This window comes from Pleurodeles waltl, chromosome 8 (genome assembly GCF_031143425.1).
Source record: "Pleurodeles waltl isolate 20211129_DDA chromosome 8, aPleWal1.hap1.20221129, whole genome shotgun sequence".
Taxonomy (NCBI): domain Eukaryota; kingdom Metazoa; phylum Chordata; class Amphibia; order Caudata; family Salamandridae; genus Pleurodeles; species Pleurodeles waltl.
In genome coordinates this window covers 229,353,462-229,425,550 of record NC_090447.1, presented here as the reverse complement: position 1 = coordinate 229,425,550, position 72,089 = coordinate 229,353,462, and positions in this window count along the sequence as shown.

Sequence of the window (72,089 nt, the reverse complement as noted above, 5' to 3'; positions counted from 1 at the left end):
GGAGTAGCCCCCACGGATCCCATTCCCTCCCAGAGGATCACCAAAACAGCTAAGGTGATTGTCTGTTAGGGGAGGGAGGTGGGGGGTGTTGTGTGGTGTGTGCGTGCATGGGGGTGTACGTGTAAGTGTGTAGAGGGTTTGTGTGAGTGCGCGTATGTATGCAGGGGGTGAAATGTGTGTAGGCGAAATATAACATGTATGTATGTGTGCATGTATGTGTGTGTGTGTCTGTGTGTAAGTGGTGGGGGCGTGCGTGTAGGGGCGTGGGGGTATGTTTTGGGAGGTTCTATGGGGGTAGGGAGGCAGGGGTGGGGAGGGGGTCCTACTACCTTTCAGGGGTGGTAGGGGGGTCATGCGTGTTGGGGGTGGACTCAGGGGAGGGGAGGAGGGGAAGACCCCAATCAGTGCCAGGGAACGAATTCCCTGGCACTGATGGTGCATACCACCATGGATTTCATGGCGGTTGAAAACCCCACAAAATCCATGGCGGTATGCGGGGTCCTGATACCACCAGCAGACTAGTGACGGCCGCCGGGCTGGACACCATTGTCTCCAGCCTGGCGGTCGTTACCACCGTGGTGGACGGTGAGGGACATTGGTGGTTTGGCATTTGCCAAACCGCCAATGTCATAATGGGGCGGTAATGACCACCGGCCTGTTTGCGGTCTTACCGCCCTTTTTGCACCATCCGCCAGGGTTGTAATGAGGGCCTAAGTCATTACCACATGTCATTTCTCATGAACAATTGCAGGTGCAATGATGGACATTACACAAAGACCTACAGTACTTATTCACAATGTACATTTCCATGCATTGAAATGGGATAATTTGGCTACATTCTTGACACATGTTAGTGGTTGCAGGCTCATTACCTGACTGTTGAAATGCAGCAGGGAGTGACATGCAGACATGTTGGAAGCATATGTGAGGTATACTGTCAGCTCAGTAAACCAATGGAATCTGTGGTAGCATGACAACAAGTTACAGTGATGTGCCTTTCCATTGAGAATCATGTTAAGGTCCATCTTCAGATTATGGAGATTCTCTGAGCAACAAACATTTAATGGACTACTGGCTTTTAGTTATGCAATGTTAGAAGGGTGTTCTCAACAGTACAAAGTGAGTCAGGTGATTTACCAAGGCCAAGCTGATTTTTTGTGCTATGGATATTTCTGGAAAATCTCCCAGAAATGTTGACTAGATTGTGTCCATTGTACATGTCAGTGCAAGATGTGTCCTCTAGCAAAGCAACATTAGTGCAACTTCTATGAGACTATTAGGACAATGTGCATATTGTGAAGTAACCATTGGTGAGTTTTTACAGTGGAACATAGGTACGTCAATGTCACCTTCTTCCTGCTGCTGTACCTCCTGCTGCAACATGGCCAGATTATTTGCCCAACAATACCTCATGATGTGGTATTGTGTACCTATGCTGATGCTGATTGCTGGACCCTTGTTCAATCTGTGAGAATTAAGTTGGCATTGTCATAATAATTGGTGCTAACACGTTAGTGAGGGGTGCTACAAGAGCCACACCATTCAAGGTGACAAGGTTTCCTACTTGATCCATGGATATAGTGATTGGACAACTTCACTAATGTGATCGGAGTTGTATATGAATCAGATTTTCCTGTGTGCAAATGTTTACAGTTTATTTAGCATGCATGCATGTGGTGAAGCAAATGTTGGAGGCACTTTGAAGGACCTTGTGACTGGGGGCTACTGTACATTTTGGTAATGTTTTGTGATCAAGGCTGTTGTTCAAGTGTGCTGGGGCACATGGATTGACCCCATTTGCACTTGTCATCTCAGCATCATCCCAGACAAGTGGAGGAGACACGGCAAGCATCAGTGGGGAAGTGGCTAGCCACAGTACCTCCAGTCACAGGACAACATACATGGAGGGACGCAGTGGCTCAGAGGGTGAGGGGAGTGTCACGAAGGACACCGGCTCCACATCATCATCTTCAGAGTTGACCACCAGTGAACATTCTCTAGTGGTGGTGCAACACTCAGGATCTGCTCCTGATTCATCCTTGTCCACCACCCCCTGTTCCATCTCCACCCTCAATGATGTTCCCCACCCAGTTGGCCAGGCCCACTCCCTCAAGAGGGTAGCCTTCTCCTTGATATCAGGCACTCATCCCCTGTCCTGTTACCCCTGCTGCCTTGAGTGAGGAGGCTACTGATCTCCTGAGGAGCATCTCTGTGGGTCAGACTGCCATTCTGAATGCCATACAGGTGAATGGCACCCAGCTCCTACAGATAGTTGTGTACCTGGAAGGCATTAATAGTGCTATGTCTGGCCTACAGAGATCTTTTGAGTCTCTGCCCCCTCCCTCACAGCAGCCTTTCACCCCCCATAATCTTCCCCCTCCTCCTTCCTCTTCCCCATCTAATTTCGCTATTCCCATACATGTCCAAATCACACCCACACATGTGAATGCACACACCTCAGCAAAACACACAAGCACACAAGTACTCAACAGTCACTCACCCCACTCACAACCACCACCACATCCACCATACCACCAGACACCACCCCATCACTCACAGACCCAGCCACCACTCACCCCATACCCCCAGACACCACCAAAATACACAATGACATAGCCACCACTCAACCATACCCCCAGATACCACCCCAACACACACACAGACCAAGCCACCACACACCCCATAACCTCAGACACCACCCCACCACACACAGACACCCACCATATCCATCATACTGGATGTCACCACTGCAACACACATAGACACACCCACCACTCCCAACTTACCCATCACATTCCAGCCCAAGAAGAAATGGAAACGCCCACACTCACACACGCAGCAGACACCAACAGAGCACAACCATACTTCAGACACATATGCATCAGCCTACAACACACAAAGCCACAGCAGACACAGGCACTTCCTCAACCTCCTATCCCCTAATCCCTGCTGTACACCCTCCCCATTTTCCCAAGGAAAGTTTCATGTTTGGCCTTGACTTTAACCCTGTGAAATCCCCCCTCTCCCAAACCCAAAAGGACCCTGCCCACAACCCAATTCATCCCTTCCATGTCCAAGTCCTAGCCAGTGACACCTTCCCCCAACCACCATGCCGAGCCATACCCCACCGACACCCAATAAGAAATGCACCCCTCCCAAAGTAAAGCCCACCCCTCCCAAAACCAAAGCCATCCCTCCCAAGGGTGTTCATTGAGGTGCCTGGACTGCCATTATATGCCCCTTCCTATAGAGATCACTGTGGCAGCAAGTTAGCGCAAAACTCTTTCACCCTGTGCTTTCCTCAAGGCTGCAGCACAGATAGGATTGTCGGTACAAGTGGTACACTGCATTTCTAGCAAACACGGAAAAACACATATTTTGAAGTGGGGACATTTTCCTATAACACCAGCTGTTTTATTATAAAAACATTCCCTTATCCACTGCACGTTAGAGGGAGGTTCCAGCCAGATGACCACAACTGCCTGCTGATTGACTTTGCTACAGCTGCTTGTCAACGTTGAGTTCCTTTGCCTACTTAGGGATGGCGTCTCTCTAAACAACAGGCACACTCAGATATGAGGGATGATGTATTTCCAGGAGGGAATCTAGATCGGTGGATTAGGGCTTATCACGCTGTGATTCAACATTGCTTAGGTAGGAACCACATACACACAGCATTTTGTGACAGTATGGTGGGACTTTTTCTGAGTTTCACTTTTCTTGCCACAATCTTGGTTATAGCATGTCTCATCATTATTATTATTGCATTTCATGCCATTCTATCTAAGAAGCAGCTGATTCAATATATCTTATTGAACCATATTTTGCCTCTATTTGTCTTTGCATGTGTGATACTATTGTAACTGAGAGAAAAAGAAGAGATTTGAACCACTACGATTTCCATGAGAAGTCATTCTGGTGCCTGGTTGCAGCAAATCATCCCTGCTCATAGCCAGAGGTGAGGTACTGCTAGTTAGCAGGAAAACAGATTAGGCCGATAGTTGTCACACAGTGATGGCTTGGACTCAGTTCCCCACAATTCAGGTGATATTACAACACAAATCCAGCAGCTCATTATGATAACGGGAGCCCATGCAACATGGTGCCACCAACATTTGGTTAAGCACTAATTCTCAGATCCTCCTGAGTATCTCTGTCTCACTACATGCTAAAGGCACCTCAATACAATATACAGAGTTGTCTGGTGTATTGAGGACTTCCTCCTCAGCTAGGTAGGTAGCATCTATCCAATGCTATAGGTTTAAAAGGATCAATACCCATTTTTGGTGTCCTTATCCCTGAACATTTACCTTGGCAAACCCTCAACAGGCAGTTTTAGAGGCTGGCCTGATTTGTAGTGGGTAGCAAAGGTATTTACACCTTATACTAGGTCCAGTTATCCCTTCTTAGTGAAATGTAGTCAGCGTCTGGAAGCCAGGCTCTCTAGGGGTAGTGTGGATGAGCAGCCAAGGCCTAACTAGGGGGCATGCAAAGCTCATGCAATACCACTGTAGTCACTCAATACACACACACATGAAAGAAAATACTCAGTGTTACAAAAATAAAGGTACTTTATTTTGGGGCCACAAATGACAAACATTCCTAAGAGACTATACTCCCTTAGGAGGTAAAAAATATACACAGTATATACACTAGAATGCAGAAATAGCTTTAAATATAGTTAGAAAACAGTGCAAATAGTGAAAATCACAATAATAAGAAATGGTCCTGGGGGGATAAAAAATAGTGGAATGAGAAAGTCAGTTTTCCACCTAGGCAAGTTTAGTGTGTTTAGAGGGGTGCTGGGAGTATTAGAAAACACCAAAAACAAGTAATAGAACCCATCCCAGAGCCCAGGAAAGCAGGAGTAAATCACAATAACTTTCCTAGGATACACATGAACACATGATAGAAGATTTTGCAAGAACCAGAAGAGTCTGCAAGACACCAACAATGGATTCTGGGACCTGAAGACCTGTGGAAGAAGGGGGCTAAGTTGAAGAAGCACTGAAGAATCCAAGGAGAGCAGGAGCCCCTGAGAAACCAGATGAAGGTGCAAAGGAAGAACCACTGGTGAAGAAAAACAGCCAGCACTGCACCCATGAAGATTGATGCGGGTTCCTGGTTGGTGCAGATGATGTCCCATGCCGGATGGATGATTTTAGTCTGGTTTGCTTCACTGGATTCCGCCAACAAGCGTTGGCACATGCAAAGCTCACTGTTAGAAGAAAATGGCGCTGCCCTGGAACAGGAGGGACCTGGTGGCCACTGCTCAGGAGGAGGAGACAGAGGGGGCTCTCAGCAATACAGAAAGCCCTCAGAAGACCAGGCAGTCCACACAGGAGTCCCACAGCACAGGGACAAAGAAGGTGCATTAGGAGGCCGACACAGCACTACACAAAGGATTCTCATGCCGCTGGAGAACCACACAGGAGGCTGTGGCCACAGGAAGGAGTGCTGGGGCCCGGAGCTGCATGGTGAATAAAGAACTTCCTGGAAGGATGACAACAAGCCTTGGCAACTGAAAAAAAAACGCTTTGCAGAGGAGTACTGTCTTGCATGGAGAGGTAAGCTCTAACCTCCACAAAAGTTGCATAGTAGGACGTCAGGAGCATCAGGACCACTTCAGTCCACCACCCGTAATGCTGGATCCATGCACTTCTTCAGGAGAGGAGACCCAAGCCACCAGTCATCGCTTCAGAGAGGTGTCTGCTGAAGCAGGGAAGTAACTCCTTCACTTCGAGGTAGATTTATTTGTTCTTCTGGTGCTGGCTGGAGACAGGCAGTCCTCGGAGCATGCACAGCCTGGAAACAGTTGCTGCCAGGAGATGAAGTTACAATGTTGTAGAAGTCGTCTTTGCTTCTTTGTTGCATTTTTTAGAGTTCCTGGAGGGTCCAGATGCAGTTCCATCGGTAAGAAGGTGAAGTAAAGGATGCAGAGGAGGAGAGACCCTAAGTAGCCCTGAAATGGAGATTGGTTAGCTACACAGAGTAAGCACGTACCAGGAGAGGGCTCTGACATCACCTGCTGGCACTGGCCACTCAGAAGCTCCCATAGTGCCCTACCAACTTGGAATCCAAAATTGCAAAACCCAGGAACACTCTGGAGGAGCTCTGAGCACCATCCCTGGGGTGGTGATGTGGCACAAGGAGGAACTAGGCCCTCTTAAATCTGGGCTTTAACTTACATTCTTTTGTTATGTGAGTAATATGTGCGCGTCCATTACAAGGGTTTTGCAGAGGAGGTATGTTTGGGTTCAATGACACATTCATACAGCTGTATGTGCTATGTCACGACAGACCATGGTATGTGAACAATGTTAGAGTGTCACTTCAATTTGTAGGTGTGAGATTGATGATGACCTGCTGCTGTGTGACACAATGTTATGAATATTTCACTAGCCCTGTGACTGGGATGTGCACACATTGAAAGTTTTGTGGTGTTTGGCGGTGCAATGTTAGTGACCTGGCCAAAGGGGTCACCTTAGGGCTGTGATTGTGACCTATGTTATGTATGACTCTGAACCGGCTCACATTCCAGGTCAATGACGGCCCTTTGAGTTGCTGTGAAGTATGAGGGAACATGAAGGTGTTTGGCTTGGAGTCAATTGCGTCCACAAAGCTGTCAATTTTGTGCACCATTGAGCAGCCAAGCAGCAGAAACACATGTAGGGTCGGAGTCATGATTGCACTGGATGTGTGAGTCTGTCTACAGGTGAGTTTCAACCTAATATCCCCTGTTTCCATTGGCCATATGTAGTGAGTCATTTGTGAGTCATTGCGTCTGGATGTTAAGGTGTCTGTACATTAATGCACTAGTAGTTTACCTTTCAGAAGGTCACAATGGTGTGCTGTGTGTCATTGGGGCTCATATCACAGAACAGGTTGATTGTGCCTTGGCTACATGATGACAGTGGACTTTCTTAGTCAGTGTAGACCATGACGAGGGTTGTGGATAGTCAGCAGGTGACTCCAAAAGTGTGTATTTGTGTCCCTGCACATATCACCATCTGTGTTTTACACAAGTAGCCTGTTGCCAATCACAAAATAAGTGTGCTAGGTGTTGCCAAGATGTGCATTAAACAAAAAGTCAACTATTAAACAGTTATATAGTGACCTGTTCATTTGTCTATTTCATCCACTCAGGTCATCGACCATCAGAAGCAAGGGAGGTGTGGACCCCTGGGGCCCATCGCCGGTGGAGTGTACACTGCTGTAAAAGTTGGGAGGACCTGAGACGCTGGGACCAGAATATCGCAGAGGTCCAGCTGGGGCTGTCTTCCAAACAAGGGTGTGGTGCACACCAGACCCTGACCCCTCAGACAGCCCACATACTGACAGTCACTTCCCCTGAGCTTCATGGGCGTTTGAGGGGAGCACAGCAGTGACAAGGTGTTGAGTCCTGGACATATGCCTGTCTGTTACATTGCCAGGTTGATGTGTTAGAGGTAGCCATCTCCCCATGAATATTTGAGATGGCCCATGTGTGATACACAAGGTGAGTTGTGATTTGTGTAGGTATGGTGGTTGGTGCATGCTGATGTGCCTTGCCTATTATCCGAGTGACCAGGGACACATCAGGGTACAGTCTACTATCAATATACTCTATTAGGCAGACACATGGCTGAATACAATGGTCATTCAACTCATGTTGTTTTGTGTTGTGGGTGCCATTTGTACCCAACAGTCTCATTGTCTTCAGTGTGTCATCCTCAAAGTAAAAAATCATGAGGTAATAGATAACTGTACTTAGCCACGAGTCTGCTCAAGTGAGCATATTGGCATCTGTATCCAAGAAGTCACTTGTTTTCAGTGTGGTGCCTCACCACTGTCTCTCATATGATCGTAGCCATCATACATGTGACATGGCATACAATGTTCTTTGTGTGTAGACAGTGAGCAAAACCTCCCCTTGGTGAGGAGTGAATGTACGGATACATGATTTGGGTGACATCACTGTTGGCAACAGTATTTCTGCTGACGTCAGCATGTGTAGCTTACACTTTTGTAGTATCATTTCCAGTGCTGTTTCATACATATTCTACCTGTCTTCATGGGTGATGTCTGATTCCATCACATATGTGTGCATGACAAAATCTCCTTGAAAATATTTGTGTGTTATGGGAATACAGTTCATACGGTACAACAGACAGGAGTGTGTCAACATTGTTTGTTAGATCACATATACCCTAAGGCCCTCATTTCAACCTCGGCGGTCTTTTCCATAGACCGTCAAGAATCCGCCAGGCCAAAGACCACCAGTGTTGGTGGTGTTTCGCCAACCATATTATGACTGCTGGCGACCCTCTGCCCTTTTTTGGACAGAGAGCCGCCAGAAACCATACTGGTGGTCGGCGATGTATTGGAGGCTGCTCCTCCATCACAGCCACATCATCACAACATCGCCCACCGTAATATGACTCAATATTCGGCGTGGCGGTGTTCTGGTGATGGGGTGCTGGCGGCGGAGTAGCCCCCACGGATCCCATTCCCTCCCAGAGGATCACCAAAACAGCTAAGGTGATTGTCTGTTAGGGGAGGGAGGTGGGGGGTGTTGTGTGGTGTGTGCGTGCATGGGGGTGTACGTGTAAGTGTGTAGAGGGTTTGTGTGAGTGCGCGTATGTATGCAGGGGGTGAAATGTGTGTAGGCGAAATATAACATGTATGTATGTGTGCATGTATGTGTGTGTGTGTCTGTGTGTAAGTGGTGGGGGCGTGCGTGTAGGGGCGTGGGGGTATGTTTTGGGAGGTTCTATGGGGGTAGGGAGGCAGGGGTGGGGAGGGGGTCCTACTACCTTTCAGGGGTGGTAGGGGGGTCATGCGTGTTGGGGGTGGACTCAGGGGAGGGGAGGAGGGGAAGACCCCAATCAGTGCCAGGGAACGAATTCCCTGGCACTGATGGTGCATACCACCATGGATTTCATGGCGGTTGAAAACCCCACAAAATCCATGGCGGTATGCGGGGTCCTGATACCACCAGCAGACTAGTGACGGCCGCCGGGCTGGACACCATTGTCTCCAGCCTGGCGGTCGTTACCACCGTGGTGGACGGTGAGGGACATTGGTGGTTTGGCATTTGCCAAACCGCCAATGTCATAATGGGGCGGTAATGACCACCGGCCTGTTTGCGGTCTTACCGCCCTTTTTGCACCATCCGCCAGGGTTGTAATGAGGGCCTAAGTCATTACCACATGTCATTTCTCATGAACAATTGCAGGTGCAATGATGGACATTACACAAAGACCTACAGTACTTATTCACAATGTACATTTCCATGCATTGAAATGGGATAATTTGGCTACATTCTTGACACATGTTAGTGGTTGCAGGCTCATTACCTGACTGTTGAAATGCAGCAGGGAGTGACATGCAGACATGTTGGAAGCATATGTGAGGTATACTGTCAGCTCAGTAAACCAATGGAATCTGTGGTAGCATGACAACAAGTTACAGTGATGTGCCTTTCCATTGAGAATCATGTTAAGGTCCATCTTCAGATTATGGAGATTCTCTGAGCAACAAACATTTAATGGACTACTGGCTTTTAGTTATGCAATGTTAGAAGGGTGTTCTCAACAGTACAAAGTGAGTCAGGTGATTTACCAAGGCCAAGCTGATTTTTTGTGCTATGGATATTTCTGGAAAATCTCCCAGAAATGTTGACTAGATTGTGTCCATTGTACATGTCAGTGCAAGATGTGTCCTCTAGCAAAGCAACATTAGTGCAACTTCTATGAGACTATTAGGACAATGTGCATATTGTGAAGTAACCATTGGTGAGTTTTTACAGTGGAACATAGGTACGTCAATGTCACCTTCTTCCTGCTGCTGTACCTCCTGCTGCAACATGGCCAGATTATTTGCCCAACAATACCTCATGATGTGGTATTGTGTACCTATGCTGATGCTGATTGCTGGACCCTTGTTCAATCTGTGAGAATTAAGTTGGCATTGTCATAATAATTGGTGCTAACACGTTAGTGAGGGGTGCTACAAGAGCCACACCATTCAAGGTGACAAGGTTTCCTACTTGATCCATGGATATAGTGATTGGACAACTTCACTAATGTGATCGGAGTTGTATATGAATCAGATTTTCCTGTGTGCAAATGTTTACAGTTTATTTAGCATGCATGCATGTGGTGAAGCAAATGTTGGAGGCACTTTGAAGGACCTTGTGACTGGGGGCTACTGTACATTTTGGTAATGTTTTGTGATCAAGGCTGTTGTTCAAGTGTGCTGGGGCACATGGATTGACCCCATTTGCACTTGTCATCTCAGCATCATCCCAGACAAGTGGAGGAGACACGGCAAGCATCAGTGGGGAAGTGGCTAGCCACAGTACCTCCAGTCACAGGACAACATACATGGAGGGACGCAGTGGCTCAGAGGGTGAGGGGAGTGTCACGAAGGACACCGGCTCCACATCATCATCTTCAGAGTTGACCACCAGTGAACATTCTCTAGTGGTGGTGCAACACTCAGGATCTGCTCCTGATTCATCCTTGTCCACCACCCCCTGTTCCATCTCCACCCTCAATGATGTTCCCCACCCAGTTGGCCAGGCCCACTCCCTCAAGAGGGTAGCCTTCTCCTTGATATCAGGCACTCATCCCCTGTCCTGTTACCCCTGCTGCCTTGAGTGAGGAGGCTACTGATCTCCTGAGGAGCATCTCTGTGGGTCAGACTGCCATTCTGAATGCCATACAGGTGAATGGCACCCAGCTCCTACAGATAGTTGTGTACCTGGAAGGCATTAATAGTGCTATGTCTGGCCTACAGAGATCTTTTGAGTCTCTGCCCCCTCCCTCACAGCAGCCTTTCACCCCCCATAATCTTCCCCCTCCTCCTTCCTCTTCCCCATCTAATTTCGCTATTCCCATACATGTCCAAATCACACCCACACATGTGAATGCACACACCTCAGCAAAACACACAAGCACACAAGTACTCAACAGTCACTCACCCCACTCACAACCACCACCACATCCACCATACCACCAGACACCACCCCATCACTCACAGACCCAGCCACCACTCACCCCATACCCCCAGACACCACCAAAATACACAATGACATAGCCACCACTCAACCATACCCCCAGATACCACCCCAACACACACACAGACCAAGCCACCACACACCCCATAACCTCAGACACCACCCCACCACACACAGACACCCACCATATCCATCATACTGGATGTCACCACTGCAACACACATAGACACACCCACCACTCCCAACTTACCCATCACATTCCAGCCCAAGAAGAAATGGAAACGCCCACACTCACACACGCAGCAGACACCAACAGAGCACAACCATACTTCAGACACATATGCATCAGCCTACAACACACAAAGCCACAGCAGACACAGGCACTTCCTCAACCTCCTATCCCCTAATCCCTGCTGTACACCCTCCCCATTTTCCCAAGGAAAGTTTCATGTTTGGCCTTGACTTTAACCCTGTGAAATCCCCCCTCTCCCAAACCCAAAAGGACCCTGCCCACAACCCAATTCATCCCTTCCATGTCCAAGTCCTAGCCAGTGACACCTTCCCCCAACCACCATGCCGAGCCATACCCCACCGACACCCAATAAGAAATGCACCCCTCCCAAAGTAAAGCCCACCCCTCCCAAAACCAAAGCCATCCCTCCCAAGGGTGTTCATTGAGGTGCCTGGACTGCCATTATATGCCCCTTCCTATAGAGATCACTGTGGCAGCAAGTTAGCGCAAAACTCTTTCACCCTGTGCTTTCCTCAAGGCTGCAGCACAGATAGGATTGTCGGTACAAGTGGTACACTGCATTTCTAGCAAACACGGAAAAACACATATTTTGAAGTGGGGACATTTTCCTATAACACCAGCTGTTTTATTATAAAAACATTCCCTTATCCACTGCACGTTAGAGGGAGGTTCCAGCCAGATGACCACAACTGCCTGCTGATTGACTTTGCTACAGCTGCTTGTCAACGTTGAGTTCCTTTGCCTACTTAGGGATGGCGTCTCTCTAAACAACAGGCACACTCAGATATGAGGGATGATGTATTTCCAGGAGGGAATCTAGATCGGTGGATTAGGGCTTATCACGCTGTGATTCAACATTGCTTAGGTAGGAACCACATACACACAGCATTTTGTGACAGTATGGTGGGACTTTTTCTGAGTTTCACTTTTCTTGCCACAATCTTGGTTATAGCATGTCTCATCATTATTATTATTGCATTTCATGCCATTCTATCTAAGAAGCAGCTGATTCAATATATCTTATTGAACCATATTTTGCCTCTATTTGTCTTTGCATGTGTGATACTATTGTAACTGAGAGAAAAAGAAGAGATTTGAACCACTACGATTTCCATGAGAAGTCATTCTGGTGCCTGGTTGCAGCAAATCATCCCTGCTCATAGCCAGAGGTGAGGTACTGCTAGTTAGCAGGAAAACAGATTAGGCCGATAGTTGTCACACAGTGATGGCTTGGACTCAGTTCCCCACAATTCAGGTGATATTACAACACAAATCCAGCAGCTCATTATGATAACGGGAGCCCATGCAACATGGTGCCACCAACATTTGGTTAAGCACTAATTCTCAGATCCTCCTGAGTATCTCTGTCTCACTACATGCTAAAGGCACCTCAATACAATATACAGAGTTGTCTGGTGTATTGAGGACTTCCTCCTCAGCTAGGTAGGTAGCATCTATCCAATGCTATAGGTTTAAAAGGATCAATACCCATTTTTGGTGTCCTTATCCCTGAACATTTACCTTGGCAAACCCTCAACAGGCAGTTTTAGAGGCTGGCCTGATTTGTAGTGGGTAGCAAAGGTATTTACACCTTATACTAGGTCCAGTTATCCCTTCTTAGTGAAATGTAGTCAGCGTCTGGAAGCCAGGCTCTCTAGGGGTAGTGTGGATGAGCAGCCAAGGCCTAACTAGGGGGCATGCAAAGCTCATGCAATACCACTGTAGTCACTCAATACACACACACATGAAAGAAAATACTCAGTGTTACAAAAATAAAGGTACTTTATTTTGGGGCCACAAATGACAAACATTCCTAAGAGACTATACTCCCTTAGGAGGTAAAAAATATACACAGTATATACACTAGAATGCAGAAATAGCTTTAAATATAGTTAGAAAACAGTGCAAATAGTGAAAATCACAATAATAAGAAATGGTCCTGGGGGGATAAAAAATAGTGGAATGAGAAAGTCAGTTTTCCACCTAGGCAAGTTTAGTGTGTTTAGAGGGGTGCTGGGAGTATTAGAAAACACCAAAAACAAGTAATAGAACCCATCCCAGAGCCCAGGAAAGCAGGAGTAAATCACAATAACTTTCCTAGGATACACATGAACACATGATAGAAGATTTTGCAAGAACCAGAAGAGTCTGCAAGACACCAACAATGGATTCTGGGACCTGAAGACCTGTGGAAGAAGGGGGCTAAGTTGAAGAAGCACTGAAGAATCCAAGGAGAGCAGGAGCCCCTGAGAAACCAGATGAAGGTGCAAAGGAAGAACCACTGGTGAAGAAAAACAGCCAGCACTGCACCCATGAAGATTGATGCGGGTTCCTGGTTGGTGCAGATGATGTCCCATGCCGGATGGATGATTTTAGTCTGGTTTGCTTCACTGGATTCCGCCAACAAGCGTTGGCACATGCAAAGCTCACTGTTAGAAGAAAATGGCGCTGCCCTGGAACAGGAGGGACCTGGTGGCCACTGCTCAGGAGGAGGAGACAGAGGGGGCTCTCAGCAATACAGAAAGCCCTCAGAAGACCAGGCAGTCCACACAGGAGTCCCACAGCACAGGGACAAAGAAGGTGCATTAGGAGGCCGACACAGCACTACACAAAGGATTCTCATGCCGCTGGAGAACCACACAGGAGGCTGTGGCCACAGGAAGGAGTGCTGGGGCCCGGAGCTGCATGGTGAATAAAGAACTTCCTGGAAGGATGACAACAAGCCTTGGCAACTGAAAAAAAAACGCTTTGCAGAGGAGTACTGTCTTGCATGGAGAGGTAAGCTCTAACCTCCACAAAAGTTGCATAGTAGGACGTCAGGAGCATCAGGACCACTTCAGTCCACCACCCGTAATGCTGGATCCATGCACTTCTTCAGGAGAGGAGACCCAAGCCACCAGTCATCGCTTCAGAGAGGTGTCTGCTGAAGCAGGGAAGTAACTCCTTCACTTCGAGGTAGATTTATTTGTTCTTCTGGTGCTGGCTGGAGACAGGCAGTCCTCGGAGCATGCACAGCCTGGAAACAGTTGCTGCCAGGAGATGAAGTTACAATGTTGTAGAAGTCGTCTTTGCTTCTTTGTTGCATTTTTTAGAGTTCCTGGAGGGTCCAGATGCAGTTCCATCGGTAAGAAGGTGAAGTAAAGGATGCAGAGGAGGAGAGACCCTAAGTAGCCCTGAAATGGAGATTGGTTAGCTACACAGAGTAAGCACGTACCAGGAGAGGGCTCTGACATCACCTGCTGGCACTGGCCACTCAGAAGCTCCCATAGTGCCCTACCAACTTGGAATCCAAAATTGCAAAACCCAGGAACACTCTGGAGGAGCTCTGAGCACCATCCCTGGGGTGGTGATGGATAGGGAGAGGTCACTCCCCTTTCCTTTGTCCAGTTTTGCACAGAGCAGGGACTGGGGGTCCCTGAACCAGTGTTGATTGGATTATGCAACATCTATGCCCTTCAAAGCATTACCAGAGGCTCTGGGCGGCTACCCCTCCCATGCCTGTAACACCTATTCCCAAAGGGAGAGGGTGTAACACTCCTCTCCCAAAGGAAATGCTTTGTTCAGGCAGAAACCTGTCTGTGAGCTGAAAACCTCAGAATGATGTAATGGCAGTACTGGGGGTCCGCTAAGGAGCCCCCAGAGTGCATGGAATCATACAAATGATGGTTGCAAAAGCCTTGGAGTATGATTCCAGCATGTTTGATACCAAATATGGCCGTAATCAGAGTTACCATTGTGAAGCTGTACATAGGTAGTGACCTATGTACAGTGCATGCGTAAAATGTCATCCCCGCACTCATGAAGTCCAGGAAAATGGACCTGGATGATGTGGGAGAACCTCTGCTAGTGCAGGGGCCCCCTCACACACAGGTACTCTGCACCTAGTCTTCAGGGTCGGAAGGCCGGGCATATAGGTGACTTATAAGTGGCCTAGTGCATTGTAAATGGCAGTGAAAGGGTGCATGCACCGTTTCACACAGGCTGCAATGGCAGTCCTGTAGAAGCCTTTGCACAGGCTCCCTATGGGTGGCAAAAGAAATTCTGCAGCCCATAGGAATTCCCTGAAACCCCAATGTCCTGAGTACCTTGGTACCATGTACTAGGGACTTGTAAGGGGGCACCAGTATGCCAATTATGAGTGGAATACTGTGTTAGCAGTATCCAACAACCAACTTTTCAGGGGAGAGAGCATAAGCGCTGGAGACCTGGTTAGCAGGATCCCAGTGACACAGTCAAACACACTGACAAAGAAGCCAAAAATGGGGGCAACCTTGCTAGAAAGAGGCTACTTTCTCACAGGTAACAATTGCAGTAAACATGTGACCTCCCCTTACAGCTCATTTGCTAGCTCATGGCCTCATGGCGCAGGGGAGTCCTGTAATATTTGTAGTCAAGGCTCATCCAGCCTACAGAACAGAAGCATTTTACTCTTGGGTCACTTTTCTAGCAGTCGATGGGAACACTAATACATTTCATTTACACTCCTGCAAGCATAGCTGCACAATACAGAGCTTTTGCATATTTAGAGATACCTTTATCTTATCAAGACCATAACAACTGTCTTGATGTGGCCCTACTCAAAACTACACGTTAGGTTAGGTCCTTTGAGTAATGGTGGTCCTATCTGGTCTTTATAGGCCACCTATAAACCACATCTTGATTCAGCCACCTTAGAGGTAGATGAGGTTCACCGCTTATACATTGAGCCTACAATAATATATAGACTCTTAGTACAGTTTGTAATACAAACATTAAATACTGACTCATCATGAGCTGCTGTAGTGCAACAACATGCAGCTTCAGCAGTCATTAACCTGGCAACTGTCCACCTGATCAAGGGAAAAGTACCTGCCAAACGTGAAAAAATTCTGAAAAATAAACAAGCTGGAAGCAGTCTTTCCCCATACAGGACCTCAGGATAAACATAGAATATTCACTATGTGCTTGCCATTTGGGATGGTTTCCACAGTAGACAACTGCAATACATGGGGCACGGTATTTGACACACTCTACACCACAGTACACAGTACACCAACACTTGCCAATATTCTGAAAGTATTAAAACAAATTCAAGATGAATACAGGGCTGCCCCGGCCCTCGATTTGGGAATGCAATTAATGGGCAATTTTGGCACTGTGTCTTCAATAATTTTGAGTAATCTTAAAGGGGAAGCAGTTGGACTAGCAGTGTGCATGCAGATCTGGGATGTTCCTGCACAGGATCAAGAATGCAAGCTGCCTAAGATTACCGTCAAGGCCTATTCTAGTATTGGTCGGGATATTCTGGGAGCCAGACATAGTAACCACAATTACAGGGTAAATCCAACAAGGATTTTACCAAGCAAGCACCTGGGGGTTCTAAAAAATGCTGAAATAAACAAAAAAAAACACCTAAAAAAGAAAGGGGAGAATTTCCGCATTGGGAGACCCCTCAAAGTTGCTATAATCTTAGAAAAAGAGATAATATGAAAACTCCTGATAGATATCAACATACTGATGTGTGCCAATCTCGTTCCTTTCAGGAATCACTGGATGAATGCAGTGAAAGAGGTGGGTGGTCAGACCAGCAAACCAAGTATGTGAAACTGAAAAATGACTCATAAAGCTCGCCAGACGTTTCTGTTCAAAAGAAGAGAAAGTTCCTCAACAAAAACCCCAATTCAAAAAGAAAAAAGTAGCAGTGATTTCTATGCAAAATGCTACTCAGGATGATAGTTTTACTGAAGAACAGGACATAGGCAAAGGCCCTGCTAGACATCTGGGGGAGAAAGCAACTAACAACTTTTTGAGACTGCAGACATGTGCATTTCCACACCTGATAGGGTGTATAAAGTGACAATACAATTAGAAGGAGACATTGAGTGCACAATAGATCTTTTGGGACCATGTTGACAGCATTTATAATATTTTACTGGCCGAAACAGATTGGCCACCAGAATTTGTCCATGATCTCGCACATGAGGAAGAGGTAATTGAAGCCTCTTTCTCACCCCTTGTTCCCAGAGAGAGCTCTAGGAAGCTTACATCATTGATTGGGCGCAGGACCAGGCACCTGCGTTGTACCACAGTCACGTAGGTTGGGACAAAACCTCTCACTACCATATCATACCAAGTAAAACCCATCTCCAACCTCAATACTCAAAAAAGCATGAACCTAGAGAACCCGTGAGGGAAAACCTCACACAACTGGAATGCCAAGGTGTCTCACAAATGAACAATTCTTTGTTCCCCGTAGCTAAACCCGACCATTCATATAGAATATTCTTAGACTACAGACAGTTATATAGTCATACATGCACACTTGCCATTCAAAATGGACACCTCACAGTACTCATTAACAATAACGTGCACAAAAAATACAAAATAACCTTGGATATTTCCAACAGGTTTTTCTGCCAAATATAGCATCTGAAAGTAGGGACTTAACAAGTTGCAGCAGCTTAGGCTCCCAAAAATGGGTTTTACTGAGTCCCACAAGGGTATAAGAACAGTCCAGGACTGTTTTCAGCTTGTGTTACTTCCATTTTACACAACATTGACACTGAGGCACTGTCCCATGTAGTTGATATCTACCTTACGAATTATGATCTCATTCAACATGTAAGACGAGTGAGCTGCATTGTTGTGGGGTTTGCTGATTTAGGCTACAAATTTAGTTAAAAGAAAAAAATAGCATTCCTTAGTGTCCTATTTTTAGAATACGAACGGTCTGATAAAGGCAAGAGCCTATTGCCCCACTTTATAGAGGATTGCGCACAATTACAACCACCAAATACCATCAAAAAGCTCCAGTCACTGATGGGCTTTAATTTTGACAGAACATACTTTCCAGATTATGCACAACACACTAAACTGTTATATGATTTAATATGCCCTGACTTTTCATGCAGATATTGGACAACAATGACCCATGCTGTTACTGCTGTATTTGCTGTCTAGACTTGCACTTACACATTTGCCACATGGGCATGGCACTTGGTAATGCTAGTGGAGGTCCCTGATATTCACCAGGCCACAGTTCCTGTGCAAATAGTGGTTTAGAAGCATGTGCAAAGAGGAAAGTGTCCCGGGGCAACACCCTTCCTGGGGTCCCCTTGATGCCACTATACCTATTGTGCAGGGATTGTTTACATTGTGTGTTTTGGATGTTTTTTACACAAATTATTCTGCATCACATTTAGGCCCAAAATTAAGAAAAGTGGTGCTGCATCCAATGCAGCTTCACTTTTCTTGTGCCCCTTAGCACCCCGTATGACCACCATGTGTGTGCCATATTTAATATAAGATGCACCATGGCGCATATTCCACTGTGCCATTTTTGCGATTTCCCCTAATGGGGAGAACACCTCTCTTGCATACATTATGCCTGGTTCAGGCATAATGTGGTGCAAGGAGTTACAAAGAGGCACACACTACTTTGTAAATCTGGCACCTAAATTTGGCTTTATTCGGCCAAATTAGGGACATTAAAAATAATGCTAATGTGGCACAAGGAGGAACTAGGCCCTCTTAAATCTGGGCTTTAACTTACATTCTTTTGTTATGTGAGTAATATGTGCGCGTCCATTACAAGGGTTTTGCAGAGGAGGTATGTTTGGGTTCAATGACACATTCATACAGCTGTATGTGCTATGTCACGACAGACCATGGTATGTGAACAATGTTAGAGTGTCACTTCAATTTGTAGGTGTGAGATTGATGATGACCTGCTGCTGTGTGACACAATGTTATGAATATTTCACTAGCCCTGTGACTGGGATGTGCACACATTGAAAGTTTTGTGGTGTTTGGCGGTGCAATGTTAGTGACCTGGCCAAAGGGGTCACCTTAGGGCTGTGATTGTGACCTATGTTATGTATGACTCTGAACCGGCTCACATTCCAGGTCAATGACGGCCCTTTGAGTTGCTGTGAAGTATGAGGGAACATGAAGGTGTTTGGCTTGGAGTCAATTGCGTCCACAAAGCTGTCAATTTTGTGCACCATTGAGCAGCCAAGCAGCAGAAACACATGTAGGGTCGGAGTCATGATTGCACTGGATGTGTGAGTCTGTCTACAGGTGAGTTTCAACCTAATATCCCCTGTTTCCATTGGCCCCCCTAACGGGGGGAATGCCCCCTTAACATATATTATGTCTGGTGCAGGCATAAGGTACCACAAAGGTTTACAAAGTGGTGCAATACATGCATTGCCCCATTTTGTAAATTTGGTGCAGTGATTTTGGCCTTGTTGGGCCACATTAGAGTAAAATACAATGACACTAAAGTGATACAAGGAGGTGCTATGGGTTCATAAATCAGCCCCTATATTTATTGAAGAGTTACCTGCTCCATATTTAGTTGGTCTGTTTTCTCAGGCACGTTGTCCTTTAGCAATTAGTGGGTCTTATGTATACATTTCTCAAGCTTGGTCACGACTACCACACTTTCCAAGGTGTATAAGAGTTGTAGAGCCTCTTTAGCAGTTCGAGTGTCCTTGATGGTACTGTGGGTGTGATGAAGTGCCGGGCAGCAAAGTAATATATCAGACGGTGATTCCCTTCTGTAATCACACAGTCTGCAGCTTATGATGTTTTCTGTTGTTTTCTAAACCACGTACAGGTCTCTGACTGGAAGCTGCACCAATATTTAAGGTGCGTTTTTCCACAGCATGGTCAAGGAGTGATTTCCTGACTTATTTATTTGAGGTGTGGTTATTGACTCATGTAGTGCTCTTGCCTGAAGGACTTCCATGTCCTATGCTCGTAAGCGGAGGTAGAGTTGTTTTTTTTTTATTGCCGATTTAATGACTTTGTAATTTTCCAATTTTCGAAGTCGGGTTGCAGACTTTCCCTCGCTGAATCTCATTCAGTTGGTAATAGAGAGGTAGTGGTGGGACAAGTTTTTTGAAGCACATATATTGTGATTTCTAAAAAAGTAACAGTGTATTTTTTAACATTGGTTTACCTAATATTTAAATTTCTTTGTAATGATTCACATCACTTTACATAGTCCTGGCACTGAAAGTATACTGTTAACGCCCGGTTCATTGACAACAGCCTGTATGTAAATATGCAAAATGTGGGCCAAGTACATTGCATCCACCCTATGGAACTATCCTATTAAGTCATATTACATATGTTATAGGGTTTCATTGCTCCCTAAGAAACAAAGAAATCAGGGCACTGCAAACATGGGGATTCCCAAACAGTTATTTAAAAAGATGAGTATGTGAACATTTTCTAAATGCGGAAAAATGGTCGTGTATGTCTGTGATCATCTGTTAGTGTGTTCCATAAGGAGATCGAAATTGCAGGAAACAACTTCCCTCCTGCTTTCTTTATGATACTATTCGGTGGAATGAAAAGCTGCTTCCCACCAGATATAAAGGCCCATATTTAAGTCAAAGTGGCGCATTCAATATTCAATGTTAAGGTTGGATTTTGCACAAGTCTTAGTTTTAAAAAGTCAATGCCATTTGTGATGTTTTTATTAAAAAAAAAAAATAGGTTGACACGTGTTTTGCACCTTTCACAGACTTCTGTGTCGCTTCATCACGGCCTAAAATATTTTTTACAATAAATATATAATTCAATATTATCATGCCAAAAGTCATAACAAAACAAACAAAAACAAAAAAAATCCTATCATGAATATAAATGAGAGAGAAGTAATAAGTGAGATAAACAAAAACAAATATAAAAAAAAAAAATAACAATGCGCACTCATTTCTTCCTAATACATACACCTGCCAGAAAACTCTTAAATATTTAGAGCAGGTGAGTAAGAAAAAAATTCTCACTGAGTTCTAACGTGAAGAAAGGGGAACAGAAACTGAGTGAAAAAGTCTAGATGACAGAGTTTTTGACAAAATATTGACTCCTGGTTCATTGCATATGAGATTGTGTCTCACGGAAGTATAAATTTGTTGTTGAAATAATCCATGTCTTAATTGGACTGGGCAGAATCAGACATGGTCATCTTTTGTGGCGTGTCAGTGTTCTCTTGGATAAATATGGATACAGAGCTAACTGGGTTATTGGTGGAGGAGATTTGGTTTTGTATTTGGATGGGTTTAGTTTTAAGAGTGCTTTCTTGTAGATTTGTCTGACTAATTACGTTTAGTGAAGTAAATCTGTATTTAGAGGCTCACCAGACTTGTTCTGCATTTGTGTATCATTTTCCAAGGGATGAGAAGTTTGCTTGAAAACTAAGGTTTGGAAGGTTTGGAGGTATTTGATGTGGTTGTGCCAGCCATATATTGAATCATTGTGTAGAGTCAAAGATGAGTAAGCCTGTTTCTTTTTTGGGGGTTTAGCTCAAAGAAGCTGATTATAAGAGTCAGACAAACCATCTTCTAGGAACCTTTTTGTGCATCATACCCAGATTTTATTTGGTCCACATCATGGTCTGGATGTCATTTTGAAGGTAAGAGATTAGACCAGTAAAAGCAAAAGTGTTTAGGACAAAAGACCCAAGAAGGTTTGGTACATTTGTCAAAAATGTGTTATTTGGTATGTACTGGTTTAGTAGTCAGGTGTTGGAAATTGTGAATCTGAAATATGCTGTCTACTGTGATGTCATCTTTCCATGTGGGTTATCCCAATCTATTATGAGATCACCTAAATATATATGTGCTTGAAAGCATGTCATTCTGGGCCATGCAGTCAGCAAGCTGATTAATTTTGAGAGATATGTTATGTGTAAATATGTAGTCTTGTGAGGGGTGAAAGAAATAGTGACTTTATCAAGATGCTAATGTAGTTGTTGTGATAGAGAGTGTAGGCCTGCAGTCTATAATATCTTTGACCATGGTTATAATGCTACCTCCAAGGTTAACTTTCATGTTTTCACAAATGATGAAGTTACCTTCGGGAACAAAAGCATTGAGTATCATCCGTGATACAATGAATCATTAAATGTATAGGTTGTGTTCATCAATAAAATTGTCAATGCTCCTGTTTTAATTTTCAATAACATTATGTGGAATGCCACTTAAAGAGCAGGTAGAATGCCATTTAAAGCACAGGTTTTACATATATGACTCTGTTTCAGTCAAGGGACATGTCCACATCTTATTGTAATTAGATTGTTGGGATTCATTTATTTTGGGGGTAGGAGGAATAGTCTATTGAAGGAAATAGATGAAATATGGGGATGAGGTGTTCAATATTCTACATGCAAATAGTGAAATGTAAAAGTGACCAAGTAGCAGATTTTGAAGTTAACAGAGAAACCCCACAGGTGTGCAGCGTGGAGTAATGGTATCTAAAGGGAAAACTTGAAAAAGCTAAAATCACATAAATGATAAAAGGGAAGACATGAGCGATTCAGAGGATCTTGCAGCACACTTAGCTGTGTGACCCTGTGGATAGATGGGTCAAGAAGATGCAATCTGAGTACTTTTGTTATCAAGGGTAAACCAAATATAGAAAATTCATTCAACATTGTTAGCATCAACTTGAGTAGAGGTTTACCAGAATAAAAGCAGTTGGTATAGTATAGCCTAATAGGCCCCTGAACCTGTTATAGGCCCGAGCCACAAGAGAGGACCTATAACAAGGGAGAAGGTATTTACTAGCTGTTATTGCCCAGGGCAGAAGAGCCACAGGGCTATTAGAACATTCCACTTACTGAGGATAAAGAAGTCTAAATTAAAAATAGAGAAACAGAAATGTATTTGAATGTTGAAGCAGAAGGCTTACACCAGCCATTATTAGCTCTGCGCCCCTTCATTGTTTTCACTGGTGCTCCCAACATTCGAATGTTCTAATGTGTAATAGCATCTGGCTCATTTCACTCAATCTTCTATTCAGTATGGAAACCGATCCGAGAGATGAGGAAGATAGAACTTCCCAAACAAGAGAAGTACTTGGTAGGAGCTACCGGGATATAGGTATAGAGAAGAGACTGGCGGGGGATCGATTCAGATAATGTGGAAGTTATCAGTGAAGCAGTCTAGATGTGTTATAAAGGAACGTTTAAGAAAATCTATAAATTATTTGCTTTTCAGTTCATCTCTGCCATGTGTTACTGGTGTGGTCTCAACTGGGCCTTTACCACTATCTGAAAAGATAGATCAAGTCCCCAACAGATGACAGAATTGGGTCAGTTGTTGGAGGGCCACACAAATCATATAGATCATTTGTGGTCTTGCCTTTTACCTTTTGAGCATTGCCCCACTGTCACCTCTGGAGCACGTCTTAACCAATGAGAGAAACAAGCATTCTAAGTCAGGAATTTCAAATATCAAGGGTTCTGCTGCCACTAGTCTGGATACCAGGTGCAGGATGCAGCAAAAAGAAGGCAGGGCAGCTTATTCCATGGGCTGCTTACTGACCTAGGTGGTGGTCTTCATCAGCATTATCCTCTCGAATCTGGAGAAGCTGCCAACCCTGGGCAAACCAAGTTTGGATGTAGAAAGGTAGCTAAAGGAGATTAAGCTGGTCATCACAGGATCAACCTGCTATAGTCAGGCATGGCGTAAGTCTTGTTTCTGGGCAGCAGTAATGCTTAGACTGCTAAATTGGAGCTTTTTTAGTCTGACTTGAATTTTGCTGATTTAGAAGCATTTAGGATAGCAAATTTAAAAAAGCCAATTGAGCAGCTCATTGGAGCACAAAGATGGGAGCAAATGGGATGAAGACCTCCAGTGATGGGCCTGATGAGGTCACCTCAAAACTCCAGAAAACTGCAAAAATGGTTTATTTGTATAATGGAACAGAGCCTAAGAATATTGGACTTGTTGAGGGAGACAGTTATTGAGCTGTTTGCATTAAGCGCAATGCAGAGATATTGAGTGTCTATGGATATCAATAGCAAGGAGTGCAAAGCAGCAAGTGGAGGAAGCTCATTACTTCAAGCGGACTTCTTACATATATATAAAGATGATAATCCAGCTAGTTGCAGGTAACTAGTATTGTTAAAAGCTCCTAAAGATAGCACTTGTATTTTTTCCTTAATTGAGATAGGTAGAATCACTTCTCAGCGCCAATACATTACTCTAAGTGCTTGTGATATTGAGAGGTATTCCCAAAGGACAAATACTTCTCATGTTGTTAGGATGAGCACTTTTTATATGGTTAAAAAAAGAAATAAGTATGGCAACCAACATAACTTCACACAGCTATGTACTTTCCAGCCAATTGCCTGAGTAAAGGAGTGTAGACTGCTGCAGGATCTACCCTTAACTACAAGCTTACAATTGTGCCTTTTCCCTTAACCGTAGCAGAGTTCTAAATAGTCAAATCGTAAAAGGTAAATGGCATAATATTAGAGAAAGGTGTCCAATGAATGGAGAAATTCATAGATTTTTTACCTGAAAATTCGAGCTAGGTTTGCTGATAATTATTCATAGATGATGCAGACCAGGCCCAGAGCAAAATACACTGGAAAGGAACTACTTTGGATCAAGATCTGAGACCACATAAATCAGATCAACAGATCTACAGCACGCATAGAAAGAGAAAAATGCCAGAAATAATTGTTTATGTGTGGGAAGGTGTCCCTTCTTACACATAAACAATCATTTAAAAATGATGCTTTGGCACCTCTGTGTGTTCTGCTTTGTGCAGCACACCCAGAAGTACCAAAGTGCCATTAGTGATTGTTTATGTGCAGGAAGGGACACCTTCCCGCACATAAACAATCACAACCCTCAACACAGACATCCTTGCACGATGGCGCAAGGATGCCTGCGTTGGCGCTGGCAGCTGAATTTAGCGCCAGTGCAGGGACAACACAGGGGTGTGCGGTGTTCCCTTAAATACAGCGCATCCCTGCATTTCTAAAGTGACGCAGCATGGTGCTGCCAATGGTGGCGCAGCACTGCTCTGCGCCACTTTTCAATAAATCTGGCCCTATACGTTTAACTTTGACTCAAATCTTGTAAAGGATGTCTCAGTTCATCGCTCAATAGGAACAAAGGCCCATATTTATACTTTTTTAGCGCTGCATTTGCGGCAAAAAGTGCGGCAAATGCGGAACTAAAAAAGTATAAATATGGGCCAAAGTTTGGTATCTCACTGGCAATAGTAAAGTTTCTTCATCAGCCATAGTTTTCAGACAAATTGGTGCTTGCAAACACCAGATGTGAGTTTATGAATTGTATTATGTTGAGACTTTATGTAAAGCATATTAGGCCCAAGCGGGTAACATGAAATGTCTTATATGTCAATACACAAATTAATCTCCACAAGGGAAAAACAATCACTTTTAACATGATAGGAGTGATGGTAGCACATTACTTTGCATACCAAAACAGTTCATCCAGATTAATTATGGTTAACACAGTTGAAAGTTACAGTTAATTTTAATTACCAACAGTAGAATGGTCCTCATTTGTTTGTCATCAGCAGAGAGTAAAACTGCAGTTTGGTGGTTCTTAAAGTGTTCCTCAATGTCTCTCAAGTTCAGTACAATGCCAGAACGTAGCCGCATACCACTGACTTATAAGTCTAAGAGCTTCAGGAGAAGGCCAGAAATCAAAAAGGATGGGAAAACACAACTTGGCAATCAGCAACTGCTTATCCAGATGCATTGTCAAAAATGCAGTTCAGAGTTATAGTCACATAAATTACTCATAGGTAGTAGAGTTTTGTCATAGGTAGTAGAGTGTTCAAGTTGAATTTTATTGCTTAGTAAATTAAAACCATTGCATACAAATAAAATGACAAAATACCCCCTCTACCTTTTTATAAAAACAATAGCTTTCAGAATACAGCCCATGATGCGTGACTAAGGTGTGATCACCTGTGCCCAGATATTTTCCATGATAGGCCACACTAACATGATAGTAAATCATACAGCTAAAGTCGTCATTAGTCCCTTCTGTTGTATACACAGAAGGGACTAGATTTGCGCCTTCAGCTTGGCCTCTGGAGCGCCTTGTTGTGGTACTGATTATGTGCTGGCATATTCTATTCCTTCCCGGCCTTCATCTTGGTGCTACTTAAAAGTCTTGTCACCACATTTAAGAATTTAGGCCCTCATTACAACCCTGGTGGTCAGTGTTAAAGGGCGGTATGACCGCCAACAGGCCGGCGGAAAAAAAATAGAATTATCACCGTGGGCGAAACCGCCAACATAGACAGCCACTTTAACACTCCGACTGCCACGGTGGTACGAACAAACAGCATGGCGGTCACCACCAACAGACAGGCGGGAGACAAAGTACCACCCACACCATTATGAGAGGCCAGTCCGCCACCTTTCCCTGGGAGTATTCAACTCGAACAAAAACACGGTGGAAACAGGACTTGATAGGGAAAACTCTCACCTTTACACACCCCACGGGGAACCAGGATGCCATGGAACCGGAACTCCAAATTCTCCCTGCAATGGTGTTCCTGCTCCTCTACCAGGAGCACGACAGACGGTGGCGACAACCACGGTGAGTACTGCACCTACAACACAGGGGAGGGGGGAGGGAAAAGAGAGTGACACACGCGCAACATGCAACACCCCCACCCTCACACACAACAACACACACACACAAATACATGCTGAAAATTTACATTTCCCCCCAACGCCCCTTGGAAGAACGCAAGGACAAAAGGAAATGAGTTGAACGATTGTAATCAAGAAAAATCTTATTCAAAAATATATATACACTATTAACAAAACGGTCCACCAAGAATTCAAGTCCATGTACTGCATCTAAATAGTCCGTGGACCACTGGGCCCAAAATGCATGGGAGAGGCCCACACAAGATAACCGATCCAAATGGAGAGAACACTGCAGGGGCATCAGATTGAAATGAAACAGGCAACTCAGGGGGAAGGGAAGGTGGGGCACCTCGGGCAGATGAGTGCATGATGCCAGCTCCACGAGGGGGATCCATACCATTGATGTATCCTGGGGAGTTCAAAACCACAGTCTCTGAAGTCTCTCAGTGGGTGGTTTGCCCACTGCCTTATCCTGGGGAGTGCAAAGCCACAGTCTCTGAAGTCTCTCCAGTGGGTGGGTTGCCCGCTGCAGTATCCTGGGGAGTGCAAAGCCACAGTCTCTCAAGTCACTCCAGTGGGTGGTTTGCCCGCTGCTTTATCCTGGGGAGTGCAAAGCCACAGTCTCTCAAGTCTCTCCAGTGGGTGGGTTGCCCACTGCTGCATCCTGGGGAGTGCAAAGCCACAGTCTCTCAAGTCTCTCCAGTGGGTGGTTTGCCCACTGCTGTATCCTGGGGAGTGCAAAGCCACAGTATCTCAAGTGGCTAACAGTCTCTACTGATTCTGGAGGGGGCTTTGTGCCCAGAGTGCTTCATCCTGCCAAGGACTGAGGTAGTGGATGCCTTTCCCCACTGGTTCTGGAGGGGGCTTTGTGCCCAGAGTGCTTCATCCTGCCAAGTACTGAGTTAGTGGATGTCTTTCTCCACTAGTTCTGGAGGGGGCTTTGTGTCCAGAGTGCATCATCCTGCCGAGGACTGAGGTAGTGGATGTCTTTCTCCACTGGTTCTGGAGGAGGCTTTGTCCCCAGAGTGCTTCATCCTGCCAAGGACTGAGGTAGTGGATGTGACACTCCACTGACGGTGGGGCAACATGGAAGTTGCCCAGGCCCCTGGAACTGACCACCAGCCACGTATGAATGACCACTGGGGATGGCAGCCATGTCTGCGGTGGTGCCACTGGCACAGGATGTGGCATGGCCGCTGGCGGTGCTGGCAGCAGGCTCAGTAGTGGCAGTGCTTGCGGAGGTCATTGGGCAGTGATATTGGTGGGGGGCTCACTGACCTCGGTGCTGGTGGCGGTGTCCTGAGCGGCGGTGCTGGTGGTGGGCTCAGTGAGCTTGCTGCTGGCGGTGGTGTCCTAAGTGGCGGGGCTCGTGGGGGGCTCAGTGAGCTTGCTGCTGGCGGCGGTGTCCTGAGTGGCGGTGCTGGTGGGGGGCTCAGTGAGCTTGCTGCTAGCGGCGGTGTCCTGAGTGGCGGTGCTGGTGGGGGGCTCAGTGAGCTTGCTGCTGGCGGTGATGTCCTGAGTTGCGGTGCTGTTGGGGGGCTCACTGAGCTTGCTGCTGCTGAAGGGCACAGTGTCTGCGTTGCAGGTGAAGGGCACAGTATCCTGGGTGCTGGCGGCAGTGCCCGTGGCGGTGGTGCATGTGGTGGTGCATGTGGTGGTCTTGTCCGCCGTGCAGGTTGCCGGCGACTTGCCTTTCTTTCCCTGGGCCTTCCCCACCTTGGATGGTGGCGCAGCTGTCTTGCCACTCCAAACTGTTGTCCTGGCTGAGCCCTTGGTGGCAGGTGTTTTGGACCTCTCCCTCCGGGATGTGGGCAACTTCTTTTGTTTTGGAGGTGGGGGAATGTCCTAGGCCTCGCTTCTTTGGACACTGGCTGCCCTGCTGCTTGGCGCACTCCAGAAGCCAGTAACTGCTGGCACTACTGCTCCCGGTGAAGTGGTGGCTGAGGTGCTAGGTTGGGACCTGGAAAGGCGGGCCCTAGGGGACGGAAGGGGTGGGGAGGTGAAGGGAAGAGGTCAAGGTTTGACAGGAAAAGTTTTTTAGACACACTGGGATGGGTGGATGGAGGGGGTTTGGGAGTGGAGGAAGAGGTAGTGGTTGTAGGAGGTGTTCGTTTGCTGACTTTGGGTGTAGGTGCATGGGCTGGAGGCTGTCGTGAGGTGGATGGCTGTTGGGTGGGTGTGTGACTGTGTTTGTGTACTTTGGGAGGAGGGCTCACAGACACACTGGGAGAGGACACAGGGGATGTGTGAATGGTAGTGGGAGGTGATTGCACGTGAGCGGTGTGTGGTGATGGGCGTGCTGGTGATGGAGGTAGTGGCTGAAGATGTAGTGCATGCAAGTGTGAGTGGAGACGTGACAGGGAGGGAGGAGGGAGACATAGAGAAGGGGGACACAGTGGAGGCAGTGGATGTTGGTATATCTGCATTGGTGTGATTCTTGTGTGAGTGCCTGTGGGACGTGTGGTGCTTATGTTTGCCAGAGCTACCCTTGTGTGTTGAGGTGTGTGCATGCTGGTCAGATGGTATGCTTGGGATAGTCTGAGGTACAGGGGATTGGGTCTGGGTGGAGGAAGGTGGAGGGGGGAGGTTGGACACAGGGACAATGGCTGCCATCAGTGCTGAGGCCAGAGTCTGAAATGCTCGCTGTTGGGCTGCCTGGCCAGAATGAATGCCCTCCAGGTATGCATTTGCCTGTTGCAACTGCCTCTCTACACCCTGGATGGCATTCAGAATGGTAGATTGCCCAACACGGAGGGATCTGAGGAGGTCAATGGCCTCCTCACTGAGCGCAGCAGGGCTGACTGGGGCAGGACCTGAGGTGCCTGGGGGAGAGGAGATGCCCACCCTCCTGGGTGAGCGGCCACAGTGCAACATACTGAGGGGCTGCTGGGAGGGTGGTGCTGGTAGGGGGGGTGGCGGCTGTACCTGTAGATGCAGGGGGCACAGAGGGGCCCGCCACCGCAATGGAGCTCCCATCAGAGGAGGAGTCGGTGTTGCTGGTCTCAGCTCCTGTCCCCGCCATGGAGCTCCCCTCACCCTCCGTCCCACTGGTGAATTCTGAGTCCGTAGTCTCGCCCTCCAGGACCATGTGGGATGCAGCTCCCTCCTGCTCCGGTGGCACACTTCCTCCACCTGATGTTGCTAATGCACACAAGAACAGGGAGAGCACAAAGAGGGGGGGAAAGAAAGTAGAAAGAGATGTTCAGTGCATGCAATACCGCTACCGTTGGGGGATACTACAGACACAGCAGCCCTCTGCACTACGCCATGCCCTTTGAGTTCACTTATTGATCACAGGGCCATTGCTGCACACATGGAAGTCACAGAAGCCTGACTAGGTGTAGATGGCTCTTACCACTGGTGGGGATGGGGTTCCACTGAGTCTGCCTCACAAAAGGTCCTTGCCTACAAAGCTCGCCCTGGCCTAGGGTAACTCACTGCCCACCTCCCCCACCCAGACACCTCGTAATGCGCGCAGAGTCAGATGGATGTGAGTGTACTCACCCCCTTGTGGCTGCTGTGATGCCCTCAAGTGCCCATCCAACTCCGAATAGGCCCCCGCCAGGATCCGGAACATCAGGGGGGTCATGGTGCGACCGGCACCCCCATCACGTTGGGAGGCCATCCCCAGCTGGGCATCAGCACCCAGCACCCACCCAGCGGGCCCATACCTCCGTCCCCAGGACAGGCAATCAGTAGTATGTCCACCACTACAGGGAACCCAGGCTAACCCACCACCCCAACAACAACAGGGACCTGGGGGCAGTGGTAATGGGCACACGGTCCAGGGGACGGAGGCCCAGGAACACAGGGGAACTGGGAGGGCTGAGGTGCGACAGGGGCTGACAGGCCCAGGGAACCCACTCTCCACAAGGCCCTCTCCTCCATCATGGGAGCCTACCATCACTCCCAGGAGACGATGGCAACGGTACTGGCCAAGTTTCAGGAGACCCAGCGCCTGCAGGCCGGAACAGTATATGGGCTTCAGGGAGGAACTCAGAACCATCAATTCCACCCTGGGCTCCAATGTAGGGGTGCTGAAGGAAGTACTTAACACCAGGAGGGACACTGTGGCACAACAAGGGGCCCCTGACACTATCATGAACGATGAATTGCCCACCACCTCTGCCGGAGGTAGTGGACAGGAGGCACGGCCACAGGACCACCACCACCCCACCCCCTGCAGACGGAGAACCATCTCGCAAACGGTCCCTGAGATCCAGGAACAAGACAGAGAACGATGCCAAGACCCCAGCCAAGAAATGAGACCACCCTGATTGTCATCCTACTGTCCCACTTTGTCACCCTGTCCATCCTTAACCTGCCCCAGCTCCACTTCCTATGCCCATTTGGGCAATGCACCTGTGAGACTAATAGACTGGACTCTGCCATGGACATTCCTCCACCATCACCCCTCACCATTTTACAACACCATCCAATATTGAGCACTTAAATAAACACCCTTAAAGCACAAAACAATCTGGAGTCAGTCTGTGATTTCGGAATACTGTATTAGCAATAACTGTTGCAAAAAGCTCTTTCATTTGTAATGTCAACATACCTATGTCACACAGCTCTAGTCCATGAGGAATCAAGGTAGATGACACACTGTGGGACCCAGATCTGTGAAATCGTAAGGGAAAGTGACAACTCAGTGACCATACACTGGGTGAAAACGACAGACAGTAGAGAGGCAGTAGTGTTTAAGTACATGTAGTAGGCAGCTCTGTATTCATACTTGTGTTTCACTGGAAATATTGCTGAATCACCGAGTCCCTGTTGTCCATGTCTTCTTCCTCTGCTTCCCGTCTTCACTGTCCACAGGCTCCACAGCTGCAACAACACCGCCATCTGGACCATCCTCCTGCAGAAAAGGCACCTGTCACCGCAAAGCCAAGTTGTGAAGCATACAGCAGGCCACGATGATCTGGCACACCTTCTTTGGTGAGTAAAATAGGGATCCACCTGTCATGTGGAGGCACCTGAACCTGGACTTCATGAGGCCGAAGGTCCTCTTGATCACCCTCCTAGTTCGCCCATGGGCCTCATTGTAGCGTTCCTCTGCCCTTGTCCTGGGATTCCTCACTGGGGTCAGTAACCATGACAGGTTGGGGTAACCAGAGTCACCTGCAAATGGCGAGGGACAACTGTTAGACACACACTAACCTGGAGGGATATCCTCAGACCCACACAACCATTCCCACTGACTAGCTTCCAGGTGCTCACCTAATAGCCACACACAGTGCCTCTGGAGTTGACCCATCACATAAGGGATGCTGCTACTCCGCAGGATGTAGGCGTCATGCACAGAGCCAAGGAACATGGCATTCACATGGGAGATGTACTGGTCTGCCAAACATACCATCTGTACATTCATAGAATGATAACTCTTCCGGTTTCTGTACACCTGTTCACTCCTGTGGGGGGGTACCAAAGCCACATGTGTCCCATCAATGGCACCTATCATGTTGGGGATATGTCCCAGGGCATAGAAATCACCTTTCACTGTAGGCAAATCCTCCACCTGAGGGAAAACGATGTAGCTCTGCATGTGTTACAGCAGGGCATACAACTCTCTGGACAACACGTTGGAAAACATAGGCTGGGACATCCCTGATGCTATGGCCACTGTTGTTTGAAATGACCCACTTGCAAGGAAATGGAGTACTGACAGCACCTACACTTGAGGTGGGATTCCTGTGGGATGGTGGATAGCTGACATCAGGTCTGTCTCCAACTGGGTACACAGTCCCTGGATTGTGGCACGGTCAAGCCTGTATGTGATTATCACATGTCTTTCCTCCATTGTCGACAGGTCCACCAGGGGTCGGTACACCGGAGGATGCCGCCATCTCCTCACATTTCCCAGCAGACGGTGCCTATGAAGGACAACAGCGAGCACAGAGTCAAACAACTCAGAGGTACATACCCACAGCTTACAAAGAACACCATTCATAATCGAAAAAGTGGCCTGTATGTGTGTTGAGTCTAGGCCTAGGTATGTGTGACGCAGTCGAAAATGTAACCATGTGGGCCCCTGAAATGACGGCTGCCTGACCTGTAAAGTGGGACAATGGGATGTGAGGTAACTACGCAGGCATTGTACACCGTGGCGGTAGGCGGTCGAAGACCGCGGCACAATGCTGCATTGGTTAACATTGGACCCTATGGGTCCCAGGAGCCAATGATGATGTACGCCGGCGGTGACGGTACGCACCGCCGCGGACGTGAACGCCATTTTATATCTGTTCAATCACTCGATACCTGATCTTCGACAGGAGAGGACCTACACTTCAAGTGCTGCTATGACCGCAGTCTGGAAGAGACAATGGCTCATGTGTCTGGGGAAAGGGCCCCTGCCTTCACATTGGAGGAGTTGGAGAAACTCGTGGATGGGGTCCTCCCCCAGTACACGCTACTCTACGGTCCTCCAGACAAACAGGTAAGTACACTGGGAGCATGCTGTATGGGCTATGCCTGTGTGGATAGGGGTGGATGTAAGAAGAAAGGGGGGAGAGTGCGGCATGCATGAAACGACGGTGAGTGCATGTGCCACATGGCAAGGGTAGAGATGGGGGCCAATCACTTTGACGGTGCAGTTGGTAATAACTTTCTCTTCCCCCTGTACAAATCATGTAAGTCAGCCCCCACCAGAAAAAATATATTTGCCGTGTCATCGCCAAGGACGTCCGGACCCTGGGGGTCTACCACAGACGAAGCACCCACTGCCGGAAAAGATGGGAGGACATTCGCCGCTGGAGCAAGAAGACGTCGGAAGCTCAGCTGGGGTTGGCCTCCCAATGTGGGAGGGATGCCCGTCGCATCATGACCCCCCTAATGTTCAGGATCCTGGCGGTGGCGTACCCGGAGTTGGATGTGCGTTTGAGGGCATCACAGCAGCTACAAGGGGGTAGGTACACTCTCATCCTGCAGATTTTGCACGCAGTGGAGGTGTCTGGGTGGGGGAGGTGGGCTGTGAGATTCCCTAGGCCAGGGCGAGTTCCGTAGGCAAGGTCCCTCCGTAAGGCAGGCCATGTGGCACCCCACTGCACCTCTGTAGAGTGCCAACTACACCTAGTCATGCCCCTGTGTCGTCCATGTGTGCAGATGTCGTCCATAGCCTAGTATGCCATTTCCCAGGAAGTGAACAGTGGAGCCCAAGAGCGCAGCGTAGTGCAGGGGGCTTCTTTGTCTGTCGTGTCCGCCAACGGTAGCGGTAATGCATGTACTCAACATGTCTTTCTTCTGTCGTCCCCCCCTTTTTGTGGTCTCCCTGTTCTTGTGTGCATTAGCATCATCAGGCAGAGGAGCAGTGGCACCGGAGCACGAGGGGGCTGCATCCCACATGGCCATGGAGGGCCACAGTATGGAATCGGAGTTCACCAGTGGGACGAAGGGCGAGGGGAGCTCCACGGCGGGGACAGGAGCTGAGACCAGTGACACGGACTTGTCCTCTGATGGGAGCTCCCTTGTGGTGGCGGCAACATCTGTGCCCCCATCTCCAGGTACAGCCGCCACCCCCGCTTCCAGCACCGCCCTCCCAGCAGCCCCTCAGCCTTCGCCCCGTACCCGCTCACCCGGGTGGGTGGGCATCACCTTCGCCCCCGGCACCTCAGGCCCTGCCCCAGTCACCCCTGCTGCCCTCAGTGAGGAGGCCATTGACCTCATCAGGTCCCTCACTGTTGGGCAGTCTACCATTTTGAATGCCATCCAGGGTGTAGAAAGGCAGTTGCAACAAACAAATGAATTCCTGGCGGGCATTCATTCTGGTCAGGCGGCCTTTCAGCGAGCTTTTCAGACTCTGGCCTCAGCACTGATGGCAGCCATTCTCCCTATGTCTAGCCTCCCTCTCCAACTTCCTCCACCCAGTCCCAATCCCCTGTACCCCAGCCTATCCCAAGCACACCTCTAGACCAGCATGCACACACGTCAACACACAAGGGAAGCTCAGGCAAACATAAGCATCACACATCCCACAGGCACTCATGCAAGCATCACACACATGCAGACACACCAACATCCACTGCCTCCACTGTGTCCCCCTCCTCCTCGTCTCCCTCGTCCCTCCCAGTCTCATCTACACTTACACCTGCATGCACTACCTCTACAGCCACTACAACCATCACCAGCACACCCACCACCACAACCCGCTCACGTGCAGTCACCACCCCACTACCATTCACACATCCCTGTGTCCTCTCCCAGTGTGTCGGTGACGCCCCCTCCCAAGATACACAAACGCAGGCACACACCCACCCAACAGCCATCCACCTCACAACAGCCTCCAGCGAATGCACCTTCACCAAAAGTCAGCAAACGGACACCTCCTACAATCACAACCTCTTCCTCCACTCCCAAACCCCCTCCAGCTACCTGTCCCATTGTCTCCCAAAAACTTTTCCTGTCCAACCTTGACCTCTTTCCCACACCTCCCCCACCCCGTCCATCTCCTAGGTCCGGAACTAGCACCTCAGCCACAACATCTCCGAGACCAGTGGTGCCTGTAGTCACCGGAATCTGGAGTGCACGGGCCACCAGGGCAGCCAGTGTGGCACAGAGCCACAGCACAGACAGTCCCCCACCTGTGAAGCATCAGAAGTTGGCCAGTGCCCAGCGGGAGAGGAGGAAGACTCTAGCCACCAAAGCCGCTCCCAGGGGTACAGGTGGGAGTGTGGAGTCAGCTGCGACACCTTCCAAGGTGGGGAAGGGGCACAAGAAAGTCAGCAAGTCTGGGAAGATCAGCACGGCGGAGAAGACCGCCATCATCCCCGCTGCCCAGGAGGCCACCGGCAGCACCAGCCCAGCTGCCCAGGAGGCCACCGCCAGCCTCAGCCCAGCTGGGACAGAGATGACCACCAGCACAAGCCCCGCTGGGCCAGGAAGGACCGCCAGCAAAAGCCCTGCTGGGCCATGAAGGACCACCAGCACAAGCCCCCGCTGGGCCATGAAGGACCGCCAGCAAAAGCCCAGCTGGGCCATGAAGGACTGCCAGCAAAAGCCCAGCTTGGTCCTGAAGGACCGCCAGCAAGAGCCCCGCTGGGTCATGAAGGACCGCCAGCAAGAGCCCCGCTGGGCCATGAAGGACCGCCAGCAAAAGCCCCGCTGGGCCTTGAAGGACCACCAGCAAGAGCCCCGCTGGGTCATGAAGGACCGCCAGCAAGAGCCCCGCTGGGCCATGAAGGGCCGCCAGCAGCTAAGTCCCTGCAATGGAGACCGCCGTCTCAAGCACTGCTGACCAGGGCACCACCGTCTGAAGCACCGCTGAACAGGGCACCGCCGCCTCAAGCACCGCTGAACAGGGAACCGCCATCACAAGCACCGCTGAACAGGGCACCGCCCTCTCAAGCACCGCTGAACAGGGCACCGCCATCTCAAGCACCGCTGAACAGGGCACCTCCGTCTCAAGCACTGCTGAATAGGGCACCGCATTCTCAAGCACCGCAGAACAGGGCACTGCCGTCTCAAGCACAGCTGAACAGGGCACCGCCGTCTCGAGCAAAGCTGAACAGGGCACCGCCTTCTCAAGCACCGCTGAACAGGACACCGCCGTCTCAAGCAATGCTGGCCCATGAGCACCCAGGGCACTGACTCTACTGAGTCCGTCACGGGCAGAATGAAGCACTCTGGGCACCATGCCCCCTCCAGAACCAGTGGAGAGATCCATCCACTACCTCTGTCCTTAGTAGATTGTAGCACTCTGGGCACCATGCCCCCTCCAGAACCAGTGGAGAGATCCATCCACTAACTCTGTCCTTAGCAGGATGAAGCACTCTGGGCACCATGCCCCCTCCAGAACTAGTGTAGAGATCCATCCACTACCTCTGTCCTTAGCAGGATGAAGCACTCTGGGCACCATGCCCCCTCCAGAACCAGTGGAGAGATCCATCCACTGCCTCTGTCCTTAGCAGGATGAAGCACTCTGGGCACCATGCCCCCTCCAGAACCAGTGGAGAGATCCATCCACTACCTCTGTCCTTAGCAGGATGAAGCACTCTGGGCACCATGCCCCCTCCAGAACCAGTGGAGACTGTTATCCACTTGAGAGACTGTGGCTTTGCACTCCCCAGGATTGAACAGTGGGCAAACCACCCACTGTAGAGACTTGAGAGACTGTGGCTTTGCACTCCGCAGGATTGAACAGTGGGCAAACCACCCACTGTAGAGACTTGAGAGACTGTGGCTTTGCACTCCCCAGGATTGAACAGTGGGCAACCCACCCACTGTAGAGACTTGAGAGACTGTGGCTTTGCACTTCCCAGAATTGAACAGTGGGCAACCCACCCACTGTAGAGACTTGAGAGACGGTGGCTTTTCACTCCCCAGGATTGAACAGTGGGCATGTGGCCCTCTCGAGGATTTGGCGTTGTGCACTCAACGGGCTGAGGTGCCCTCCCTTTCCCTCCCCCTGAAGTGCCTGTATTCTTGCTCTCTGATGCCCCTGCAGTGTTCTCTCCTTCATGGTCGGGGATCTTGTGTGGGCCTCGCCCATACCTTGTGGGCCCAGTGTTCCACTGACTTAATTGGAGCACTACCTGGACTACTATGCTTGGTATATATTTTGTACATGGTGTATATAAATATTTTTGCGTACTTGATTTTAATATATTATAATGGTTACACTCATTTTCTATTGTCTTTGCATTCTTCCAGAGGGGGTTGGGCGGTGTAACTGTAATGTATCTATATGTCTTAGTGTGTGTGTTGTAGTGAGTGGGGGTGGGGGTGTTGCTTGTGTGTGTCCCTGTTTTTTCCCTCCCCTCTCCCCTGTGTCGTAGTTGCAGTTCTCACCATGGTCTTCGCCGCCGGCGTTCGTGCTCCTGGTAGAGGAGCAGGAAGACAATCGCAGGGAGAACTTGGAGTTCCAGGTCCATGGTGTCCTGGTTCTTCGTGGGGTGTGTAGAGGTGAGCGTTTTCCCTTCGAATTCCTGTTTCCGCCGTGTTTTTATCCGCAGTTAATCCGCCCCGGAAAAGGTGGCGGATTGGTAGGTTGTGATACTGTGGGCAGTACTTTGTCCTCCACCTGTCTGTTGTTGGTGACCGCTGCACTGTTTGTTTGTACCGCCGTGGCGGTTGGAGTGTTAAAGTGGCTGTCTTTGTTGGCAGTTTCCGCCACGGTCGTAATTGCAAACTTTTTACCGCCGGCCTGTTGCCGGTCTTACCGCCGCTTTAACACCGACAGCCAGGGTTTTAATGAATACCTATATCTGCACACCAATTTTTTTTCTGCCGCCAAGATGGGAGGATGGCTGTCCACTTGCCTCCAATAGTTATTAAGTTTGCCAGGTACAAATTAAACAAGCACAGTGTGAGAAAAGACTCCTGTCTCAGGCTACTCGCAGTGATAATTTTTCAAGCAACCCTGCTGTTGTCTCCTAATTTGATCTATGCCCTTGGGCTGCTGAAGAGAGCTATATTCTCATTTAATATTTTCCCTGGAACTCCTTAGTCTGCCAATTTGTCCAGGAGCTGATTATGGGGTACACTGTTGAAGGCTAATTTGAGGTCAATAAAACATGCAAATAGACATGTTCTACTCCTTTTCACCTTTTTGATCAGAATGGTTAGTGCCAGTAGGTTTATTGTTGTTTCCATACCCGGCCTAAACCCCATCTGAAAGGAATGAGGTTATTCTTTTTACCCCAAGCTTGCAGATCATGTAGCATACAAGATGCATACAATTTATCTTCCACGTCGATCAACACTATTACCCTATAATTGCCTGGTGATGAAAGACTAAGGGGAATATTTATACTCCGTTTGCGCCGAATTTGCGTTGTTTTTTTCGATGCAAATTCGACGCAAAACTAACTCCATATTTATACTTTGGCGTTAGACGCGTCTAGCGCCAAAGTTCATGGAGTTAGCGTCATTTTTTTGCGTGAACACCTTCCTTGCGTTAATGAGATGCAAGGTAGGCGTTCCCATCTTAAAAAATGACTCTCAGGCATGTGCGTGGTATTTATACTCCCGGGCAAAAATCACGCCCGGGAGTGGGCAGGGCAAAAAACCCTGCATTTGTGCCTCTTTTTAACGCCTGGGTCCGGGCAGGCGTTAAGGGACCTGTGGGCTCAGAATGAGCCCAGAGGTGCCCTCCCCTGCCCCCAGGGACACCCCCTGCCACCCTTGCCCACCCCAGGAGGACACCCAAGGATGGAGGGACCCATCCCAGGGAAGAAATGGTAAGTTGTGGTAAGTATTTTTTTTTTAAAAAATTGTGGCATAGGGGGGCCTGATTTGTGCCCCCCTACATGCCACTATGCCCAATGACCATGCCCAGGGGACAGAAGTCACCTGGTCATGGCCATTGGGCAAGGGGGCATGACTCCTGTCTTTGCTAAGACAGGAGTCATGTTAATGGCGTCTGGGCGCCCCAAAAAAATGGCGCAAATCGGGTTAAGACGATTTTTTTGCCTCAGCCTGACTTGCCCCATTTTGGGACGCCCAAACGCCATTTTTCCCTACGCCGGCGCTGCCTGGTGTACGTTGGTTTTTTTCACGCACACCTGGCAGCGCCGGTCGGCTAACGCCGGCTAACGCCATTCAATAAATACGGTGCCCGCATGGCGCTTCAGAATGGCGTTAGCCGGCGCTAATTTTTTGGGCGCAAAACTGCGTTAGCGCAGTTTTGCGTCAAAAAGTATAAATATGGGCCTGCGTTTTTTATAGATCGGATGGAATATAGTTCCCCTCCATGAGGGTGGAATAACATAACTCTGGTCCATCTGATTGAAAAGGGGAGCTAGGTAATTGGCCCAAAACACCATGTCGTACTTAAAAAGAGCATTAGGTAGTCCGTTTGAGCCTGCTGCTCCTTCTGACTTCAATGTGTTTATGATTGCCCCTGGTCATTTTGGGTCAGTAAGCTTAGTAAGTTTCTGCTGTCTGATGTTCCCAGGCTCCTTTTCTGAACATAGAACTCCTTGTCGTACTTCCATAGTGCTCCCACTGACCTCTAGCAGCAATGCCTTCTCGTTCCTTTGACTGAGGTTCTTACTAAGATTTGCAGATTGACTGTACATTTCTTGAATATGTACTGTCCAGGTTTCCCTCTGAAATCCCCGCATTTTGATGTTGAGCTTGCCCCTTGACCAACTTATTTATCTCACGCTAGAATTATTTTCCATTTGGATGTTTACCGTACCAGAGGAGCTTGCCCCAAATTTCCTCTAAGTGATATGCTTTTAGCCTTCAAGTGTTCTTTATGGTATGATGATTTCATGGTTTTCAGCTGCAATTTATCCATTTATTCCCACTCTTACCTTCTGTGATTAGTCTTCTTGTTTCTTTAACTATTTGTTTTTTCATTTCCCACAGCCTTTTTGTGAACCAAGGCTCACTTCCTACACCTCCTGTAACAGTTTTCACTTCCATTGACTTATGAGGTACAGGTTTGGATAGAAGATTTGCCAGAAAAGTCGTGGTGAGGTTTGCCCAAGCCTCTATTCGACAGACTATTCCTTTGATGTATGCCTCTTGCTTTCCTGTGTGATGCTATACCACTGCCATTACCTAATCGAAACCTCTCCTGTAACATTTTAAACTTTTGAAGTTGTAAGCTGCTTTTTTGATACTAAATCATTTGCAGTTCTTGTCTTGGGAAAACTGCCATCTAAACTGAGCATTTGCGAAAAATGATCACATTCTGGGCATGAGAAAATATGAAAGGGGTTCACCGGGGTGGCAAACGTCTTCACTTACTAATGTGTAGTTAATAATTGATCTAATTCTTCTGCTCATGAAAGTCACGGCTGCCCTGATATTCTCTTTTGTGTTACCATTCAAAAACATTAAGCCACTTCCCCCAGTTGTTTCCTAAACGTTATCATATTGGCAGATTTGCTTCGATGAAAATGGTCTTTGCTCTTTCCATTAAGGTTTGAGTTAAAATTCCCTGAAACGATAAAATTTGCATGCTGGGAACATTTTTGCAGTGACTTTTTTAAGTCTATCAGTGTTGCCATCCTTTCTTCTTTCCTGTCTTTACATGGATGGATGTTTATGAGAAGAAGTACCATTGCTACAAACTTCCATCTTTTGAATTGAAACTTAACCACGGGTATCTAATTACCCCATGAGTATCTAATAAGCCCATGATTCAATCGTTTCGTGAGACCACTTATAGTTACTTGAAATGTATGTGAATAGACCCCCCTTGGGTTATCCATACATAGAGACGTTTTCATCTGGAATATGATGTTCTATGTAACCAACTATAGGTGTGAAGTCTTAGCTCCAAGCTTCCTGTAATAATAGCAGGTCAAACGTTTGAAGAAACTCCATTGTGTCAGTGTCCTGCGGCATCTTCCAAAAGCCATGGTCATTCCAAGAGCAAATGTTTATATTGTCACGCTTCCTCAGTGGCTTGTCATCATATGGAATGATTTAAGTCTAAGGCAATAGGAATCAAATTCCACTCCTGCTTAGATTCTGCTGCTGCATCCAACTGGGCATGAATATGGCATCCACTGGCCCGGGATAGGGTGATTATTATTTTTTGCTAATTGTTTCACAGGAGTTCTGCTCCCATTGCTCCTCTTAACACAGTGCAACTTTTTGTGAGACATCATTGGTGTGCCCCTCTGAGCATTGATTATGTGCGCACCTGGCATTAGGTAATAGCGTGCCTTGGTATTGAGCTGGCTCTACTTGTTGTATGTAGATCCCCCATTAAGAGAAGCTATTCTGATCTTCCATCACTTGTGCTGTTACACTTGAATCCCAAGTAAAGTTGCCTCTCTGTCCCTTTGCAATGGATGGCATTTTAATTCTGCCGCTAGTAAACAAGAATTGTATTTCTTTCACTAGCTTCAGAATTGACCCTCGGTTTAGGATGTCAAATGCACCTTTCGAGGTGTAATTTGGAATCAGCATTATTTTTCTTGATTGGTGTTCCCAAGCTGCCCCCTGGGGCATCATTCCACGTGTTTTTTTTTATTATAAATGGCTCATCCTACTTACCTAAGCTCCCGTGGAGAAACGGTCAGATTTGAGTGTAGCTCTGTGGGATTAGATTGCAGCCCAGGTGGAGCTTCCTCCTTGCCCCAGACTTGTTGTAATTGTTTATTACTGCTTATCTCATTGCCATTTTCATACTCTGCCTGTATATTCTCTTTTAGCTGCAAGGTGTTTCTGATTTTTCTTGGTGCTTGAATCATTACCTCCTTTTGTTTCAATTGTTCTTGGGATTTGAAGTCTTGCTTCCTTTTGGTCAAAAGCTTTATTTACTTTTTGGTGTGTATGTCAAAAACATATTTCCGTATCTTGTATAACTGCCGATTTCTGGGTAATATCTTGACACACCTGGCCATTTTTCAATGTTCCTTGTTCGTACATCAAGCTTTTTTGTCCACCACATACTTTGGACACTTGGTTGAAATTGTTACAATCTAGGGCAAGTCCTGCAACGACTAGGCCTTCCGAAACTGATTCCGTCCAATATATGTTTCTTTCTGCTTTACTATGACCGGATAGTAGACATTATTTATTCTGTTTAACTCTTTTTTGTTTGTTCCGTGTTTTTCTCAATTTTTTCCTTTCCCATTTAGTTAGACTCGGTGTGCTTGTCTTGCATTCTACTTCGGACCGTTAAGTGATTTCTTGCCCATGTTTGTGCCCACTAGGCTGATCTCGCTGTTTTCTCCTGTTCTTCCCAGGAGCTCTAAGTTGATATTGCTTCCTCTACTCACACTCAATGCGATATTGCACGTTTGGGATGTGTAGGGCTGAGTGCAGATCACGTTCTTGTCCTTCTCTTCAAGTGCTGCATCTCCAGGTTTCCCCTTTGTTCTAGTTGATTGCATTTTTACGTCCTGTAAAATGTCATTCAGTACAGTTGGAATGCCTGTATTTTGCCCAAGACTGTTGTGCATTGACAGGGAACTTGTTGCAACTAAACTTGTGTTTGTGCTCTCAGAATCAGCTCATTCATTATTTGCAAAAAAAAATTCCGGCTGTATGCAACGCCATTATATTCAGGGGATCAACCTGAATTTCCTATTTATCAGGTTGGAAATGGATTGCCGATAAGATTGCCTCCAATGTATGTGGAAGCATGGATCAAGTGCCTTCTGGGTCCACACTGTGCCCTTTTCCTGCTACCGGGTCTAGGTTTGGTAGCTTAATCTCTGTCTTCTGGGCTGCGTATGATGAGATTATTGCTCTGATGCCTTCTTAAACCTTGGCCATTGCTTCTAACTCCATTTCACTGGCTTTCATGTACTCATTTGTATCATTGTAGTCTCCTTCGAGTTCATTAGTGTCCGTCCACTGGGGGTGGCTACAAGTTGATTGGACTTATGAGGAGATTTTTTTCATTCATGCTTTTCTCATTTGGACCTGTGCTTGGAATTTGCAGTGGACTCAAACTGACCATGATGAAAGTCAGCTCTGCTCCTTCCCTGTTGCCACTGAGAAGAGATAGTTGGTAACTATGTTTGCATCTTAACTTTGTGCCGCTGTGACAGCTGGGATGGACTCCTCAAAGTCAATTAACAAATGTTCCTCCAACTCCCTTCTCTCTGAGCTATATTCACGAGTGTGTATCTGATTGTTCCAATTACTTAGGATGGAGAGGCTTAGGAGTGACACTAAGGATGGCTGATCAGCATTGTGCAATTGGGCCTGTACAGGGCTTACACTTGAGCTTACACTTGGGCCTAATTGAATTTTACTCTTGTCCTTAGCCTGTGCCTGGCCTGCTAGCTTTGAACTGAGTCCTGACTGGGGTCCTGCTGTACTCTTTATTGTTGAATGTGGTTGGTTGCTCATGATTTTTCATGATTACAAAGTCTGTTGTTCTATATCCATCGCCTTTTGAGCCCATCTGCCATTTTATGTCTCTCCCTGATGTCAACTTCTATTTAGTTGCCGTTTCTGTTTTACCTTCATCTTCAGAGGTTACCACAAAAGTTTGCTCTGGCTTTCTTGTTCTCTTTGTTGCTCTCTTCTTGCATTGGCCCAGGACATGCAAGACCGCATTATAGTACCAAAATTCTGATTTCCTAAGCCACAGAAGTTTACTGCTTACAGGACAAAGGGCCAGATGTAGCAAAGGTTTTTTACCCATTCTGTGTCTATGGGAAAAAGTGTTCGTACATATGGCTTAAAGTCTTTTGTTTAATGAAGGCTGTCATGTGGGAAGTTGGAGCAGTCCTTCAATGCATTCTTCGGAGTTAATAATGGACTGAACTTCTGCTGGGTTTGGCACGCTCTCCTTGAAATTGACATATGCAAAATATAAATCACTGAGTTCTAATTTGTTGCATGCATTGAATGACTTCCCAGCTACTATTCACTGCCACACCTCTCCCTTCTGTTGGGTTATCTTGCCTGATGTAGGCAGGAGAGGGGCAAGAGAAGACAGGATGGTTAGTATGTCACAGCCTTGTTAATCTTAGCTGGACTTTCTTTGACTTTATTTGACCTTGAAGCACTTGTTGGCTGAGAAAGTCAATGAATTCTGTAGATTCTTTGAACCCGGGTGAGAAGGTGACTGGCTCTTTAAAAAGGAGGTCAAGGAGATCATGGGCTAGTTTCTAGACTGAGATAGGGAACTCTCCAAGGAAGCCAGCTGCACCTGAACCAGGTGCATATTTACAAAGAACTGATGAAGCGCTGCACAAAAAGTAGCAGCACCGCGATGAAACATTTATCCTTGTGTCATGCTAATGCCACCATCGGGGTGGCATTAGATTTTGGAGCTGCCGCAGATTTACGGTTTCTTGTAAATCTGAGGCAGCATCATAATGCAATGGGTGTTGCTGTGGAATGCCCAGAGCAACACCTGTTGCACACCCCTTCTAAGTGCTGCGTGTTAAGGGGTCCGTATTTACAAGGTGGTGTTAAGCCACAAAAAGTGGTTTAACAATGCCTCCTTTGGAGATTCACAAAATGTGACACTCCAGTGGTGCTAGGGACTTGTTAATATGCCCCCTTATTGGCCCACTTCCATGGGCCTGGGGCTCAACCTAATACAGGACCTAAGCCTGTATCAATGGCCCTGTCCCACCCTGTGGTGAATGCCTGCCTCTCTCTTGCCACTCTTTTTAATTTAACAAGCAGTAATGGCTCTTAACAGGAAGAAAATGTTGCTGTTTGATTTATATGGACCCCTCGCAGACCCTTGAAAGCTCAACAGATAAAGTCTACTTTAGTCCTCAAACACAGGTGCTGTGCCTTACTCCATTACTGGTACTCAAGAAATGATGATGGTGTTGTAACTGCTGATTAATGCTTGATTAACCGCCGTATTCTACTGTATTCTGCAGTGTTTGACTGCTTTGTTATAATGTGAGGAACTGGGGCTCTTGGAAGGTATTCACAAGGTTGTTGATAACAAATGTTATAAGACATTATTGCCACAGTGTGGTATCATAGATGTTGACATGCCCAACTGGCAAGGTACTCGACGAATCTTGGTCGGGCATGCGCTTGTTTATTATTGAGTATTTTAGTTTAATTGTTTTTTTGCTTAGCCACTAGATTCAGCACAATTCAAATTGTGTTTTGACAACGAGGCCAGAACCAAGCTGGGCCATGCTGGGCTGGTCCAAAGGGAGGAAAGATGAGGATGTGGGATGGGGGCATGGGCTGTGCCTTATAGTGACAACAACTGCGGTGAGTATGTGGAGAGAATACACCAGGCAAGTCAGCAGGGTGGTGAGCTGCCAAGTCGACAGCTGAAACACTCATCAGGGCCCACCTCAGCTGCCCGTGACGGCTCTGCCTCAGTCGAGTTGCCCAGGGCTGCCTGGGACTGCCCAGAGCTGCTCCAGTCTGCTCCTTGCTCCTGTTCTACCACGGTCTTGCTCAAGCCCTCATTTACCCCCTCAGGCCTCAGCAAAGGGTTGGCGGTGGACACTTTTTCAGCCTACCTGGCCTGGTGGGTTCTCAGCTCCCTGAAATCTCTACGTTTTGGCTTCTGCTTTCCACAATAGTAGAGTGTTGGCCATGTGTTGGTGCTGCCAGTGCTTATCAGACTCATTTACAGACTGCATTATGTACTACGTTCAACAGCACTACAATAGTACTACTACACATACTACAAAATGTTATTTCCCAACCTATATGCAGAGGTTAACTCCTCCACCCCTCATATTATTTCTGTGTGGAGATCAATGTCCCAGTTTCTGAGAGTTTGCATTTTGTAGTTAATGTGGCAGTGATACGAATGAGTGGCTGCTGACCTTTTGCTGCTGGGGAGCACTACATGCTCCATATGGAATCCAGGACACCGGGGCCTGAACCCATGCTCACAACAAAGCGCTCATAAGCATGCAACAACTCCGCCAGCATAGGATGAACTAGGCCTGCACAGGGACAAAGCCCAGGCCAAGGGTAGGCCCATCTATGCCTTTAATAGCCCAGAGGAGGCTGAGCTGGGCCACCCCATATCTTTTGTTTGCATATCAACTGCATACTACAGCTGCAACAAACTTTAAGTGGCTATCCAGAGATCTTTTAGTGCTATCTTTTGTTGCTCAGTTCTAGGCATATTTTATTGTGTTCTCTATTCATCAGTTGCTGTGACTGCATTTTAAATGGCTATGGGAAAAGCCAAAGCAACCTAGCAGCCAAGGTTCAGCAACAATTATTTTTAAACAAATACCACCATCCAATACCCTTACTTATTATCTGTTTTCTGCAGTGGGCATGATCAACGAGGAGATCTCAACTACAGAAACCCTGATTACTGTCTCTAAAGGTGCAAATTTTAATTCTGGAAGCCTTTCCACCAGTTTGTCAATCTTAGAACAAAATAAAGCAGAGGGTGCCGGGCTATCCAAAATCCGTGTGTCCCTTCTGAGGGCCTAACTATTGAGGGCTACCTCCTTTTGCCTCTGGTTGCAAAGAAAAGAAAACATGCTCACAACCTGTCTTGCCAGATCCAGTACATCACAAGGTGCTAATAACATCTAGGGAGTCTGACACTAATTCTGTGTTACAGGTGGGCCAAGAAGAGGTTACTACACCTAGTACCAAAAATAAAGTCTCTTTTTCCTCCAATTTGGAACTAATGGTAAAAGCAATGGAAGAGGGAATCATTCACCTGTTAGATAAACTTGGGGAGCGTCTCTCCAAGGTGAAATCCCTAAGCAACCTGGATGCCCAGTTAAGGAGTAAATTAGTCGCCCCTGTGCCAAAAGTTTTGGGGAAATGTTCTGCTGTATAAAGCCCTATAATAAGCAACCAAAGAGGTGCCTGTGTTGGGCTTGTCCCTTGTGGACAAGAGCAGAGGAAGAGAACCTTGAGGGTATGCCAGATGGTTGTGTCCCAGGACAGTTATTCAGCTGATATCAATGGAGTACAGTCTTCGTTAGTTAATAACAACCAAGCTTCTTTCTCGCTTTACACAAAAATTTGTAAGCTTGTAAGCTAATCACTGTAACCTAGATTTGTCACTCCAAATCACACAGTACATGGTGATCCTTACTAATGTGCCCATTTTGGATGCAGACTGTATTGAAATCTGGGAGCAACTCCATAACAAAGATGTACACTGGTTGGGAATGTGGGGATGATGTTGAGAAACATTAATATGGTTTACAGGGTGTTAAGAAGACCTAAAACATGAAGGGCTGATAGTATGGTTTTGAATTTAGATCCCCTAGCACTACAGAATATGTGCTCTCATTGAATAAGGGTTTACAATCTTGGCCTACTAGGATCTAGATGGCATCATTGGGATTCTTTTACAAACCGGGGCAACTGCAGTCTGCAATCACAAATAGAGTTATTCATACTGTCCTTTAGGATTTTGGCTAGTTTAATTTGCTATAAAAGAAATAGATTATTGGTTTTAGCCTCTGAGACTTACTTAGATTGACTGGCACAACATGCACCCCCTCTTAGGCCTATAAATTCCAGTTTGGTGGCTCTTCTACCATGATTACTGATACACGTAATAACTTCTTGGCTGTGAATGTTCTAGGTTCTGCCACTTTAGTCACCCAGTCCCCTACTGTGCAACTATCTTGAGTGGTTGTTCCATAACTCACACAAAGGAATGAGCCCATACTACTCTTGACTGTGGTTAATCATCCCATTCTACCACAAGATATTCAGTGTAATACACTAGTATTGGAAAATTGGAATGTGGTGGTGATCAAAGCTAAATTTGGTAACCCTGACTAGCATTGTTTTATATACAAATGTCAGATTTTATGTCTCCAGGAAACCTGGGCTACAGAGCTATTCACTGTGAATGGGTACCATCCCATGTGCTACCTGCAACTTCATAGCCGGCTGGTAGAGCTAAGTGAGGGCTTACAACCCTTGTTATCAGCTCTGTTCACAACAAAATTCTTTCTTATTTAAACCACTGCAACTTTGCACCAAATACTTCACCATGATTTTAGTAATAGTCAGTCGGTTACATGACTTAAATTTTATAATAATAGCTTCAGAGCTGGTAGTAATGTCTAAATAGTTGATCTTTTTGATGTTTTGAACAATCATTCTCTTGTCTACAATGCTAATGGATGTATGATTTTGGCTGGTGAGTTTAATGTGGCCATTGTGTTCCTTGTCTGAGAAAGATGTTTGTGGTTTGAAAAATCTCAGGGGAGAATCATATTCACACTTTATCTATAACTCATTTCGGAACATGTTGAATGATAGAATTAAAACTGTGACTCTAAAATTTATTGTGTAAAGGATGCATTGTAATTATCCTTTTCTCCCTATCTTTACTGACAGGGGCTGTTCATCCACTATTGATCATATTGTAGTCTCTGACTTCTGTCTTATATATCTTATTATGCTATCATTCTTTCCTGCCTTAGCAATCATTATTTGGTGAGTATGGAGGTGATGGTAAAAGGGTAGTTGGCTTCCTCTGAACCTATCCTTATAAGTATTCAGGCTTCTCGTCTGAAGTGAGTGCACCTGAGATTGTCAGGGATTGATCCATTTGTATTGCTTCCATCATTATTTAATTCTAATGTGGAGCTTTTCCAACTTTGTTTAACACCAGATGCTGCACCAACTACTGTTAATGCATCATTTGAAACAATCTGTGCACAAGCTTATGCTTTAATATCAATCCCAGACCCCTGGCCCACTAAAGGATGGTTTGATGGAGCCAGTACTAAGGCCCACGTAGCTTTAAAACAAGCCCTCTATTAAGTCCTAGGGAACAATTGCTATTCCCAGTTGTCGTACTTACTAGCAACAGATTAAGAAATATGGGAAAAATACCCAACAAGAAAAGGAATGGAAGAATTAGCTCCAAGATAGTGAGACTAAAAGCACTTGGCTATTTTGGGCCACTATTAATTCACTTTTGCTTAGTCAGGACGAACTGCTATCCCTACAATCATTGGTGTATCAAGAGGATTGGGATGACCACTATGGGCTTGCCGTTATAATGAGCTCATGTGGGCAATTCATTCTTGCCTGAATTTGTCTGCAGTAGGAACACAACAGGCCATCATTCCCATCCAACTTATTAGAGCTCTAGGTCTAGATGGAGTTCTACCTAGGTGATGGGATAAGGCTATTATAATTCCTATATTTAGGAAGGGTGATAAGGCCAGCCATGCATGCTAACGACCAATAGCCCTTTTTGATTCTTCTATTAAAATCTTAGGCAGAATGTCTTTACAAAGACTTGAAACATGGTCCATAAGAAACTCAATCTTCTCTGATTTACAACATGGCTTCCAGAAGGTATTAAGCAGTGCCTCATCCTGAAATTGATAATAATAAAAAACACCAGGGCCAAACAACGGGCTCCCTGCTTGGGCTTTTTGGACCTTAGTAGTGTATTTGATTGCATGTTCCATTGTAAACTCTGGGCTACATTGATTTCCATGGATGTTGGACAATGAATTATACTTCTACTGTCAAAAATCTATTTGGATATATCTGTTGGGGTCCATTACAGACATAGTAGAGAAAGTGCAAAAAGTTTTGCAGTCTGGGTGGGGGTGGGCAGGCAACGTTGAGTCTTAGCCCCTTTACTCTTCTCACTGTGTATACATGGTCTGGATAAGGCCTTACTCGATCACCCTCTGGATATAACCAAGATAGGCAAGAGGTTCATTCCTCTGCTGATGTATGCTACTGATGATGTTCTTATGGCTCACATGCCATATGCACTGCAGTCTTTCCTAAATACATACACTCAATTTATGGGAAAGCTAGACCTTGTAAGAAAATCAAGAAAAACATTGTTATAACTAGTGGGAAAATATATTCCAAATCTTTGATTTTTTGTATAAATAAAGTATGTATTCCAGTTCTCCCTATATTTGGCAACCTTGGTGTTTTGTTTGATCATAAGGGTAGTTGAACTCCCTAGATTAATACTGAATCACAGCACTTGCTTGCAAATTCTGGGGCAGCCTCTAGGTTTTCCGCCAGACTTGGCTACACCCCTTGAAAGCAATGTGCACGCTATATAGTGCCAAGGCTGTGTCAGCTGCGATTTATGGGGCAAGAGTTTGGGGGTATTCAACTGTGGATAAAGCGCAAACTACAGAGAATAGTATTTTGAAGCACATGCTTTCGGTCCCTCAATCACCTTTTGCCTCTATCTGCCAAAGTGTACTAGGCCTATCTTTTATTGAGGACTGTTGGAAAATGGGTTATTGGTAGGGCAGGTAGGTACCTACACCTAGCAACAAGCCACAAACCTCCACAAAAGTACAGTTAGGTCTCAGTAAATTAATCCCAGCTCTACCCTTGGTAGCTTGGCATCGAGCGTCAAGGCTTAACTTAGGAGACAAAGTGTAAAGCATTCAAATATCACACAACAGTAATTAAATAAAACACAGGAAACAGTTTAAAAATCCAAAACCAATTTATAAAAATAGCGTATATTTTTATCTTTAAAATGACACAAAAACGATTAAAATCGGTTCAGGGGAACCGGAGATATGAATTTTTAAAGTATTATTATTTTCTAGCGCTTAGAAACAAAAAGCGCCAATCGGGTCATCTGGTTGCACCAGGACCGGGGCAAAGTCAAACTTTCAGGCCGACCGCGATGGAGCCCTGCTCGGCTACAGGTCGCGGGAGGCCTCGGTTAAAAAGTTACCTTCTGACTTAGTCTTTATTTTGAAGTTTTTCTTCACCGGGACGAACCTGCCAGTTGGATCCGACCTCCTGGAGCCCTTGTCCGGATACGCAAAGTCGGTTTCCTCGGTGGTGATTTTTACCTTCGGACTTAGTCGTTTTTTCGAGATGAAAATCCTTCGACCGGGGTAAACCTGGATCTTGATCCGACGTCCGTGGAGCCCTTCTCGGATACGATGGCTGGAAGGTCCCGGTCAACTTTTTACGTTCGGACTTAGTCTCTTTTTCGGATGTTTTTCTTTACCGGGACGAACCACGAAGTCAGGCCGGGTCGCGGTTGAGGCAAGCCGGCTAGAATTTCCGCGTCGGGTCGGTCACTTTATGGAGCTTTTTTCCAAAAATTCTCCAATCTTTTCCAAACTTCTGGGGCTTCACCCAGATGTTCTTTTAAGGTTCTTTTGGGGTCCACAGCTCACCCCAAGGGTCCAGAAGTTCTGTGATGGTCCTTGGGAAGTGCGGACTTCAACTCCCAGAATACACCTGGCGCAAACTCCTTTTTGGCCACTGCACAGTGGTCAGCTGGTCACTTTTTCAGGAGTTGGTGCAGGGGACTCTGGTTAGCAATTTTTCACCTGTAGCAAACAGGGAGTCCCTCCTTGAACCAGTTGAAGCCAGGCAAAGTCCTTCTTGTGGTGAAGCCCAAGTGTGCAGCTGGTGCAGTCTTTCTGAGTGCAGGGTCCAGGTGCAGGCCAGGGGTCCAGCAGGGCAGTACTTCTTCTTCTTTAGTTCCTTTCTTGTTGAATTCTGGAGGGGATCTGAGGCGTGGGTGCAGGTCTGCCAGTTTTATCCTTGCTCCTGGGTGAAAAGCAGGGGGGCCCTGGTCCTCCAATCAGGGACAGGGTCGTCCCCCTGTGATGACCACTTCCTGGGAAGTGTGGCAAAAATCCATCCCAGAAGGCAACAGTCTCTAAAAATCCAAAATGGATGAATCTGATTTTTAGAGGAGAGATCTGGCTGAGCCCACCCACTGGTGTGGCTAAAAATCATAAACACACCCCTCTCCTGCCCTCTCCTAATCTAATCAAGGGGGCACCTAGCTGTCTGGGGTTGCAGGATGTGGGGGTGTTGCTGGGTGCTCCAGATGTCCTTCTCTGCCTTTGAAGACCAGTTTTGCAGCCCTCCCCCTTCCTGCTTCCCCATCTGCTGAGGGGAGATTCTCTCCCCCAAGCACATTCCTTTGTGTGAAGTCAGGCCACTTCACACCTCATTAAAGTAGCCTGGCAGAAGCTGCTGCAGGCTGGCCAATCAGAGCACAGGAGCAAAAACAATGCAGAGCTGAAATTGGCAACTTTTTAGGTAAAGTCTAAACTTTTTACCTGCACTAGTTATATTAAATCCCACAACTGGAAGTTGTGGGATTTATTATAACAATCAATTTGATACCAAATTCTTGGTATGTAACATTTAAGGAGACTTTAAAATTTAAAATAAAGTCTGCCCATTCTAGCCTATGAAGGCCATTTACTTCAATGAGGGAAAAACGAATTTGGCTGTTTTTACCTCACCAGGGCTTATAAATCTATTTTTATAAAGTCCCTGCTTATAGTTACATGGCACCCAGCCCTAGGGGCACATAGGGCACACCTTAGGGGTGACTTATATGTAAAAATAAGGTAGTTTAAGACTTTGGAAGTACCTTTAATTCCAAAGTCGAATTTGCATATAACTTTAATTTAAAAGCAGCCAGCAAGGCAGGATTGCTTTTAAAATGACACTGGGCACCTCAGCAATGCACCTAGGTGTGCACCACCTATGCTGTGGTCCCTAAACCTACATGCCCTACCATATACTAGGGACTTATAGGTAGGTTAACTTAGCCAATTATAATTAGCCTAATTTGCATATCCATTTTACACAGAGCACAGGCCCTGGGACTGGTTAGCAGTACCCAGGGCACCAGCAGAGTCAGGAAAACACCAGCATAAAGTGGAAAATGGGGGCAAAAAGTTATGGGGCCTCTGCAATCAGCCCCAGTTTCTCACACAACCCCCCCCCAGCCCACACGCCCAGGAGACTCAGCCCAACCCTGGGAGAGTCTTCCTGGCTTGTTAGGCGAGGAAGACAGTGAAGAAAACTGGCTGTCCCTTTGCAGGGCCTACTCTGCCTTATATCCTCCTGTCAGGGTCACTCCCTCTGGGTAGTGAAGCCATCCCAACAGTAAAAGGACCCAAGTCAAACTGAAACTTCCCTCTAGGGGGGTCTTCCTCCTCTCTCTCTGCCAACTTGGGTAGTGAGGTGCCCACCTCCCCTACTCCAAACTTTGCTAGGGCAACACCTAGCTTACCCAAAGAGGTCACCCAACACTTGAGCAACCCCACCATGACCAACAGGGTCAGGGGGCCTACTTTGCTATTGGCCCTGGGGTCTGCCTCCCAGGCCAAGTACAGTGCTGCCTGGAAGGCTAGCACCCAGCAGAGGCTACTGACAGCTGTCAGTACCCAGAACCACACCCTAAGCTCTCCACTGACAGGTGGCTGAGCTGCTTTAAGGGCTTCTTTGGGGTCCTGGCACCCCTCTTGCTGTCTAGAGTGGGGGGCTACCACCTCCTGTGGCAGACACCCTCCTTCCACTCTCCCTTCTGTCAGTGCAGGGGCAACACCTTGCATCTGGACAGCTGCCTGACTACTCAGGACTTCCTTGGGGTCAGGTGAGGCCTCACCAGTGCCAACTCTGGGCTCCCCCCCTACTGGGGCAGAAGGCCTTTGGCTCCCTGGAACTCTCTTTAAGAGTGGCCTACCCTTCCTTTTCTTCTTTCCTTTTCTTGGGGACCCCTGTCTCCTAACTGTAGGGACTGACTCCCCAGGACTTTGGGTTGGGGGGGCGCCCGGGGCGACCACCCCATCTGTGACCAGACTCACCTCTGGGAGGTCATTGCCCAGGATACAATCTAGGGGAAGGTCAGCACTGACTACCACCCTAATCCAGTCAAGGATACCCTCCCTCTCTAGGGGCACTATGGCTACAGGTTTGGAGGTGACCTCCCCTGTGGCTATCCTGACTTTCTTTGTCTTTCCTGGGACATACATGTCTGGGGTCACTAACCGGTCACTCACTACAGTGTGACTGGCACAGGTGTCTCTCAGGCCAGTGGTAGGGATCCCATTCACTTGAATGTGGTGGAAGTGCCTACTCCCACCCTCAGGGATCACCAGCTTACCATCTGGTCCTGTCTCCCAGCACAATGCTAGGAGGACTTCATCATCTGAGGAATCCTCCTCTATGGCTACACTGGACAGCCCAGTGCTAACCACCTTCTTTGGACAGGCTGCATCTCCTCTGAAGTGACCTGTCTGCTGACAGTCAAAGCAAGCCCTACTGTCCAAGAGCTTTTTTAACCCTGGGTCTCCCTGTCTCTGCATGTCAGAGTGGGAGTGGGATTTACTCTCCTCCTTCTTAGGGTTCTGGGGTACAGAGGGAGTCTCTGTGGTGGGCTTACCACCTCCCTCCTTAGGTTTTTGGGGACCTGTCCCCCCCTTCTTGGAGTCTCCCCCCTGGGACTTGACAACCACCCTGGTTCTCAACCACTCATCAGCTGCCTCCCCTAGCTCTCTAGGGTTGGTCTGCTTAGAGTCCACTAGATGCTGGCGTAACCTTTCTTGGATACAATTGGTCAAGATGTGCTCTCTCATGATCAGATTGTATAACCCCTCATAAGTATTTACTTTGTTGCCAATAATCCAGCCCTCTAGTGCCTTTAGTGAGGTGTCCACAAAGTCAACCCAAGACTGGGTACTGACCTTCTGGGTGTCCCTGAACTTCATTCTATATTGCTCTGGGGTCAGACCAAACTTCTTGGCTAAGCACCTTTTCATACTAGGGTATGAATCTGCCTCCTCCCCCCTTAAGGTCAGAAGCCTATCCCTCCCTGAGTTGGGGACCAACTCCCACAAAAGGGAACCCCAGTATTGAGGCCTAACCCTTCTCATTTGGAGTGCCCTCTCAAAGGCCTCCAGCCACTTATCTATGTCATCCCCCTCTACATAAGCATGGACCACCCCCTTGGGTAATCTGGGGCAAACTCCCCCACCCATGGACACCTCAGCTTCTTTATCGCTGCTTCCATCTCTTTTTTCTTTGTATGCCCACTTTTTCTTCTCTAGGGCCAGCTTCTCTGCTTCCAAAGCTATGTAGGCTAGCTGGGCTTCCAGCTCTCTTTCCCTGATGGATGGGTTCTCTCCTCCTGAAAGGACCCTCTTCCTACCACTAGCTTTGGGTCTGCCCCTAGTGACTGTATCCATTGAGGACCGTTCCTCCTCTCCCTCACTTGGGGTCTGATGCCTTCCCTCCCCTGAGTGGTTAGAGTTAGCATCTTCCTCTTTTTCTTCCTCCTCTGGAGCTTCCTCTGTCTCTACCTCTTGGGCCTCAGCCCATGCTGTCAGGGATTTAATCAGGATTTGCTTCCTGAGATCAGGGGTTGCAGGCAAACCCCCTCTCAATACACAACCCCCTAAGCTGGACTACTGTCAGTGTGGGTAGGCTAGCCAGATCAAGCTCCATGGTTCCCTAGTTTTGTGTCAACAAAAACTTTTTGCAAAAATTGGTAACAAGAATTTAGAAAAATTACAAAAATTCAATAATTGAAATTAATCCAAATTAATTTTAAAAAAAAATTAAAATTAAAAACAATTTTTGCACTAGGACAATTTAAAGGATTTTTAATTTGTTTTATCTAAAACTGTAACGTGATATTGAACACAAGTACAGGATCCCGTCGCTGCTTCCAATTATGTTGGAAAATGGGTTATTGGTAGGGCAGGTAGGTACCTACACCTAGCAACAAGCCACAAACCTCCACAAAAGTACAGTTAGGTCTCAGTAAATTAATCCCAGCTCTACCCTTGGTAGCTTGGCATCGAGCGTCAAGGCTTAACTTAGGAGACAAAGTGTAAAGCATTCAAATATCACACAACAGTAATTAAATAAAACACAGGAAACAGTTTAAAAATCCAAAACCAATTTATAAAAATGGCTTATATTTTTATCTTTAAAATGACACAAAAACGATTAAAATCGGTTCAGGGGAACCGGAGATATGAATTTTTAAAGTATTATTATTTTCTAGCGCTTAGAAACAAAAAGCGCCAATCGGGTCATCTGGTTGCACCAGGACCGGGGCAAAGTCAAACTTTCAGGCCGACCGCGATGGAGCCCTGCTCGGCTACAGGTCGCGGGAGGCCTCGGTTAAAAAGTTACCTTCTGACTTAGTCTTTATTTTGAAGTTTTTCTTCACCGGGACGAACCTGCCAGTTGGATCCGACCTCCTGGAGCCCTTGTCCGGATACGCAAAGTCGGTTTCCTCGGTGGTGATTTTTACCTTCGGACTTAGTCGTTTTTTCGAGATGAAAATCCTTCGACCGGGGTAAACCTGGATCTTGATCCGACGTCCGTGGAGCCCTTCTCGGATACGATGGCTGGAAGGTCCCGGTCAACTTTTTACGTTCGGACTTAGTCTCTTTTTCGGATGTTTTTCTTTACCGGGACGAACCACGTAGTCAGGCCGGGTCGCGGTTGAGGCAAGCCGGCTAGAATTTCCGCGTCGGGTCGGTCACTTTATGGAGCTTTTTTCCAAAAATTCTCCAATCTTTTCCAAACTTCTAGGGCTTCACCCAGATGTTCTTTTAAGGTTCTTTTGGGGTCCACAGCTCACCCCAAGGGTCCAGAAGTTCTGTGATGGTCCTTGGGAAGTGCGGACTTCAACTCCCAGAATACACCTGGCGCAAACTCCTTTTTGGCCACTGCACAGTGGTCAGCTGGTCACTTTTTCAGGAGTTGGTGCAGGGGACTCTGGTTAGCAATTTTTCACCTGTAGCAAACAGGGAGTCCCTCCTTGAACCAGTTGAAGCCAGGCAAAGTCCTTCTTGTGGTGAAGCCCAAGTGTGCAGCTGGTGCAGTCTTTCTGAGTGCAGGGTCCAGGTGCAGGCCAGGGGTCCAGCAGGGCAGTCCTTCTTCTTCTTTAGTTCCTTTCTTGTTGAATTCTGGAGGGGATCTGAGGCGTGGGTGCAGGTCTGCCAGTTTTATCCTTGCTCCTGGGTGAAAAGCAGGGGGGCCCTGGTCCTCCAATCAGGGACAGGGTCGTCCCCCTGTGATGACCACTTCCTGGGAAGTGTGGCAAAAATCCATCCCAGAAGGCAACAGTCTCTAAAAATCCAAAATGGATGAATCTGATTTTTAGAGGAGAGATCTGGCTGAGCCCACCCACTGGTGTGGCTAAAAATCATAAACACACCCCTCTCCTGCCCTCTCCTAATCTAATCAAGGGGGCACCTAGCTGTCTGGGGTTGCAGGATGTGGGGGTGTTGCTGGGTGCTCCAGATGTCCTTCTCTGCCTTTGAAGACCAGTTTTGCAGCCCTCCCCCTTCCTGCTTCCCCATCTGCTGAGGGGAGATTCTCTCCCCCAAGCACATTCCTTTGTGTGAAGTCAGGCCACTTCACACCTCATTAAAGTAGCCTGGCAGAAGCTGCTGCAGGCTGGCCAATCAGAGCACAGGAGCAAAAACAATGCAGAGCTGAAATTGGCAACTTTTTAGGTAAAGTCTAAACTTTTTACCTGCACTAGTTATATTAAATCCCACAACTGGAAGTTGTGGGATTTATTATAACAATCAATTTGATACCAAATTCTTGGTATGTAACATTTAAGGAGACTTTAAAATTTAAAATAAAGTCTGCCCATTCTAGCCTATGAAGGCCATTTACTTCAATGAGGGAAAAACGAATTTGGCTGTTTTTACCTCACCAGGGCTTATAAATCTATTTTTATAAAGTCCCTGCTTATAGTTACATGGCACCCAGCCCTAGGGGCACATAGGGCACACCTTAGGGGTGACTTATATGTAAAAATAAGGTAGTTTAAGACTTTGGAAGTACCTTTAATTCCAAAGTCGAATTTGCATATAACTTTAATTTAAAAGCAGCCAGCAAGGCAGGCTTGCTTTTAAAATGACACTGGGCACCTCAGCAATGCACCTAGGTGTGCACCACCTATGCTGTGGTCCCTAAACCTACATGCCCTACCATATACTAGGGACTTATAGGTAGGTTAACTTAGCCAATTATAATTAGCCTAATTTGCATATCCATTTTACACAGAACACAGGCCCTGGGACTGGTTAGCAGTACCCAGGGCACCAGCAGAGTCAGGAAAACACCAGCATAAAGTGGAAAATGGGGGCAAAAAGTTATGGGGCCTCTGCAATCAGCCCCAGTTTCTCACAAGGACAACATACAAGCACCACCTATACTGTTGTGGCACTCAATCTGGACAAAGCCTGAAGCACCACTGAATCATAGCTGTGTGACTCTCTCTTAACCACTCACTTTAGATACACTGGCTGTGTTATATCAGGGAGGTGATTTCATTTCTGAATATTCCTTTTATTCCTATTGAAGGGAGTTTCACATTTGACTGCTCGACAGAAGAACTAAAGGCCAAATTATATGGGGTGGGGATGGCTGCGAAGGATTGACATGACTTCTTGAGAAGTTTGGTGGTCTCATACTTATCCATTTCTCCAGTGTACAACATGTAGTCATATTTGAGCAATGTTTTAACCAGGTTCTGTCTGAATTTAGCTCATTTGATGGTGGCTTACCCACTGAGAGTTCAATGGACTAGAGAAAGGAGAGTCTGCTCTTATGATGGATGGTCTGTTCAATGAACTATGCACTTTGTTTCCTTTTGCACTTTCTACCCTCAATAGGTCAACCAATTCTTTATTTGGGTAAAGAGCCATAAAAGAAATACAAACATTTAAATATTAAAAGGCATAGAAAAACATTAAAATCATCAGACACTTCATATATGAACAGCCAAAGAATAATATCTTCCCCACCAGGGGACTAAGTTACACAGCAAGGTTTCAAGTTTCAAGCCAAGGTTTATCCAGGAGACATGCAAAGCTCATACAATACCACTGTAGTTATACAGCACTTATACACATGAAAGAAACCACACAGTGTTACAAAAATAAAGATACTTTATTACGGTAACACAGCACCAAAAATTCTATAGAGGCAACACTCCCTTTGGAGGTAAGTAATACAACACAAGTTATATACACTAGTCGTCAGAAATAGGCATAAGAAAAGTTAGAAAACAGGGCAAAGCAAAGTAAAAAGCAATAGAGAATAGTGTCCCTAGGGGGAGCACAAACCATATACTAAATAAATGGAATATGAGAGTCGGACCCCCAGCTTGGTAAGTGGAGTGTGTAGAGGGCCACCGTGGATATCAGGAAAGTACAAAGGTAAGTACGACAACATCCCCAGCGACCAGAAAGGTAGGAGTTTATTACTTGAATTTTCCCAAAAACCCACTTAGAAGAAGAGAATTGCAAAACCCAGAGGTGACTGCAAAAAAAACAACTGTGGACTCCTGAAGAGGAAGACCTGTGGAAAGAGAGGACCAAGTCCAGAAGACACAGCAGAGTCCAGTGGGGGCAGGAGCCCCTACCCGCCAAGCTGAGGATGCAGGAGTTGGTCAGCAGTGAGAAAGAAGAGTCAGCACTGCAGCCCTGGAGTCAGATTTGAGTTCCTGGTTAATAAAGGTGATATCCCACGCCAGAAGGAAGATTGCAGTGGGGTTTGCATGTTCAGAATCCACCAAGTCTTGGCACAGGCAAAATTTGAAGTTGGCAGAAAGTGGTGCTGCTGGGGACCAACAAGGCCAAGGAGTTCTCAACCCAGGAGAGGTAGTCAGATAGGGCCCTCAGCGTCACAGAGAGCCCGCAGAAGCACAGGCAGCATACACAGGAGTCCCACAGGCTGGGGACTCAGAAGTTGCAAATGGAGCCCATGCAGCACTACAGAAAGGGATCCCACGCCGCAGGAGAACCACTCAGGGAACTGTGCTGCACAGGAAGGAGTGCTGGGGCTAGAGCTACATGATGTCTGAAGACCCCTTGGAAGAAGTGCCAATAAGCCTTGGCAGCTGCAAAAGATGCAGTGCATGGGGATACTGTCCTGCGTAGGAAGGCAAGGTCTTACCTCCACCCAAGAGAGACAGCTGGTAGAGAGGACCGGAGGCACCACTTCCGACCACCAACCATGTTGCAGGATTCACGCAGCTCAGCGGGAGAGGGGATCCACACAGCGGGTCATCGTTGCTGTTGGTGCCTGCAGATGCAGGGGAGTGACTCCTTCACTTCAAGGGAGATTCCTTCTTCTTTCCTGTGCAGACTGAAGATGGGCTGTCCTCAGAAGATGCGCGACAGGGGAAATGTTGCAGAAGCTGGAAGGAGCTGTGGAAATAATTTTGCAGGCAAAGACTTCGTCGGGTCCCGGAGAGTCCAGATCCAGTTTCTTTGGTCAGAAGTCGAAGTGGAGGTTGGAGAGGAATCCTGATGGGATCTTGCAAGCCGAATCTGAGGAACCTCCCAAAAGAGATACACTAAATAGCCCTGAAAGGGGGATTGGTCACCTAGCTGGGTGACCACCTATCAGGAGAGGGCTCTGACATCACTTGCCTGACCTAGCCACTCAGGTGCTCCCAGAGTTCCCTGTCAACCTTGGTTTCAAGATGGCAAAGCCCAGGGACCCTCTGGAGGATCTCTGGGAACCATCCCTGGGGTAGTGATGGACAGGAGAGTGGTCACTCCCCTTTTCATTGTCCAGTTTCACGCCAGAGCAGGGACTGGAGGTCGCTGAACTGTTGTAGACTGGTTTATGCATGGAGGGCACCAAAAGAGATCTTCAGAGCATACCAGTGGCTTGGGAAGGCTATTCCTTCTAAGTCCAGTAACACTTATTTCCAAAGAGCAAGAGAATAACATCCCTCTCCTAAAGGAAATCCTTTGCTCTGGCTTCTTGGCCCTGAGCTGCTCAAGCAACAGGAGGGCAGAAACCTGTCTGTGAGGTGGCAGCATCTGGGGCTGCCTGAAAAACTACAGAAGGACGTAGGAGTAATGCTGGGGGTCCTCTAAGGAGCCCCCAGAGTGCTTGGAATCATACGACCAATACTTGCAAAAGTATTGAGTATGATTCTAACATGTTTGATATGAAACAAGACTAGGTTCAGAGTTACCATTATGTAGCTGGACATAGGTATTGACCTATGTAAAGTACATGTGTAAAATGGTGTCCCCGCACTCACAAAGTTCAGAAAAAAGGATATGGAGTTTGTGGGGGTACCTTTGCTAGTGCAGGGTGCCCTCACTCACAGGTACATGCACCCTGCACCCTGAACTCTAGGCTGAGAGGGCCAACCATAGGGGTGACCTGGTGCAGTGACCTATAGTGAAAATGGGTGCATCCACCCAGTTCATGCAGACTGCAATGGCAGACCTGCTGAACCCTTTGCATGGGCTCCCTATAGGTGGCAGAATAACTGCTGCAGCCCATAGGGATCCTCTGGAACCCCAATGCGCTGGGTACCTAAGTATCATATACTAGGGGCTCACATGGGTGCACCAGTATGCCAATTGTGGGTTGAAATACAGAGTTTTGAGTTAGAGAGCTTAATCACTGCGGTCCTGGTTAGCAGGATCCCAGTGAACACAGTCAAGCACACTGACATCAGGCAGAAAAAGGGGGTAACCATGCCAGGAAACAGGGTACTTTCCTACAGGAGACCCTCCCGCTATCTAATCCATGGGATCCTGCAGGCTTGCTCTAAAAACATTCTGCACTATATCCCATTTGAAGATGGTCTCATCCTTAGTCCAAAGTGAATGCCACAACATTATTGGTGCCAGCCTAATACGGTCTTGCAGAGGGAAATGCCTAGCTCTGTTTGACACAGAGAGCCTGGGACACCATTAGGAACTGATAAAACCTCCTCAGAAAGACATTTTCTTTTGCCAGCAACTTTAACACTTTAACATCCCTATATCCCCACACACCAACCCCATAGGTGACTATTGAATGGCACTGTGCCTCATAGATGGCCAACAAGTTGTCAAGGGGCTTGGACTCGCCCTTCTTTGAAAACTTAAAGAGACCCTCCATGATTTGCACAAAATATAGACACCTAGGGGGGTGATTCTAACCCTGACGGGCGGCGGAGGCCGCCCGCCAGAGTTCCCCTCTCCAGAATACCGCACCGCGGTCACAAGACCGCTGCGGTTATTCTGGGTTTTCCACTGGGCTGGCGGGCGACCGCCAAAAGGCCGCCCGCCAGCCCAGTGGAAAACACCCTCCCACGATGAAGCCGGCTCCGAATGGAGCCGGCGGAGTGGGAAGGTGCGACGGGTGCAGTCGCACCTGTCGCGAATTTCAGTGTCTGCTTTGCAGACACTGAAATTCTTTTTGGGGCCCTCTTACGGGGGCCCCTACAGTGCCCATGCCATTGGCATGGGCACTGCAGGGGCCCCCAGGGGCCTCACGACACCCCATACCGCCATCCTGTTCCTGGCGGGAGAACCGCCAGGAACAGGATGGCGGTATGGGGTGTCAGAATCCTCATGGCGGCGCAGCGAGCTGCACCGCCATGGAGGATTCAATTGGGCAGCGGAAAACCGGCGGGAGACCGCCGGTTTTCCTCTTCTGACCGCGGCCAAACCGCCGCGGTCAGAATGCCCTGCGGGGCACTGCCAGCCTGTTGGCGGTGCTCCCGCCAACCCTGGCCCCAGAATGACCCCCCTAGTGTCAATAAGGTGTGACCAATCACTCCTGCTGTCAAAAGGGAGACCTAGGTAAGTAAATGTAAGAACCACTACTAACTTTTCCCCCTGAATATAATACGATTTCAAGCTTGTGTGGGTGTCCCCAATAACCATCACATGTGACTTGGTTGAATCCGTCCTCAACATCAGTACACAGTCCTCAGTACACACGCCTACCCTTGGTGAATCTGTTTCTGCCTCATTCAGACATTTATCTAAATCGTTAATATAGAGACATAATAAAAATGGGGCAAGCACAAACCCTTGCCTCACTCCACATGTCATCTTAAAAGGGTCTGTACACTTCCCATCGACACCAGATCTGATGCAACCCTTTACATCCTCATGTAGCCTGGTAAGAGAAAAAAAAAAACAATGGTTCATCAACACTCATTGCTAACATCTTTGCCCACAACTTGCTCCTATCCACCCAGTCAAATGCAGAGGCCAATTCCAAAAAAACCTTTCAGAAAAATACGAACAATAGTTGCACTGGACCAGGATTTAGGGGGTCCATTTGAGTGAGATTTATAAGGTTGCATATTTTTAATTTTAGGCAATGTAGGCAGGCCTTGTTCTTCCTATAATCCATCCCTAACCAGCTGATATGTTTATCAATTGTACATTTTGAGTCACCTGCTGTGAGTATTAGGAAGCGTTATCCTGATTTGTATGCTAAGACTATATCCAGTCTGTCTATCCTGTTCTTATTTATCTATGCTACTTCATGTTTAAAAGTCATGTACTAGTTGTAGACTTTTTATCATATTACTTTTTAAACATGTATTTTTTTCTCACTCTACTGCTGACATGTCCTAGACTTAGTTATATGTGAGGGCAGAGTTCAGGTGATCTTAACCATGAACATGGTGGACCATTAGCTAGGTTTTTGTTTTTAGGTATAGACAGCCTGTGCAGCTATTTCCAAACTTCTATGTTTAGCCATTGGTAGTGGGTACCAAGACTTGTTTTTTATCTTTTCCTAAGGCATTAACCGTGCTGTTTTTATTTTGTACTCTGTTTTAAAAGGATTGTTATTATATTAACTGTGCTGTTTTGTTGTGTACTTTTATGGCTTTCTATGTGTAAACTTTGTAAAGAAATTATGATCATGATCGAGGACTGGCTGTAAAATGCAGTATAGCTACTACAAAATGGGAGGAGTTAAAAAATTGTTAAGGACAGCTTTGAGAAAGGACAAATATCTACCCTCACAAGAATAAGCCCATTGCAATTTACGAACTGCAATTTGATAGTTACTATAGCCGAAGAGGTCCCAAACAAATCATAAATGTGTTCCAGCTCTGACAAAGTAAGTCCAGCACCACATAAGGTCAACCACTGAAACTGCAGCACCCTCTTATAGATGACAATTGATGCAGTGAAGTAACATAGGAACCCCTAGGAAATAATGTTATAATGCATTAATTTAAACCTTTTCTTTCTTCATTTTGCAACTTTCTCCAAAAGTATGCCACTTATGTTGTATGAAGTGACTACTTAGAATTCTGCTTTGATCAAGGGGAAGGGCACAATTGTATGCTTGTAGTTAAGAATAGATCATGTGTCAGTCTACACTACTTTCCTCAAGCAATTGGGTGGAAAGTGCATAATCTGTGTGGAGTAATACGTATCTCTTCCTTTTTACAATATACAAAGTGTTCATCCTAACAGCATGACAAGTTAGAAGTTACTAGTAGAGATGATACTCTGGGCACATATTCTTTTTTTTCTTCTTCCAACAGACCTTTTTGGGATACTTGAAAGGTTATGGAGAGCTATGATCAATATTTTTATTCAATTGACAATGTAACATAATTGGAAACACACACTAAATCCAGGAAGTGGTAGCTAAGGTTCAAAGGTGTATTACAAATTAGGAGTCAAACTGATGTAAATTTATCTCAAAAACATGCTATATAATGTACAAAATCACCAAAGGTAAAGTGAAACATTGAGGAAGTTAAATCACATAAGGCATGCAAGAAATTCAGTTGAAACAATACAAAAGATAAAAAATACAATCTAATTATCTGTATATAAGTTGCGATCCCCTTGCCAGTCATTCGAGAATCTAAGTTAATCTATGTACCCAAGCTAACCTAAACTAAACTAAAGGGAAATCCTTATTAAGGCTTAGAAAAATAGGAAAGTGTCAGCATAACAGAAACCTCAATACAAATTTTGAGAGATGATGTATTGGATAAAGCCATACAAAGTAGAGAGGTATGTATCCCTCCAAGTCTCAAGTAAATCTGCTCTTGTTTAACTAGGTTATACCAATTAAACCTACAGAACCTTTGCGAAAGCTGCATCATCCACATCAGTAGTTTTCCATCTTCCTTGCACAGTTGAAATTGGTGACTCCCCTCAAGTTCTCATCCAACAAATCAAACATCAGCCTTGAATGTTTCCCAGTGTCTTGTACAGAAACAGGAGTCCTTTCTTCTCAGTTTTTTTGCGCTCCTTGTCCTTGCCAAAGTTTCCTCCCTTACCCCACTATGTTGAACACACAATATGTCTTTCATAAATTGTAGATTCACATGAATGCACCTGCAAAAAGGAATGCCACAAAGCAAGCAAAACTCCACGTTGAAGGTTGAGCACCAGAAACCAAGGCCCAGATTTATACTTTTTGCTGCAAAACTGCACAAAAGCAGTTTTGTGGCAAAAAGTATAGTGCTGGCTTGCGCCATTCCACAGTGCCTACTGGGCACCATATTAAAGGAATGGCGCAATCCGGTGCTATACTTGGGCTAGCGTCTTAAAAAAAGATGCTAGCCAGGTGTGGGTAGCGGGAGAGACCGAGGGGGTTGTGAGCCAAACAATTATGCTAGCCTGGTTAGAGGAAAAAAAAATGCCTCTAACCAGACCAGCGCCATTTCCTCGCTCACACCTACAAAACCTTGACCCCTGTCTTAGGAAGGACAGGAGTCATGCCCACCACCCCAAAGGCCAGCACAGGGGACAAGTGTACCCTGGCCATGGCCATTTTACCCTGTGCCATGCAGGGGGCAGCAAGTTAGGGCCCCCAATGGCAAAATGAAATACTTACCTGGAGTTACCTGGGCTGGCGTCCCCCATCCTCCGGTGTCCCTCTGGTGATGGTGTTCCTGGGGATTCAGGAGAGGACCTGTAGACCCATTTCATGGTGCTTAACCATGGAAATGGGTCCGCAGGTTCCCTTAACGCCTGGTCTGACCCAGGCGCACCAATATTTAGCCCCGCTTTTCACCAGCACATCATTTTAGCATGGGGAATAAATATGGGGCTAGCACAATTTTTTAGATGGAAATGCCTACCTTGCATCTCATTGACGCAAGGTAGGTGCATGCATCTAAAAAATGGTGCAAACTCCAGATGTCTCTAGTGACAAAATATAAATCCGGAGTTAGGTTTGCACCAAATTTGTGTTAAAAATTATGCAAATTTGGCACAACAAAAGTATAAATATGAGCCTTAATGTTTCTGACCTTTGGTTATGCTAATTTAATGAAACATCCAATGCACATTTGAAATACATGATCATAAGTGCATCTTGCATTATATATGAAAACAAGAATTATAAATGAAATTTGATTATGTGCAGTTACACCATAGTACCATAATCAGAATACATGAATATACATATGCATAGGTACTATAATTCATCTCATTAAAGTCAAACATTAGAACACACGCATATATGAACTTCTTATAGTGTGAATGCTCATTCAGTAATATGATGTGGATGCTCCACTTTACATTAGTGGTATTTAAGAAGCATGCTATATGTATTGTTGAAGACATTGTTAAGCCACTCCGGCATTGCATAATCATGAAACAAAAATGATGCGCCACCAGTAGTAACTTTACATACGGTAATTTGGTTCTATCCCCTTGTCATGGAGTCAGGACATGTAAGTCCACACTTTGTAATAGATATGCGCTCAGAATTGGAGAACATCTGAAGGAATTAAATATACTAGAAAGTGTAAGAGTGCATTTACATTTGTAGATTTACTGAAGTAGATTTTACGTTTTTTTGAAGGGACTCGATTATCTTTGAAGATGGTCAAACACTCAGAAACAAATGTCCCGGAACGCACACTAATACCAGCACTGGTTGCATCAACTGAAGTATTGCAGAGTTAGATAGTTTGTCGCTTGCAATGAAATAAACTCGAGTTCTACTTAGTCTCCTTTTGCACAAATATTTTAAGTATTGGCCTGTGATAAACTGAATCACCATATTGTATATGAAACAAGAAATTAAATTTGTGTTTGTGTTGGTTAGCCAAAAAATAGTGTTTATATGTGCGTTGGGGCATAATTCGAAACGTGGCGGGTAAAGTTGATCACATTTATCACATTGAACAAGGCGTGTTTTAGTGATTAGTTTATAAAGAATAAATGCCGGCTCCCAGGTAAAACAATGTTGGCCAAAGGGAAACGATTTAAAAATTCCACAACTAAAAAAGACAAAGTAACACTTTAATTATTTTTGCAGCACAATGTATTCATCTGCAAATATAATTGCATGTCGCCGCTCATAAACTGCAAAAAGAGAGCAACACATTACCCTCTGCAAATCTTAATGCAGGCACAGACGTCAGCATAAAACATCCCAAGAAGTTCATGATTCCATGTTCCCATTCACGAAATAAAACAGATGAACATTTGTGAGTAGCGGAGTGCCACGTGCAGCTTTTCATCTGCTGTTTCTGAGCCTACAGCACCCCGGGTACCATCATCTATGAGTGGTGGACTAGGGGCCAGATGTAGCAAAGGTTTTTACCCATTCTGTGTCTATGGGAAAAAGTGTTCGTACATATGGCCCTAGGTGTCTTATACTGCGCTTTATGCTGTGGCAGACGTGCATGTGTTTAGTAGTATATAAGGGAAAGGAAGGTGGGGCATGTCCAGATTTTAGCACGTCTTCCTAGAAATGAGGCATGTGAAAGATCGCTTCATAACACCAAATGTAAATGGAAGCAGGATCTATCTTCATGAGCCTTATACGACAATCACATCATATTTCATATCTTCAAAAAATCTCTTTGATAATCAGCATGTCCATAAATGCACTTTTTCTCCAATTGGCATGTGCACCAATATGGATCAGCCTCTACTGCTAACATTAGGGGTCCGATTACAAGTGGGTTGTTTAATTCTGACCCTTTGTAAACGCCTGTTTAAGTATGGGGCGGGATTACACAATTGAAGGTATTTAATGCAGCCAATAATTACCATATGTGTGAAATACCTCAACATTTATCACAATTTTACAGGTCAAACATACTGAACTTTAATTGGGGAAGGCTTTCAGTCGTTATGTGCAGGTTTTGGTGAGCTTAGCCCATTCGCTGATGGGCCCCCAACCTCCTCCCCTCACCCCTCAGTGCTAATCCTTTTTTTATTATTTGGGGTAGTTTGTACTTGGGCCTTCATAACGTTTTGTCCACATAAGCTATCCATGCCAAATTTGCATCCTTTTTTCCAACATCCTGAAGATTCTCAAAGTACCTACAGTTTCTGGATTCTGCTGGAGAGGACCAAGAAATTAGCCAAAAAACAGAACATTCTTTTTTTTTAGAAAAATGAGAAAAAAGTGTAGCAAAAGAAAGAGCCTGTTTTTTTTCTCCTACAAATTACACCAACAAAAGGTTTGTGGTGCTAAAATCACCATTTTCTCAGCTAGAAGGAACATGCAGACTTGATTCAGGAAAACATTTTTTACCACAGTTTTGCTATTTTGCTGGGAGATAGCCCATTTTTCCTATTTTTTTGCTTTTAACCTCCTTCATTCCAGTTTGTGGTGGAAACAGGTGTGAAATCCATGGTAGATCCTAGACAGCTATACATTTCTGAAAACTAGACAAAAGTTTGAATTTAGCAAGGAGTCATTTGTGTAGATCCTTCAAGGTTTTCCCAAAGAAACTACATGTTGAAATTAAAACAAATATAGAAACTTATTTGCTGAAGAAATGCATCTGTGACAATGTTTTCATTTGAAACTTTTCATCACGATCGCAGGTATACAAAAGCAATATTCCATTACATCTGCAGAACCAAGAGCCAATAATAGAGCTGCACCTTGCAGTGGTTGCTCATTGTGTACAAGGCATACAGCAATTCATGTGGTAAAATATAAATACTTAGATTTAAAGGAAACCTAAGTATTTCTAAGATGGGCACAAGATGTGAAGTTTAGAAGCAGTGGATAGTCGCACATCCCTGAATGTGTGTGTACCCATAATGCATGTGAAGTAAAGGACATTTATCAAAATTAAATTCTTTCTTACACAATGTCTCACATTTGGAAGGCACAAATGCAGAGAAATATTATAGGTAATAACACTGGTTCTACTATTCTGTCTTCCCTTATGTCTCCAAACAAAAATGGTAGCTCATTTGTGTGAGTATGCCTAGTGCCCGTGAAAGGAAAAGTCCAAAAACCGAACATGGACACTTCACATTTTTCCACTGAACACGGACTCCTGTTTTTTCAACACCCTAGCTGTGGGTTTGGGACCTATCCCAGCAGTAAACTAGGAACCTAGCAAACATCTACATTTAAAACCTAGATGGCTGGAGGAATCCAGAATGGGGTGACTTACATGGCTCTCACCAGGTTGTGTTACCCAGAATCCTTTGTAATTCTCAAACTTTGACATATTTTCCTAACATTTCTATGATGATAAAAATGGTACCTCACTTTTGTGGGTAGGCTAAGTGACCGCAGCAGGAAATGGTCATGAATGCAACATGGACATATCATATCTTTCCTATGAATACTGAACCCTTTTTTGCAATGTCCCTAGCTGTGGATTTGTAGCCCTGGCTCATCTGGCACCTAAGGAAACCTATTAAATCTGTACATTTCTGAAAACTAAACATCTAGAGGAATGCAGGATGAGTTGACATTTTCCTCACATTTCTGTGATGGAAAGTTCTGGAATCTATGAGGAGCCACAACCATCATTCCACCCAGCATTCCATCAAGCATTCTGATAAAAATGATACCTCACTTGTGTGGCTGGGCCAAGTGTCTGCAACAGAACAAATCAATGTCAAAGAAGGTCCCTTTGCAAGGACTCCAATTGATGTTAGTTTGGTCCATTCCTGTCATGGGCACTAGGCCCAGCCACACAAGTGGGGAACAATTTTATTAGTAGAAGTAGGGAAATGATTGATGATGGGATTTTTGTGGTTTTATTCTGAATCTGGAAGAACATGGCACAGACATTCAAGGAACATGTGTGATTTAAGCCAAAATTTGAGGTTTGCAGGGCATTGTTGGTAAAAAACCTTGATGGCATTCACAAGAGGCACACCACTCCGTACTCTCCTGGGTGCTAGTTTACAAAAATGTCTTGAGTTTCTAGATGTACTGTAGAGACAATGTACACCCTGCCAGAGAAAGACAGAGAAGATGAATATTAGTGCACAACCATCTATTTTTCAAATACACAAATATACTTGTTGGATATGGCATGAGGGTGAGTGAAATTGAAAGTTCAAAAAACTAAACCAATGACCCACACCTCAGGAATGGTACATCCACAACAAGGCACAAACAACTTTCCAGGCCATTCACATACCTTTCATGCATGACACATACAAAACCATTGACACGGCCAGCCACGGAGACAGCACATTACAACACTCACATCTACAAACAGCACCATAAAAGGGCCCGGACTTTCATACGCCTTTATGACTGAGACAGCAATCACACAGGTGGGTGGCTTATAGAGTATGTGAGCTCGCATTTGGCTGCAATGCATGTGTAGTGACTGTAGGAGGATGGCCCTCCATGTAGTGTGCAAAACTAGGTACACTATGCACGGGGTCCAGGCAACCACATGTTGATTTCCAGAGGTGAAAATTAAACCACCTAATCCAATTTTTAAGGTGGCTGGTCGAGCAGTTAGGCTAATCCAGGAGATCTGCTAAGTATTTGCTGTACTCACAATTCCAACCATGCACCACACACACTCAATGAATAACTCAAGACCAGATTTTATAAAAATACTTCAGACTTTTATATACATTTTAAGACCAAGATCTTTAGAATACGTTATGTTCTTTTTGAGTTATGGCTGTACAAAGTTTTGATAAAGTTAGTCTTTCTGTGCGTAATTACGCACCATTGGAATCAATGCACAGTCACCTTTAAAAATGCATTAAAAGTCATAGAATTGAGTTACCAGTCTCTTCTTTTGCAGGATGGTTGCAGCAGTCGGTGGGCACCTTGTGCCAGCTGGAGAGCCGTAGGCGGCTCCTGGTTCTGGAGGGAGCAGCGTTAGAAAGTCTCTTAGCACAGGGCCCCTTGGAAGGGCCACTTGGAAAAGGAGCTTGTTTACTGATTTAAATATGGGGTCTTGGGGTCCCCCATGGGCTGTTGAGGTTGCAAGGGGTTGGGGATCCGTGGAGCACATCTGGTTTCTCATTGCAGGGAAGCCGGATGCAAGGCGTGTTGGAGATCGAGGGGGCACTCTGGTCAGAGGTACAGGGTGTTTCTGAAGTCCCTCAACTGGGGCTTCCTTCTGATCCTTTTTCAGCTCTGAGGGAGCTAGTTTTCTGGTTGTCTGATATCAGCAGACCAGTACCAAGGGTATTAACGTAACTTGGCCACTGGAAGATGCAGTGCCTCTAAACTTGGCACACTTATAGGACACAACTGGGCAATTGTCTCTATGTCGTCAGGTCTGCCTATTGTTCCCAGTTGTGGAGATATCAGCCAATCAGTGAAGTACCCTCACCAGTTTGTTGGTTCTTGCTTGGTTTTTGAGTGGTGCCTCCTCTCAGAAGGGAGATCTGGGGTGAATCTTTAAGCCTGGAGGTCCCCTGGGTTTCTTTAGGTTGGTCCAGTGTCCAGCTTCTCCTCAGCGGTGATTTTCGGGTCCTGGGTGAAGCAGGCAGGGTTTGGCGCCTTTTCATGTGCAGCAGGTCCACAGTTCTCTTGCTTTGGATCTTCTTTGGTGCCGGTCTTCTCTGTCTTTTCAAATCTGAAGCCCACTGAATACCTAATTTAGTGGGTGTTTTAGGGGGAGCCTTGCAGTGTCCAATAGGACACTTACCCTTATGTGGCTACACCCACTACAGTGACCACTTCCTGTGGAAAGGGTGACTTCCCTAAACCTGATTGACTATTTTCCTTCCATTCAACATGGAGGAAAATGAAATGGAGGTTCACTTTGCCTGCAAGCCCTGGTGGGGGGTTGCATTCTCAGTGAGGCCATTCCTCCTATCCTTTGTGTGGTTTCCAGCCTTTGCACCCTCCAAGAGTGGAGGTTTTCAAATGCGGAGGCTATCTGCTGCTAGCAACAGGCCTGGGATTGAGTTTCAAGGGTGGTAGCCCTTTGAAGCTCACTGCCAGGGCAGTGCACAATCCTGAAGTAGGGGGTGTTAGCTCCTCCACCCAGGAAGGGCATTGGTTTACAAAGCATAGAGACAGGGCTTTCCCCCAGGTCTGGCTGTCTGGAACCAGTTAGCAACCATGCCAGCTTAGTTAATTTTTGCAGGGGGCACCTCTAAGATTACCCTTGGGTACATTTTATCATACATCCAGTACTGGTACCAGTTTGGATTTATCATTCTGAGTTGTTTGATATCAAACAACCCAGGGTTCAGAGTAGGTATTATGTAGTTGGGAAACTCGTATTGACCAGTGTTCACCACATATTTTAAAATGGCTGCTCTGTTCACTCACTGTGTGTCAGGTTTGGCAAGAACAGAGTGGGGACA